This window comes from Rhamphochromis longiceps, linkage group LG6 (genome assembly GCF_057381845.1).
Source record: "Rhamphochromis longiceps isolate RC_006_pf linkage group LG6, R_longiceps_female_GT1.1, whole genome shotgun sequence".
Lineage (NCBI taxonomy): Eukaryota > Metazoa > Chordata > Actinopteri > Cichliformes > Cichlidae > Rhamphochromis > Rhamphochromis longiceps.
In genome coordinates, this window is record NC_140562.1 from 40,962,153 (window position 1) to 41,034,241 (window position 72,089).

A 72,089-nucleotide genomic window follows, 5' to 3' on the forward strand; every position below is an offset into this window, starting at 1 on the left:
TTATTTTTTAGCTCTTTATAGCACTCTCTATGCTCACTATCCCACTGCTTCTTTTGATACAATGTAGCTTTTTTTTTCTTTTACTAATATGATGGATTTGGGTCCTCCATAGTTAGGGATGATACTGGCATCTAGTGGTAGTGCATATGTATTACCGTTAAGCGTGTGTTAATCCCACTATTTTCAACAACCAAGCTTTGCTGCACTCTACTGGCAATACTGAGGCAATGCAGAGTGTTGTCTAGGAATACATTTTACATAATAGGCATATTAAAAATTGCTGAAACTATGTCTTGTAAAAAAGAAAAAGCTTTACAAACTGCTTTATAACAAGTAACTGTGGAGTAATTTGTGAACCCAGAAGAGATTACCAGCATCAAAAACATGGGATTTTGAGAAAAAGATAACTAGGTTAAACTCAGGAAACAGATGGAAGAAAATGGGTGGTCTAATGACCACATACATGGGAAAGTAGATAGACACAAAAAATGTGTTGGTTCTCCTGAACTGACCACAGAGGATTAAGGCTGCAAGCGATGAGCCTTCATCAAACTGCGTAAATCTCTGGCACACATATTACACCCAATACACATGTATATAAAAAATGCAGTATATATAACAACAGTGCTTCACATCTGGGATTCGGTTTCAACAAAGAACAGTAGATGAATTGGACTGGACAAAATAATCAAACAATGATCCTAAGAAAACAAGTACCAGTATTTTTATTTCTAGAGGGAAAGGAATAAGCGTTGATGGTTTTAGAACGTAATTGTAAGGGAAACAATTAAAAAGCTGTGGTGAAGAGAATCATCTTTAAAAGCACAGATATAACAAGATAGTTTCTTAAACATATTCCTCATACCAAAAAAAAAAAAAGCTTTTCAATTGTGCCACAAGACTGAAGCGAGACTCCATCAAGATTAATAACACTGGCCCCATCTTTGGTGCCATCTGGTGGCTTTAGAGAACTTTATTTATATAACTTCTACTTAATCAGGGTTGAGATCAAAGTCAAGAATATAAACAGACAAGCAGCAAAATCACAGACACCGATGAGCAGAAGGTAGATGATGGTGAAGACTTACATTCAGAGACAGATGCTGCAGGTGAGCATCTGCACCACATCAATGCTCCCACCGCTTCACGAGCAACACAGTTATGATTATCAGTATAATCAGCAATTTCATAAAGCTATAATTATTTTTAGTAGCACTAGTAGTAGTTGTTGTGGTAGTGTCTATACTAAGTCAGAAGTTTACATCATACAGTTGCAATCACTGGTTTTATTATACACCCCTGCAATTTTACTTTCTAAAATGTTTTCGCATGCACTGTTATGTGCCTCTCTTTTCACTTTTCTCTATCCCAGCATGTCTCCATGTGTTTTCATTTTTTTAATTGCCTTTTTTTTTGTCTCACAGTGACTAGTTGTGTAAAATAAATATTCAACTTCTATTTCTTCTACTTGCAGCCCCATGCTCTCGTAGCCTGTCAGCATAGTTCTTTTCTTCTAATCTGAACTGCTGGGGATTAAACAGACAGCCAACTCTTCATCCATAATTCTACCACCCCCTCCCTCCGTCTCTCTCTATCTATCTCTCTTTCTGACTTAGAGACATACACACACACACACACAAAGCTTTGCCAGACTAGTCATTTGGAAACCATAAGCACGATGTTTGTTTGAGAGAGAGGGGTAGGTGGATGGGATGGATTAGATTAAGTTGGTCCAAATTCAAGGGATCACTTGTAGCAAAAGGGGGTTACAGATAAAGGGAAAAACAGAGCGCATGCCCGTGTCTGTGTGTGATAGAGAGAGACAGAGAGGGATAGAAAGGGAGAGAGAAAATGGTCGAGTCATGCAATCAGAGCCAGAGTCTGGCGCAGCGGGTTGTTTCAGCTCAGATATGACCCAACTCTCCCACCCCAACCCGTCAATCTCCATCACCCTGCCCCGATTCCATAATATCACCGTAAACATTTCAAATCTCATCATGGCAGCCGCCAACAACCCATAGGAGTTTAGGACTGAATGTGGCATCATATACACACCACTGGACCAATAGGATCTGGGACCGAAGCACATGCACTGAGAGGAGTCGCTTTTTGTAGTAGAGGTGCAAGTGGAAACATTTGCCCTCCTCCTTCCTGGGCGATAAAAGGCGTTGCCACCTAGGATGCATTGGATCTAGTATGGATTTTGGAGTTTCATGTGACGTTTGAACAGAGAAGGGTGAGAAAGAGGAAAAGAGGAGGATAAACTTTGGAGAAGTGTGAGGACCAGCAAGGAGGGAAGGGAGGGGGGAAGACAGGGAGAAGAGGGCAGGGTGATGGGAAACACCAACCAGACTTCTAAAAAGAACAGTAAAAAGAAGAAGGTAAGGAAACATTTTGTTGTTCTTGGATAACTAAAACTAGGATTTCATAGCAATTTCCTATTTCATCTCTACTTGACACAAGAGACGTTTCAAATTTGCTTTTATTTGCAATATACAAAATAAATAAATCTATTGAAAATGTCTGTAACAGTACAAAAAATGGCAAATTTGCCAAAATTTAGGTAATAGCTTTATGTGTTTCATAATCCGATTGGTTCCTCTCCTCTAAGGTAATGTCACCCATAGAACAAAGTGGTACCCCATTGGCTGCTGCCATGCTGGGGGGACTGGGTGATGCAGGGGAGATGGACACAGAGGATGAGGAGGAAGGAGGGAATGAGCGTGAGTTTGATGAACCCCTGTGCGCTCTGGTTAAGAACTGCAACATGCTGCATAACATAGTGGGGCCTGCATGTATCTTCCTCAGACAGGGCTTCGCCCAAAGTCAGCTTGTATGTATTTACCCACACTACAAACACACACCACACAAACATACAGAACTGCCAGAATTGTCATTGCCAAAATCTCCCATAAATCCTTTCATCCATCCATTTCCAAAGTGCCATCCAAAGGAAGGTTAAGGTGAAGCTGAGGTCATCGTCACGGCTCCTCTGCCCTTCATCTCTACCAATCACGAAATCAATATTCATATCTATAGAAATGTTTTAAAATGTTCTGAGGGCCTCTTACTTACAAACTTATATGTATTCTACTATTTTGAGTAAAGTTATTGTACACTGAAATTACTTTTTACACAAATATCCAAAGTAAATTGAATAAAAACATGTGAGAAAGGACATGTTTTGGTCATTCTCATGTCAGTTGAGCTTAGTGAGATAGACATCTAAACATCAAAGGCTGTGACTACCTATGAAAAAAAACCACTTCATATTATAATTAAAAGATGATAATCACTAAGCCTCGAACTAAAACTAACAAAAAACAAAAAATTAGCAAATAATTAAAATGAAATAAGAAATAAAAACTGTTGAAACGGATAAAACTACGTTTTTTTCACAGCTATAAAAGAAGGATAATGATAACGAGACCTGATACGTGACACAAAAATTTGTCCAGATTCAGGTACCTTTATAGTCTTGGAGTCTTCTATGCGCACCTCTTATTACAAATTAATGTCATACATGGGGAAAGTGGAAATGACACAGACAAGGAACTAGTTTAAAAGCACTCCTAGAACAGTGGTGTATGATCCGAGGTGATACTGGATGCCATTTGAAGTGAAAATGGGCAAGAAGTGTAAAAGTATGAAAAAAGAGTATTCAGAATGTGGTTATGTAAATACTATTTTCTTTGCTGTATTGGTCGTAAGGTGAATGCGAGTTTCTGTGAGAATGCTAAAATCTGTCTCTCTGTGTTAGCCGTATAACAGACCGCGGTGTACCCCTCCTCTCACCCTAAAAAATCTTTTTGGGTGTGTGTTTTGAAATAGTCTATTGATATATTTAACTACAGCCTTGCAGAGTCACTGTCTCGTTTATCAACTGATTGACAACCGAAGTTTAAATTTGCAGTCTACATTAGCATGCCTTTCACAGCAAGCAGTATATGATAAAAATTGAACAAATGGCTATGTCTAATGTGAAAGTGGTCCCTTGCAGTTCCACACTCAGTCTCTGCAGTTCGCTTAAGATTTATAAGACGTTTTAGCTGATTGCTTTGCTTTTATGACACGCAAGTTGCACCAGCTGCAGTGGACAGCTGTTTCCAGAGGAAATACACTGATAAACCTTCTGTACACCACTTTCACAGCACCAACAAGGAAGTGCTTAATGAATATAGTGCGGCGTTTAGCAGCTAAAATGCTAGGTAATTTTCCTCAGGAGTTTGGACTATGTCTTGATCCAGCCTCACTCATTTCATATGCCACATTTTCAGCCACAGCAGGCAACCATCAAGTGCATGTAGTGGAGCATTCAGCAGACAAACAGCTTGATATTTCAGTCAGACACCAAAAAACAAACTAAAAGAAGAGTGAACATTAGTCTTTCAGAAACATTACTCCATACTATGTGATAAAAAAAAAAAAGTTTGTTAATACTGAAGTCCATTACAGTCACTGTGTTACACACTTGATCTCTGACCTCTTAAACGCTTTCTGTAGTTCATTTTCTCAATTGCACAGCTACAATTGCAACACAATGTTCATCTTATACATTTTAGTCCTAATTAAGGTATAATACACAAATAAGCAGGGTGTGTTTTAGGGCAGGCCTACCTTGGGGTTGACAAATCACTAACATAAGAGTGTTCAGTGTCTGTGTTTCCATAATCAGATCAACGTTGTTCATCATCTCTGGGTTCAAAAATCCAAAATGCAACTTCACAAAACATGACTTCATATTTTGTCTTCATTTTTATATACTTTTTTTTTTAGCAGTATTAGCAATGCTATCTGTAAGTTTAACTACCATCATAGTTATATTTCAAAGTGGCCAGGTCAATTCTCTTGCATATGAATGAATGAATGAATGAATGAATGAATAGATAAATAAATATGAAATCTCGTTATTAACTTTAGATGGGGACTGTTGACACTGATAAAACTGAGTTCTATAACATGTGCTTAATCTTGTAAACGGGTTTATTTCAACCCAAACCATAACTTGAACCCCAATCAAGTTTTTTTGTTTTTTGGGTTTTTTTTTTTTGGCTAAACCTAAGCAAACGAGGACTGAAAGCAAAACTTGTCTCACATAAGATTTAAACCTAAATCTCGTGGCATTTTCATCCTGTTGTGTCATGCTACATGCCTTCCTTCACAAACTTTTATTGTTGCTCAGTTTCTGCAGTCTTCTAAAGTCACGATTTAGCAGTAGTAACTGTTGTAGATTGGTAATGGACCACAAAAAAACATAGGTAGGAGAAAACCGTTGCCTTTGTCTGTGGATAAATCTTTCACAAATTTTAGCAAAAGGTACGACAAAAAAAAAAAAGTGGTACACGTTTTTCTGTTCAGCCTGTGCAGGTGTGTTAATGTTCGTTTAATCAAAAGCCAGCTGGACTGCAGATGCAGATAAGAAAAAAAAATTGCTGGCAGATAGAGAAATGAAAAACCGATAAGCCTTCATGATTTGTAATACAATTTACCGCTGTAATCTCCCTGCCACTGTTCGCTCTCCTGCATCCTCTAATCCAGGGCTGTATTATTCCTGCTGATGATGTCACAATCTCGAAGAACACATCACGTACAAATTTATCCTGGTGTCACCTTGCATTCCTTTAGCCAATTCAACAACAACTGTAAATGGTGTTTTATGTTGAATCAGAATCAGACTATTTTATTAATCACTAAAGAAATTATGCATGTGTTTGTTACTGCATTAATTTTTAGTTTAAGTCATAACTCACTCTTATTTCTATGATTTCATTTTCACTTTATTTTTTAAAGTGGCAATTCAATATTTCACCAGTTTACTCAGCATATGATGTAATTCGTTTTTCTTTCTTTCTTATAACTTTGTGACATGCTGCATGTTTGGAAGGTAGATCTTTTAGGTGGTATGTCATTATGAATCTGCTGTTAGTACATTGTATTTCAAAAGCTTGTTGTGGAGCATATGCACAGCAGACTTTCTCCAACAGAAGGGGCAGAATGAGACTGGACATGAATGCTGCTGGGTAGCAGCAGTTTTCAACTAAAAAGGCTATTAGGGTCAGTCAAATCAAAAACCCAATAATCCTCTAATAGAATCTCTGGCTGAGCAGATGAACATAGAACAAACAAAATGTTTCACAGGATTGAGAGGAGTGGAGGAGTAAAAGCACAAGAAGCAAAAATGTTTCCAGCATTTTGTGTGACTGAAATAGAACAGATTCAAAGTATAACTTGTCTGACTATTCATTTCTCTTTATGTATGCCCTTTCTTCTTCCACACCACCGCAGGACAGAGATCTACGACCAGAAGAGATGGAAGGTACAGATTCTTAATCCAGATTCTTAATCCTCACCTTGTCTCTCAGTCTATTCATTCCACTCTGTTCTTTTTCATCTACCTTCCTTTCAAACCTTCTGTTTAACTGTGAACATTTTTTTTTTTAATTTCCCTGTCTTGCATTGAAATGTGTAAGAACAAAGTGAAGGATTATCTTTCACAGGGAGGAATAATCCTTCACAATTTAACTTCCACTCATACATCGCTTCTATTCCTCAGTAGTGGCTCACAATTTAACAGCGTACATGCACATGAAAATGTCATTTCTATTTTAAATATAGATTCTATGACTGGTTTAGTGTAGTAGAAACTTGATATATTTCTTCTGCAATGATTTAATGGTGACAGGGGGATCTGTGTCACCATCTGTTCAGGTTCAGGTTAATTTTATTTGGACAAGTTTGGATATGGACTGCAATCATCCATGTCACACTATTCACAAACAACAGGCAGCAGAGTGCAAAGTACTCAGTGTTATAATGTTGTAAGAAGATTGAAGAAGAAAGAAAAAAGAAAGGCTCCATATAAATAATGAGATGAAAGTTTAAAAGCTCATTCAAAACATTAATGCCTCATAAGAAAGTGATGCAAAAATAAAAAGTTTGCAAATGAAATAGAAAGTCCCAGGAGCAATTTAAAAATATAATTTTTCACAATCCTTGCAGCTTCAGTTTCTGTTTTTACATTTTTATTGATATAATGATGAACGACCATAAGTATTTCATAAGTTTTAAAGAATTTTATTGGGGGCAAAAATATCATATTTATGCAAAAAAAAATATTGAATATTTACAGTGCACGGTGTTGCCAAAAAACTGTGATCATCTTCAAGCACTGATAAGACAGAAATCAGTTATTTGGTCCAAAGATTGTATCCAGCATGTCACAGAAAACAGAGAAGTCCGTGAAACATTATTGAAAAATTATTTTTTTACTATGTCATACTAACAACAAGTCAAAAATAGTTCAAATAAAACTAAAGCAATTTGGAAGTATTAAAAAAAGCACTCTCAGACAGATACCCCATCCCCATCTCAATGTACACTCACTGATCCAGGGCAGCTGAGACTGAAACTGTGTCTTGTTTTCTCAAGAAAGCAAATGTACTCTGTCATACTTTTGCCCAACGGCAAATATTTCGCATAATCTGTATTGATGTGTTCTACTTGCAGAGTTGCGTGAGGCCTTCAGAGAATTTGACAAAGATAAGGATGGCTTCATCAGCTGTAAGGACCTGGGCGAGTGCATGAGGACTATGGGATACATGCCAACAGAGATGGAACTTATCGAACTCAGCCAGCAAATCTGTGAGTCCTGAACACAGACAGATAATTCTGTAATTCCCTAAAATCTTTCACTCGGAAGACCAGTGAAGGAGCACCAGGATAAAGCAGAACTGCAAAGCAGTTGATGTCCAAAATGTCTGTTTATCCTTTCTTCACCTGTAAATCTGTTAAGTCTGATGAACTGCCAAAATTTTCTCCTTACATTAACTAGCAATGATTTAATTAATTTCTTTACAAATAACTTTTTAACTATTGGAGAAAAAAATATTCACTGGTACTGTCATTAAGTACAGCATCTCTGTTAAATGCTGATATGAGTAAACTTCATATCAGCAATGCGTCAATGTGTCTTCTAGACCCTACAAAACTGCTCAAAGACATTTTACCATGAATTAAAACATAAATCTTACATCATTTCACATTTATAACCTTATTTATTTCCAAAATTCCTGAAAGCTGTCAAGTAGTTAAATGAGCTTTTGAAAAGGTTTCTTTGAAGAGTTACAGTCAGGATTTAGAGTGCATCATAGCACAGAAATAGTGTAGTGAATTATATGAATGATGAATCATCTTCTTAAGAACTGTCCTGCAGTGGTTTGAATCACTGCAGTATAGTTTGTGCATGTAAATGGCGAGTCTTCCTCACATGCAAATGTTAATCACAGTTCCACAGGGTTCTGTGCTAGGACCATAACTTTTTACATTATAGATGCTTCCCTTACAGTATTATTATAAAACACTCTATTTTCATTCCTATGCAGATGACACGCAGTTTTAATTAACCATAAAGCCAGATGATACAAATAAACTAGTTAAATTATAGACATGTCTTAAACACAGCTAATGGCTGCAGTGGACAGTTTTCATTGGATATTTTCAAATCACTACAAATATGCTCTTATTATGACTTCTGTTTATAACATATTGACGTGGGTCTGCTAAGCTCTGTCTTATATGTATGCACAATTAACTCCGTACCACTGGATCTTCAGTAAATAATCCAATTTGTTATTTACTTGTATATACTATGCATGCATATTTATCTTTCTTCTAGGTGGTGGCAGAGTGGATTTTGAGGATTTTGTGGAACTGATGGGCCCCAAAATGCTTGCAGAGACTGCAGACATGATTGGGGTTAAAGAGTTACGGGACGCCTTCAAAGAGGTCTGCAATTTTATTTTAGCAAAATAGAAAACCATATCCAGGCTTAAACTAGGGTTTAGAAATGAATGCGGTCCAGAGTTTTTTCTCCTAATGTATGCTATTTAAGGTGCAACAAATGACTGAGGTCCATACCTCAGTCATGCTAAAGTTGGGCATACACTGTGCGATTGTTTCAGTTCCGTTATTCAGCTCCTGCTCAAACTGTACGATTGAATCGCAGGGGTGAGAAGTTTGTAGGTGACGATGCACACTGTGCGTCCATAACAGCTTATAACACAAAATCTGTCTCTCGCTCTCCCTCTCTCTCCCTCTCTTTCTTTAACTGACACAAACACACACACCACCACCACCATCAACTTTGTTAAATTGCTAATGAAAAACATTGACTAGCAATGAGCAGAAATGTCCATCCAACTCTTTTCACGGTTGGTCCGGTCATGATAATTTTGTGAGGCTGCCACATCGAAAAGGCTCAGATGAGCTTGCCATGAGCTGCACTGCCATGCTACTCCGTTTCTGTTTGCGCATGCACAGTGTGAGAGGCTGCGTTGACACCCTCATGAGGGCCGACAGGATTTCAAACAGGTTTGATTTTCTTGCGACTACAGTGGGGCAAAAACAGTATTTAGTCAGCCACCGATTGTGCAAGTTCCCCCACTTAAAATGATGACAGAGGTCAGTAATTTGCACCAGAGGTACACTTCAACTGTGAGAGACAGAATGTGAAAAAAAAATCCATGAATTCACATGGTAGGATTTGTAAAGAATTTATTCGTAAATTAGGGTGGAAAATAAGTATTTGGTCACCTCAAACAAGGAAAATCTCTGGCTCTCACAGACCTGTAACGTCTTCTGTAAGACGCTTTTCTGTCCCCCACTCGTTACCTGTATGAATGGCACCTGTTTGAACTCATCATCTGTATAAAAGACACCTGTCCACAGCCTCAAACAGTCAGACTCCAAACTCCGCCATGGCCAAGACCAAAGAGCTTTCGAAGGACACCAGGAAAAGTATTGTAGACCTGCACCAGACTGGGAAGACTGAATCTAGAACAGGCAAGCAGCTTGGTGTGAAAAAATCAACTTCGGGAGCAATCATCAGAAAATGGAAGACATACAAGACCACTGATAATCTCCCACGATCTGGGGCTCCACGCAAGATCTCATCCCGTGGGGTCAAAATGATCATGAGAACGGTGAGCAAAGATCCCAGAACCACACGGGGGGACCTGGTGAATGACCTGCAGAGAGCTGGGACCAAAGTAACAAAGGTCACCATCAGTAACACACTACAACGGCAGGGAATCAAATCCCGCAGTGCCAGACGTGTTCCGCTGCTGAAGCCAGTGCATGTCCAGGCCCGTCTGAAGTTTGCCAGAGAGCACATGGATGATACAGCAGAGGATTGGGAGAATGTCATGTGGTCAGATGAAACCAAAGTAGAACTTTTTGGTATAAACTCAACTCGTCGTGTTTGGAGGAAGAAGAATACTGAGTTGCATCCCAAGAACACCATACCTACTGTGAAGCATGGGGGGTGGAAACATCATGCTATGGGGCTGTTTTTCTGCCAAGGGGACAGGACGACTGATCCGTGTTAAGGACAGAATGAATGGGGCCATGTATCGTGAGATTTTGAGCCAAAACCTCCTTCCATCAGTGAGAACTTTGAAGATGAAACGAGGCTGGGTCTTCCAACATGACAATGATCCAAAACACACCGCCCGGGCAACAAAGGAGTGGCTCCGTAAGAAGCATTTGAAAGTCCTGGAGTGGCCTAGCCAGTCTCCAGACCTCAACCCCATAGAAAATCTGTGGCGGGAGTTGAAAGTCCGTGTTGCTCGGCGACAGCCCCAAAACATCACTGCTCTCGAGAAGATCTGCATGGAGGAATGGGCCAAAATACCAGCTACTGTGTGTGCAAACCTGGTAAAGACCTATAGTAAACGTTTGACCTCTGTTATTGCCAACAAAGGTTATGTTACAAAGTATTGAGTTGTATTTTTGTTATTGACCAAATACTTATTTTCCACCCTGATTTACGAATAAATTCTTTACAAATCCTACCATGTGAATTCATGGATTTTTTTTTCACATTCTGTCTCTCACAGTTGAAGTGTACCTCTGGTGCAAATTACTGACCTCTGTCATCATTTTAAGTGGGGGAACTTGCACAATCGGTGGCTGACTAAATACTTTTTTGCCCCACTGTATACGATTGATGATTGGGAGCTGGTCGTGAGGTGTTAATCGCTTCTCGTTACCCCATGTATACTACACGATGCACGACACAGGAGAAACTCGGGCCGATCCCCAAAACGACTGAAAAATCTGCTCAAAATGGGCCAAAAATCACACAGTGTATGCCCAGCTTAACCTGAGTAGGCCTTTTCTCAAACTGACACTCCAAAATGTTTTTGTTTTGCTTTTTGTAAATGCTTATTTTCCTTTTAAAGTCCTTCCATTCTGCTGTCTAGTTTGACTCTGATGGCGATGGTCAGATCAGCCTTGGAGAGCTGAGGGAAGCCATGAAGAAGCTAATGGGTGAGCAGCTCAACCACCGCGAGATTGATGAGATCCTGCGAGATGTTGACCTCAACGGGGATGGACAGGTGGACTTTGAAGGTGATACAATTTATCTCTTACTTAAGATCGGTTGTGGTGATGTGTTTGTGTGTGTGTGTGTGTGTGGTGTGGGGGGGGGGGGTAATACAATTGGGGATGATATAATCTTTTTAAAGATTTTTAAGATGACTGTGGATGACTGTGGGAGTGCCCTTTTCCCAACAAACAATGCAAATATATTCTCTCTTTCCACAGAGTTTGTGAGAATGATGTCTCGTTGATTCTTCAGTAAACCTCACACTACTGCACTAAACACAATACTGGCCAGACTACAGACTGTTAATGTTTTTCTCACATGTACAAAGACATCTTGGTGTTTTTTCAGTTACGTGCAAAACCTCTTATAAAAATCCCTTAAATGTGTTACTGTTGTATAAATCTAATATGTATCATGTGTGTAACAAGAGATGAGAGTGATATTTTCAGCGGGAATAGACCAAACCTATGGTGTCTTTAAAAGTTTATATTCATATGAATTTGCAGAAGAATTGCATTTAAAAGCCTGAAAAAATAAGATCCTGTTTGCACTGACTAGATACTGTGAAACTTCAATTATAAGATGTATTTTCTGTTTCTTTATTGTATTTTTAATTTGGGTGAATTGGTCACTAACTATGCAGTTTAGTATCTACAAGTTTGTTGAAACATTAATATGAATGTAAAAATGTATTTTCTGAATTTCAATATTTTAATGCCACTTCATCTTAAACTTGAATGTGTCAACTGTGAAATATCTAATACACATAGAAAACATGAATGCTTTGTTATGAGTTACAATATTTATTATACAGAGTAGCATCTGAAACAATATTTTTAATATCTTTTTGATACCTGTTTCAGAACAATTACTAGTGATTTGTGTCTAACACACAGTGAATATCAGTTTCATATCCTTGCACCATTTTTCCTCTTGGTGAAATTTAACTGACAACCTGCCTCATAGTACATGGTTATTTTATGTAAGCATACACAGTATGCATATATACCTCTTTGATGTTTCATTTGTACAGCGTTTAATGACTCAGAAAACACATTGTAAATAACAAAAATGAGTGAACAATATTGAAAATAAATACTTTTTTGTGGTCAGATAGCTTATGGCCATATACTAAGTCCATATCAGTTTCATGTATTTTCTTTACACAGTCTTCCAGAATTGCTCTACCTTCCCGATGAATTGAATTAGATCCCCTCGTTCCGGGCACTTTTGGAGGTCATTTATTAGAACCTTTTTCAAAGTATAGACAGTTGCACTGAAGCCAACATTGACAGGAGCCATTGGTGGAGTCCCATCCCACACTGGAGGAATGTACCAGCTCCAATTGTTTAGATCAAACTTGATCACATCTGAGAGCTTATTGATGTTGGCCTTCTTCATTTTAACATCTTTTCCGATCATTTCATTGAGCTGTTCCATCAGCTCTTTACTTCTCTTCAGCTGCTCCAAAGCAGGCATGTCATACATGTTTGTATGTACAAAATGACAAACTGGCTTCTTCTTGCTAACACCCTTCAGCCTTGCAAAAGCATGACACACCATTTCCCAGAGGTCTTTCTCTCTGGAGCTGTCGTTGGAAATACTGACAACCAGAGGTGGGACCAAGTCATTGTTTTGCAAGTCTCAAGTAAGTCTCAAGTCTTTATCCTCAAGTCTCAAGTCAAGTCTCAAGTAATGTCAGGCAAGTCAGAGTCGAGTCTCAAGTCACTGGTGTAAAAGTCCGAGTCAAGTCACAAGTCTGAAACTTTGAATTTCAAGTCCTTTCGAGTCTTTAAAAAAAAAAAACAACGAAAAAATAATGTTGCAGTTATATGCTAAATGTAAATGTTAGACCATGTAATTTTAAAATCTGTGTTTTTCTCAACACATGACAAAATAGTGAACTTAGAAAATATACACAAATTGTGAAATTGCACCTCTTTAAAATGCAGCTCAATTAAACTTAGCTCCAAGAATAGTTTTCACCGACAGTTCTGAGATAAGCTGCATGTCATTCTTGGATGCGGTTGTAGGACCGGCTTTAAAATCGCATGACAAAAATATCATACACATTAAAAAAACTGTATCACCAACGTAGCCTGGACAACATTTGCTAGTTAGATGAAGTCAGCTATCTCATCGTAGCATATTTATATGCATATTTATAATCATACGGTTCTTGGAGTGAGTGCATACACTCATGAAGTTTAGTAACTTCCGGTCACTGCAACAAGCCCAGGTACAGTTTACCGCCGGATGGGTGCAGGACCTTGAAATGCACCGTGTAGAACGAAAGACCATCGTACGTATCATAAGTTTACCAGTCTCACAAATCGTCGTCATAAATACACATTCGTTAACCGTTTATTAATAGGACCTTTGAGCTCAACGGTAATTAATTAGTAGTGGAAATAATTTCTGGTAGCATCACAGAAATGTAGCAGTGACAATAATACTGTATGCTGTAATCGTACTGGGCAATTAGTGATACAAAAAACCTGTTTTATCCTGTGAATAAAAGTATATGTTTTTGTCAATGTACCATAATAACAGAGGCGAAACGCAATATTGTGTCAGGACAATTCACTATTTATGCACAATAAATAAAGGAGCATAGCGTGACAATTTCTGTTCAGCGCCAGACTTGCTTGTAACCTATATCACCAGTTATGTTATGAAAGTGACGTATTAACTACTAAAAAACACTGACCTTTGTGTAAATGCTTGGAGCAGACTAACCTGTGAGCTGGAGGGTTCTGGGACGTTATATTTGATCTTTGAATGGCTGCAATCCAGGCCACCCGTCGCCTCTTTGTTACTTCGGAAACATGGCTCGAACAATTTCTCTTCAACGAGGTAATCCGATAACAACCGATCTCTTTACCCGTCGGCTTCCCGTGGCTGTCATGCGACCGGCTATTGCAGTTAATAATACAACGGCTTCTTGTGTTTCTTTTTATCGCTGTATAACTGATTTTAATTGAAAGCCTGCGTGCGCTAGTACCGCTTGCCACGAGTTCCCAGAATCCTTTGCGGTTCTACCCGTGAATGACGTCACATTTTCAATCTCTATATAATATGCATGTTAAATTTTGTATTTGGGGTAAAATATCAAGTCTTTTCAAGTAAACCGGTTCAAGTCCAAGTCAAGTCACAAGTCTTAGAACATTTTTTCAAGTCAAGTCTAAAGTCATAAAATTAATGACTCGAGTCTGACTCGAGTCCAAGTCATGTGACTCGAGTCCACACCTCTGCTGACAACTACAACATCACTGAGTGCCACTGCAAGGCTCGCAACTTCTTTGTCACGTTCATGGCTGTGATCATCACGAACCATCCGATGTGGCTTCAGGCCCTCTGTATCAATGAGCATGATGCAGTCACAGCCCAGCTCTTTCCTTATGTCTTTACTGACACTGATCAGCTGTATGAATGCCCCTCTGGTGCATGTACCCACGTTGACGGCAAACCTGACCCCAAACATGGTGTTGAGCAAAGTTGATTTACCTGAATTTTCAGCTCCAATGACTGTGATGACCTTAAGCTTGCTACTGGAATTCATGATGTTATGCAATTCAGTAAGTACCTGGCTGATCCATTTTATTGGGATGTTTGCTGCATCTCCATCAACAAGCTCAAGAGGGAAACCATCAAGCATCATCTGAGCACACTGTCCAGGAAGTTGTTCGATGTTTTTTCTCTGACGACTGTATTCTGGCAGGCAACTCACATTATTATACAGCTGCCCACACTCTCTGACAAAGTGGACTACTCTTAAAGAGCAAGCTGAAATTTGGTTGTCAGTTTCCACAATTTCTTTTGTTTCCTCGAGAGATTTCTGCCTAAGCTCTTTGTATCGATCCTGGAGAGCTGACAGTTGATGCCTGGACAGGTTATCCAGTTCCATTTCCAGCCATTTGAGAAAATGGTAGCGTTGAACCTCTGAGGTTGTCATCCCATGGTGGAAGCATTCCACTGCAGTTGTCATCTCAAAACTTTGCTGCTTGTTCCTCAGCTCTTTCTCTTTTTCTTTTATGGACTCGCAGTAATTGCCAGGGTTATTGTTTCCAACTTTACGTAGCCTCCAGCACTCAGTTTCCACCCATGAAATTGCTTTCCAGATGTTTCCCTGATAAGGCAGTTGCTTGTCTTTGAATTCAGAGATGTTAGTTACCTTTGCAGTGATTTTACTCGCATTCTCCCAAGCAGTCTGGCATTCATCCCTATCCTCATCAACGAGAATCTGACAACAGTGAGCTGTGTAAGCCAAATCTGCCAATGACACTTTTTTGGTTTGGGGGCTTACTAGCATTTTAGAGACTGATTCCTGGAGTGCCTTTAGTAGTTCTGTATCAGTCTTTTTAATCTGACTAATATCAGTCATCTTTAATCTTGGGTTCACAGTCAGTTGTTTGAGTCTATAGCTTTTTCCCTGTGTGCTGCTTATCAAAAAGATATTTGCTTCCACATGTTTTCCTTCCAGATGCTTGAAGTAATTCGTTTCTGATTCATCACAGTAGATGTAAACAGCTGCAGATGCCTGACAGAGGAATGCAAATTGTCTTTCAGAAGTCTTGATATCTCCTCTCATATTGGTAAAAGCCAATGGTTCTGTGAATTTATCTATCTTCCTGTTCCCACACGGGAGGTACCAGCTGATTTCCACCAGTCCATCTGAAATTCTTCTGGGATCACAACATGCCATGATACGGTGACAAAATGTGTGATGAATCTGCTGATTGTTGCACAGCAACTTGTTCAACATCTGAGATTTGGACAAAGATGTTTTTCCCAGCCTGACAAACGATACCAAAGGAATATCAGACAGCACAAGTCTTTCATCAAAGTATGACTTTAGGAACGCCTGCTGAGAGGGTCTGAAAGTTCGGACAATGTCGCGCATAGACCACAGCATCATTGTGATTTCTCTTGTTTCAGAGTTTGGAAGCAAGAGCGGGACAGCAAACTGACAGAGTGACATTTTCAGGACCAAGTCTTGCTGAAGAGCACTGTCTGAACAAAGGAACAGTGCAGTTACCAAGTCCAAAAGATTGATAGCATTGCACTTGTCCCCATCTTGAGACACACATGTGGCACTTCTAGCATTTGTATTCAGCAACATGAGTTGCTTTAAAAAGGCCTCAGGAACTGCCCTTGCAGATTTTGGTTTCCTCTGTGATCAATCATACTGATTAATCTCCAGGACAGTGCTAAGTGTGAGCTTGGTGTCATACTGGTCTTCCAGTCCAATCTTTGACAACACCTGCCTTAGACTTGGCTCTGTGAATTAACAAAAGAAACCAGTAAGCGTACTAGGTCATTTTTACTGATTATGATGCATTTATTCTAGTGCTGTCAGCGTTAATCTTGTCAAAACGACGTTAACGCCATAACCGCATTAACACGGCAAATCTCAGTTAGCGAGTTATTGCGGATCACTCCATGCGTGGGGCTTCACGGCATAAATGTGTTAGCACAGTTAGCTTATTAACACAGCGTTAATGTGGTTATGGCATTTACGCCATTTTAACGAGATTAACGCTGACAGCACTAATTTATTTTTCACAACTGAGCATCAAGATACCCACAGAGGACGCATGATAACATACTAAGATAGTGAGTGGATCATGGTAAAGCTTTAGTGTGAAGGGCTGGTAACCAACACAAAACATATATAATTCACAACTGCCTTACATCAACCTCAAGTCAAGCTAAAACCTGGCAATTTAATGGCATTTATTTTAAATTTAAAACAAGTGAAGCAGAATGCCTTAATAACAAAACATGACAGTCTAAGGCCATCTGCCTCCTCACATATTCTTTCTTCCTTCTGCTAACGTTAATTTTCCTTTCTGAAGTGCATACCTTCACCTCTCCAGGTTCTCTTCACCTGCTCCCTTGTCTCACTACAGACCACACTGTTGTCTGCAAACATCGTAGTCCACAGAGACCCCTGCCTGACCTCATCTGTCAGTCTGTCCATCACCACTGAAAACCCCAATCGCAGCACCACTTTTAACCAATGTTGGGGAGTAATGGAATACATGTACCGGCGTTACGTATTTAAAATACAAAATATGAGTAACTGTATTCCGTTACAGTTACCGTTTAAAGAGGTGGTATTCAGAATACAGTTACTTTGCTGAAATAAAGGGATTACATGATGGTCTTTTCCTGTTTCATATGTTACGCGGTCCCCTCTCTGTTTCTGGGGGAAACCCAAACAAAACACGCATTAAGAGGCTCTAATGCCTGTGTCTCAATCTCGCGGCCCATGTCGCCTCTACTTGCGGCCCGCATAATGACGTTAAGATTTTTTTTCCTTTTAATTATTCTTCAAAAAATTATTTAATATGAAGGCAACAAGCAAAGTGTTACAGGCATAGCCCTAAAGAATGTAGCCTTATGGGCAGTGTAGCCCAGTTGTAAGTAAGCTATTAAGACTCAACTGTACACTAGGGCTGAACGATTATGGAAAATAATCTAATTGCGATTTTTTGCCCCAATATTGCGATTGCGATGCGATATGCGATTATTTTTTAAGGTCTTTGTCTTCTGTATTATTAAACAAAGACAAGCAATACATCATATAGTATGGCCAATACTATATTACATTAATTTTAAACTGTTCTTTCCTGGAAGACAGACCTCTGTTATGATGACATGAGGTGATGCATGAATTGATGACTGACATTTTTATTTAACTTCTTCAATCACAACAGTATATTTGAACATACACAATAGTTTATTTTTAGCTTACAAACATCTGAGCATAAAGTGCTGACAAGGAACCCTGGTGTAAACATTAAAATGAAAGTCAGTACAATGTGCAGATTGCAGAAATATACATAAAAAAAATCAGTGGCTTTACCACACTCAGTTTTTCGACATCTGTGAACTACTAGACAGTCATTCAATTAAAAAATAATATTAAATAAATAAAACTAATAAATAAAAAATACACACATCTTACTGATCTCTGCAGTCAGTAACATTACACATAAAGTGCAAACATAATAGCAATTGTATAAACACACACACAAACACGCCTTTAAAGTTTAAAGGCGTGAAATTGGACGGTCTAGTTCTGATTAGCGTCACCGCTGTCTCGGTGGAGTTTAATAAACTCGGCCGTCTGCTTCTTGCTATCTAAAATATAACCAGACACTGGTGTAAATTCTCGACTGTCTCATACTTCTGTTTAATAAGTTTTCTGTTTGACGTTTAGTCAGCTGTGTGAAAACCAAGGAGGAACCCACCCGGGGGATTAATAAAGTTTTATTTTATCTAATCTAATAACTTTAATCTCAGCCAAACCGATTTACTCACGAACAAACAAAACACTGAAAAAAGCCCAACAATAACATTTTTAGGTTGTCTAAGTGACTTATATATTACGTTTAACCCGAGCAGCGAAACTCCGCGGTGATCTGAAAATGATGTGCCGGGAGTTGTGCCGTTCTCGGCCGCATCAGTAACCCTCGAGCTCCCGGCTAGCTGTCGAGCTGGTGGGTAGCAGACGCCTCTGAAAACGTCGAAGCACTTTTGCAAATATGGGATATCTTGATAAACCGAGCAGATATTTGATGTTTACACAACTACTTTCTCGCCTGAAAATATGTTAAAAGTTTATTTTGTGACCCAGAAAGATTAGTATGAGTAATTTTAAAACTTAGTAGCGGCCGCCATTGCTGGAAACTGGAGTTTGGCCGGGCCGCGCTATGAATTCTGGGATATGGTAGTAATTTGGACAGCCTTATAATCGCAGTATAATCGCAGCCTTTGCGGTTAGAAAATTGCACTTGATCATGTCGCGATATTATCGCAAATGCGATATATCGTTCAGCCCTACTGTACACTGTGTTCATGTTTTCCTCCGAACCAATAAGTTCCATTGAAGCAGCCTTTCAACACCTCTCTCTGTCTCTCGCTAGCAAAGTTGACCCAAACAACAAAGTAAAGCTAGTTTTCGGCTACGAGTCTGACACAGAACCCAACGTATTAGCCAGAAGTCCCTTTACTGCGGTCTGGAGCCGCGAACCTGTTTTGTATACGTGCGGAAAAGTTTTCTATACGAGATTGCTGCAAAAAGTGCAGCCTTACCTAATGTCCACCCTACTGTTACTCATTTTATATTAAGATTTAAAAATCTAGTTGATATTGGTATGACGAGTAACCTGCAGTAATAGTGACAAATCACACAGCAATAGTACATTCATGTAGTTGTAAAAAGCTTGTTACAAAATATATTTGGGGGCATGTATTCTGTAATCTGTAGTGGAATAGATTTTAAAAGTAACCTTCCCAACACTGCTTTTAACTCATCTCTCACTCTTACCGCACACCTCACCACTGTCTCTGCTGTCCTCATCTCCTGCACCACCCTCACATACACATAGTTCCTCTCTTGACACCCTGTCATATACTTTCTCTAGATCCACAAAGACACAGTGAAGCTCCTTCCAGCCTTCTCTATACTTCTCCATCAACACAAACATAGCATCTGTAGTGCTCCTTCTCCGCATGAAGCCACACTGCCGCTCGCTGATCGTCACCTCTCTTCTTAATCTAGCTTTAGCATTTCTTTCCCATAGATTCATGGTATCATTCATCACCTTTATTCTTCTGTAGTAAAATTGTTCTTGAAAATTGGTACCAGTAAAGTATATCTGTACATGTAATGTGAGAAAATAAATGCTAGCAGTTGTAATTCTTCAAATATGTCTATATAGTTGACATTTAAAAAAATAATAATTAAAAAGCAAGTGCTTTAACATCATCTCACCTGTGCATGTGCAGATAGAAATTGGCTCGCTGCACCTATCATTCACCACTGTTGAGACAGAGATGGTGTACTTTGTGTCTGGTTCTAAATCAGAGACTTTTTTGCAGTAATCATGGGTGTGTATCACCAGAGGCTCTTTTCCTGGACTTTCAACAGCTATGAGAAATTGTTGAGGAATTCCCTCCATTTTTTCTCCATCCATCCATTTCAAGGTCAGAGATGTAGCATCGGAGTGCTCTTTTGTTAAATGTCGAGGGGGTGGCACAACTGCAAGAGAGCAGTGATTTTGTTTAATCCAATTAAAATATGAACAGTGAAGCAAATCTAAAAATGATGTGGATTTTCAGATTTTACCTGTGAAAACAGTTGCAGTGACCCATTCTCTTAAATTGCCATCTTCATCTTCTGTGGCCACGCTGAAGAAATACTGTTGTCCAAGTTCAAGGTTGCTTATTTCTATTTTATGAAAATTTTTGATGACTAAGCGACCTTCCACCTTCTGCGAAGAGATCCACATGACCGTGAAGCTTTTGGGTCCTTCTAATCCCTTTGGGTTTCCCCAGCTGAGGACCACCGAGTTTGGCTTCACTGACGGGAACTGAATCCTACCAGGAGGGGGCACCACTGGAAAATGTAATGTAAAATAAGAAAACATTTTCTTTCCGCTGTACTCATTTACCTAACGATAAAAAAATATAAATATTTGAATTCATTTGATTCCAACATTATCATGACTTTTAAAATTCAACTGATGTAGCAAAACACAATTTTTAAATATGGTTAAAAAAATAATTTCTTGTCTTAAAACCACAGAATGACTCAACAATTTAGTCATTATAAGTTATATTTGATAATGCATGTGTTAATACCTGAAAAACATGTTTTACACTTCAAAGTCTGTCTAATTAATTGGCTTTGGAGAGGCATAAATCTCTGAAGATAGTGCCAACAGCACACTTTTAGCTTTGACCTTTGACTTTAGAGTAAAGTCCGCACTAGGGATGGGTATCGTTTAGGTTTTATCTGATACCGGTGCCAAATCGGTACTTTTGAAACGGTGCCGGTGCTCAAACGGTGCTCAAACCGGTGCTTAAAGACTGGAGAACACAAAATTGGTCCACAAACCTCTCATGTTCAGCTGGTTTTTTGTAAAAAGATAACAATGTTAGCCTTTTCTGCAGCTATGGGGCATATATGGTATCACTCTTGGCTGGAAGCAGTGCTTAATCAATGGGAAAAAAACACAAACTTTGTCCAAAACCTCTCATGTGTAACTGTTTTCCACTTTTTCTTTGGTCATTTTAGCCTTTTTGGCCAGGGTGAAGGGAGTATCTGCCATCAAACAAGAAGACAGCCGCATGTAGCTATGATGATGTTTGCTAGTTCACCTTACATGCATTAATGTAATAACGTGCTTAGCCTACTCAACGTAAATTACACACGAACAACATTTAGCTACTCACGCAGAGAAGAACGGCTGCTGCTGCCATCATCATCCGTCATCATTTATGCTACACTGGCAGGGCTAGGGGCCAGGACTCTATTCTTCGTGTTTTTGGGGGATATTGCTAACTCCGGTCCGATAACAGGCAACCCACGCACAGTAGATGCGCTCGGTGTGAGGTCTCGCAGCAAGCTATCAAATACGGCGCATTTCTGGGCTTTTAAAAAAAACGCTATGCGTCGCCAGGTGTTTCATCGGATTTGAGGTGTTACCTCCTTTGACAGTATCACAGTATCAGCTTAAAGCACTTGTTGCTGCTGAGTTTGCATATTTTGCTGTGAAGTACAGCCAGACTTTTGACCGCTTCGCCTTGAGCATTTTTAATCTGTAGCTCTGCTCTAAAAGAACGCACGTACCTGGCCCCGCCTACTATCCTCGGAAACGTAAAATTATTGGCTAGAAGTGTATCACAGCTCAGGAAAAAAAAGCACCGAAATAAAGCACCGAAATGTGCGCTGCTTTTCGGTCTGGTTACTACCGTTTATGTCAGAACCGGTGCCATCATGGCACCGGACACCGGTACCCATCCCTAGTCCGCACACTTTCATAAAACCATTTTAGATGTTTCTATTTCTTTATTGGTCTGCTGTGGCGCTCAACTTCAAATCTAAGGTAATGACACACACTGGTGATTATACTTCTGAGTATTTACAGATGGCAATATAAATGCATTTCAGCTATAAGCTGTCAGCAGTCCATCCATATATATTCATCAACGAAGGTCATTACTTTCTGTTTTCTGCTTTGAAACTGAACTTTCCGAACAAAATTTGATAGTCTTTTTCCCTGTATTAATTTCATATAAATTATATGAAAAGAGGAAAGTGTCAAAACTTCATTAAATGGTGAATCTCTCCATTGATTTCTTATTGTAGCCACAGATCATTGTTACTTAGATGCCATAGTGAATCATTATATAGTAATAATAATAATAATGGATTGGATTTATATAGCGCTTTTCAAGGCACCCAAAGCGCTGTGTCAGTCACCTTTGTGTGGCATTTCATAGTCCTCGGGTTCTTCATCATCAGACAACTGTAATTAAATAGCGATTGTAAACAAAATGCAGCACATCACCGATGATTTCGATATCACCCTTTCACTTGACTCACGGCCTGTTGTGTCCTCCATGCCCTGTGCTCAGTGATGTCATGTCCCCTGTGTTTCCCCTCTGCACAAATGCTGCAAATAGACATCTAATCAGTCCTGCAGAAGAAATCCAGAGACTTTTCATAATGAAGACACCGTTTTCTCTCGACTTCACTGCACACATCTATGAGCTTATGTCTATTCAGGGCATCCACTTTGTAGTGTTGCCAGCCATCCTTCTCACAGAAGGAAACGTTGCAGGTTAGGCAGGTCTTCACAGCAGCAATTTTGCGACAAATGTCACAGATCACCTGTCTGTTTTCAAACAGAAAAGTAAAAGGTTGATTAGTATTGGCATTGCCTTCTACATCAATGAACTGAAATTCAGCAGTTATCTTACATATTATCATATATAACAGTCTCAACGTCAGAGTCGAAATCCCCTGATCCACTTGTTTTAGATGATGAGTAACCCGATGTAGATGACTTTGTGGATTCTGCTCTCTCTAGATCATCCTGGTGACGACTGAAAGGCAAAGGGGGGGGGGGGTTATTCCAACCATCTCAAAATTTTGTAATATGAGCAGGAAGAATTCAATGGAAGTATGTTGTTTTACTATCTAAAGTCTCTGACTATAGGTCTACGTGACAATGCAATGCTTACACTGGATCTACTTTCTACAGTTTATATACTGTGCATGTAGCTAAGCTGGAGACGACAGGGAAGGCGCCCTATTCACATGTGTTCCCTAGTTTGGGGGTATCCCAGACACCAATAAAAAGTCTGTAAGCAGTATCAGCAAATCATATTTAAACTGCTGGGGATAAAGTCTGGCGTATGTTTTGTTGTCCTCAAAAGTTGATTCTCTCTTGTTCAAAATAGTCCCAGTGTGGACTCTCCAATCTGAAAGAATAATGACATCATTTGTTAAGCTACTTCTTATCATGGATTCACAATTATGAACAAGGTAAGCAAGACTTTCAAGCTTAAACACATTGAACACATTTCTTTTTACAGTATAAATTTATTTTTTATGGCAAAACCTAATGTGAGTAACAGGTTATAGTGAGAATGACGTCATATAACAGTTTTTTGTTGAAAGCAGAAAAAACTAGAGACCAGAAGGAGTCAGAGCTAAAAACTCCTCCCGTTATATTTTCTCATTGAATGCAGAGAGGAGCTTTTTATTGAGATATTTTAATCTACAGCACAGCATGCTGCTCTCTCTCTCTCCTGATATGAGTGAATGAAGCTCACCCACCAATCTCTGTTTCTTTCATCTATGTGACAGTCATTCAATCATTCGAACACTATATTTACATATTATTTATATATCTATATATGATATTCATTTAATTACACTTTTGATTTCAGCGTTTAAATAATTGGATAGTAATAATATAATATTTTATTATATATTATTATATATAATAATTGGATATTATTCTTCATAATCCACAGTGAAAATAATAATGAGAGCGAGGGCATTCTTTTCTTTTGCACATGCATATGTAATGAATAGATATAGTAGTATCGAAAACATTAATTCAGTAGTTACCCATCCAAATCACTCTCGCTGATAAAAATAAATAAATAAATGTGAATCATTGCACCTGGCAATAACTAGAAGCAGCAGATACGCCACCTGCTGAAACTGCAGGAGTCACAACAAAACCTTGTTTAATCATGGTCACGTGACCTGGGTGTTTTGAACAGCGCTGTAGAGCAGCGTTTCGAAACATCGAAACTTCGTTGTTCGAAACGGAAGCTCGACACAGTGCCGTAACGTCTGTTTCGAGCTCCCATCCCTAGTTCTAGCCACCTTCTTAATTGCGCCTTGGGGATAAATAAAGTCTCTCTGATTCTGATTTGGTGTATGTGCTAGTTAGCGATAACTGTATACTGTATACAATAACTGTTATTGTCCTGCTGCAAAACCCAAGTGCACTTTAGCTTGTGGTCATGAACAAATGGCCGGACATTGGTTCCCTTTACCATAGCAAGTTTTCCGAGTCCTGAGGCAGCAAAACAGCCCCAGAGCTGGGCTGGAGCAATAGGCAGGGTACACCCTGGGCAGGTCACCAGTGTGTCACAGGGCTAACACATAGACACAGACAACCATTCACACCTGCATTCACACCTATGGCCAATTTAGAGTTTCCAGTTAACCTATCCACACTAACTGCATGTCTTTGGACAGTGGAAGGAAGCTGCAGCACCCAGAGAGAACCCACACAAACACAGGGGGAACAGGTAAAGTCCACAGAGACAGAAAGACCCCGGCCTGATGGTGGAATTGAACTCAGAACAATCTTGCTGTGAGGCAATAGTGCTAACCAAGTGCTTTGCGCCTTTTTTATTTAATTAATGTAAATGGTAAAATGGTAAATGGCCTGTATTTGTATAGCGCTTTTCTTTAATGTACGCATATTTAAACATCAATTTTATTATCTGAGACCACTAATGAATATACTTGTGTTATGCAATATGTGTGAAGCACTTAATCACAATTAATAGTACACTCTTAACAATTTTAGTGAAAAGTTTCATTTCTCAAAACTTGTATATGAATTTATGAATGTCTCATTCTCTGTTGTCCCATTTTGTCCCCTATTTAATAACAGCACTGCAGATGTAAGGACTCTGTTTTTTGTAGAACCTGATAACGTATGCTATCCCATCATGACCGAGATCACCAGAAGCCTGTGTGATGGTGTCACGGCTGCCGAGGCGAGCCGTGTGGATTTAGAAGGAGGACCCAAGATGCAGGCAGTGGATAAGATGCCGGTGAGTTTATTTATACAGGAGTGAGAAGGCAAACAGGCAAGAGGGAAGACAAAACTAAAGACCTGAACTGGGAAAGCTAAATGACAAACCTGAGATGATACAAAAAGGGATGAGAGGCAGCGAGACGAGCAGGACACCAAGTGACACCGACTGACACCGAGTAACAGGCAGGAAAACACACAGGGCTTATATACACAGGGTAGTAATGGGGGAATCGGCAACAGGAGGGAGACACAGCTGGGAGAGATCAGGGCTAACGAGACAGGGGGACCAAAGCTGCACATACTAACATCAGACAGGAACAAGAACCTTCAAAGTAAAACAGGAAACAAAACACACTTTACTAAGACACAGACTAGACAGAGACAGACTTGACACTGACCAAAGGCTACTAAATCATAATCATAATCACAACAGTATCAGATCATAAATCATAATATAGAAAAACACCAAGATAACTGAAACACCAAGTACCAGAGAAACATAAAGGAAAATCCATGATGCAAAAGTACCAAAACATAATGAACTCAAAATACTGGGTCCAATGGACCCAGAACCGTGACAGATGGCAGCTATTTTATTCCTTAGTTGTGTGAACATTCTGCTTGTCCTCCCATCATGTCCTTTTAAAAGGGTAGGAAACACTGGGACTAAATTAAATCATGACCATCCACTAACGGTGAACTTATAATCAGTCCCACACATGTTCATATGCATAAGACTGATAATAACTGATAAAGAATATTCACAGGGGTGTTGACATTCAAAACAGGTGGTCTGGGGTTCGAGCTATTATTCCAACTCTTAAATGGTAAACGGCCTGTATTTGTATAGCGCTTTACTTGGTCCCTAAGGACCCCAAAGCACTTTACACATTCAGTCATCTACGCATTCACACACACACTGGTGATGGCAAGCTACATTGTATCCACAGCCACCCTGGGGTGCACTGACAGAGGCGAGGCTGATGGACACTGGCGCCACCGGGCCCTCTGACCACCACCAACGGGTGAAGTGTCTTGCCCAGGGACACAACGACCGAGACTGTCGGAGCCGGGGCTCGAACCGGCAACCTTCAACAAGATGAACTGCCAACTCTTGAGCCACGATCGCCCTATCGCTCTTATTCCCTATTAAAAACCTTACATTTTGTTTGAATTTTCCTGCCTCCTGCATTATGGGTCCATTAATGCACACTCCACAGAGCTATATTGTGACTGATGTTGCTTTTAGCTCAGTAAGCAAAGCCTGATGTGTTGCCCTTCTGAATGTGTGGTCACTTTTGGTCAGTCTGACTGTGCTTTATGTGCACCCTAATTCAGTTTCCACAGATTGTTTAGAGGTCCATGTGCAGCCTTGTTAGCAACCTTTAGCATAGCCATGACTTGACACTGTGAAAGAGCCTCTTGTCTTTGTATAGCATTTTGAGTTTGACACTTTAACTCAGTGTCAGTGTTTCCCACTATCCCAGTGTTTCACAGTAATCAATGTTCTGGAAACTTGAAGGGCAGATGTATTTGTAATAGCTGGCTGCAAGTTTTTTTTATTTGGACAAGCTTCAGATATTATGATCAAATCTACCTGAGTATCACCTGAGTTTTACTAAAGAAACAGAAGTCAAGTAAATCAAACCTATAGTTTGCTGGATGTGAAACACTGCATATCTCCTTTATTCTACATTTGAAAATGTGTCTAAATCCTCAAACTGTTTGATTATTTCCAGGTTTATATACAAACATGACAGGTACTTACACTTTTTTTTTTTTTTTTTTTTTTTTAAATGACATCAGAAACAGCAGTATGCGACATTACGTGATGGCAGAGCTTCAGTTCATCCTTTGTCATTTTTTTTTTTTTTTTTTTTTAAATAAATAGGACAGGGGGAATGAATGAGAGAAAGAGGGGGAGAGAAAGAAAGAAAACCAAAGGGGAGAAGAGACGGTGAGAAGGGGGGGGAAGAGAGAGAAAAGAAAAAAAAAAGAACTCCTGGGTCACCTGTATGGAGAAAAAACAAAAAAGAACAAACAAAAAAAACAAACAGAGGAGACAGCAAACAACAAAGAGTAACATAATAATAGAGAAAACAAAGCACCATCACAATAAACTAGCTAGTCATAGATATCAATATTTACTAAATAATAAACGATATTGTGCAGCACGCAAGATAGACAGCGCACAGTGTGCTTTGAGGCAGCAGCCAAGAAAGCTTTAGTCCGCGTCTGTGAATACCCATGTGTGCATACCTGTGTGGATCAGCATGCTTGCATTCCAAAGGTTTCTCCATGTAATGATCTGCTAGGGAGTGTGGGGGGGCCACAGCCCCGTCCTCCAGGGTGTGAAGCGGGTATGGAGGAGATCAAAACTCCAGACATCCAGAGGCCCCCAGAACACAAGAGACCATGGAAGACCAACAGAGGGGCAGCCGCGCCACTGTTCCAGTAAGAGCTGAGGAGAGTCCCAGATGAGGGCTCGCCCAGCAGCCGCGAAGCAGAAGTCAGGGGGAGTTGCAGTGACGCGCCCGTGAGCTCCGCCGGCCCCCAGCTGTGCCTGAGTGACCGAGCCCCAGGCCGAGAGGCCGGGGGCACCCCACCTCCAAAGGGGCCCGAGCGAGCCCCAGGCCCCGACAAGCGGCCGCCAAGGAGTGAGCCGGTGTGTACCCGGACGCCCACCCCCAGACACAAAGAACCACCAACACACCGACACCTGAGGGAGTCCGCCACCGGCAGGGGAAGTGGTGGTGGGTGGAGATAGGCCTCCAAACCTTGGAGGGCCTGAGGTGTCCCCAGAGAGGTGGCGTCTGATACCCAACCTGACATATAGACACAGACATACAGGCACACACAGACACAAACATCCATTCCCACCCTCATGCTCTCATATGCACTCACTCCACACTCAACCAACGTGGAGACAGACATAAAGAGACGCTGTACACACAATCACACTCCCCAAGCGTACTCTACAAACCGGGTCTAGGTACCCTTGCCCCTGGAGGGGGGAATTGCACCCAGACCCAGGTGGTGTTACCCTTTTCCCTGCGGTGGGGAGAGGCAGACCACCCCGACTCCGCAGCAGCAGGGAGGCCCCACACCCCAGACCGCAGTCGGACGGCCAACTCCTCCTACTAGCCCTCCCGCTCCAGCAGGCCGCAGAGAATGGGGGTGGGAGAAGACTCCAAACCTCCCTCCACCCGCTCATTGTAGTGTTGATGCATATGTGTTCTAAGGTGCAATTAAAACCCAGGAGGGCATGGAGCTACCTGCCAAGGAGCAGCAGGTAAGCGCATAGTCCCTCCTGCTAGTCCTCAATGACTAAGTGTATTTAAAATTGAGAGGTGGGCAACGACGTCAGGGGTGAGGTATACACCCTGATGGTGATTTGGACTCCGTGATTGTGCCCACCCCCAAGATCCTATATGTATGTGTAATGAGAGTGTGAATAATGTGAATGTCTAAGTTGTGGGATAAAATTGAGGCAGAGGCAGCCAGAAGGGGACAGGGGGGGGGGGGGGTAGCCTCCTCTGCACCCTGGTGACATACCCCCACTCCAAGGCCCTGCATGTGTGGGTGGTTGTGGAGGAGCGGGAAGAGGGAGGCAGCTGGAGATGGGGAGGGAAGGAAGGGAGGGGCAGGTAACCCCTCCCTGGGGCCAGCTCCCCCGCTGACCCCAGTAGGCACTCCCACCCTCCGCGACCCGCCAGGGAAGGGGGGCCCAGGCCCATCAGACCGGGGCCCAGTGCAGTAGCGCCCCCCCGGCTCCACAGAGCCCTGGACAGTCCACCCAACCCCACCACAGAGAAAACTGCACCCACCCCACCATCCACACATCTTCCAGACTACATAAGACGGTAAACGCCCAGGCTGAGATCTTCCTCCACCTCTCCTGTATCTCCCCCTCCTGCAGAGAGTTCCTGAAGAGAAGAAAGCTCCTGCAAGATGTGACCATCCCCCCCACCAGTTGAAGAGCCCCCCAGGCGGCTCGACACACCGGCGGCACCCTGCTCCAGGGCCGGGCCCCCATGCACCCACCCGCCCACAACCCCGGCAACACACCAACCAGGACCCAAGCCCCCAATATCTTTTACACTTAAAAGATATTGCAATGAGGCTTTCCGGGTGTATTACAGAGGTTATAACCCAGAATACCAATGATATTATGTGTTTGATATTATAAACAAGTGCAGTAAATGAATGTGAGGTGGAGACTTTGTATTGGAGCTCTGGGAGGGTTGGTGTCAGTCTACACAGAGCTGCTCCCACACAGCAGCATGGCCAAACTAAGAACTCACCACCTACTTGTACGAGTAGGTGGAGAAGTAGAGATAGACCGACAGATGGATGAAACAGACACACATAGAGAGACTGTGTGTGTCTCTCACACTTTCACTGTGCATAACAGAATATCCTAATGGGGTCCTTCAAACCCATGTTGGACAAGCATCCAGACCAACATGGGATATGTCAAGAGAACACTTTTTAGGAAAATAACAACCAAAGAAGTCATGCACATGTCACAATTTTATATAAATTTACATTGTTAAAATTATAACTACACTCTGCAATTTTTTGGTATTTTAACAAATGTCTATAGCATGACATGCATAGATAGATATGCTGTTACACAGACAGCCTGCCTGTCAACCCCAGAATAATTGTCAGAAATTTAGTCACAGAACAGATGGAGCTCAACTGTTGAGGAGCACAGCCACATGTAGGATGTAAAAACACCTGTGAATAAATGCCAACTAACAAGATAGTGGGAAAAGCAACAGTTATGTTGGTGAGGCTGTGTAAGTGTGAGTTTAAGTGTGATTGTTGGGGTTTTCTCCAGGATATTGTTGGGTATTTACCTTGCAGTGTAATGTCCTTTGAGGCAACTGTCGTTGTGATTTGGCCTAAATTGAACTGAACATTTACAGAGACTGTAACTGAACTCAGCTGTAAAACTAGCAGATTCAAAATACACCAAATCAAAGCAGCAGGTTGAGAATTTATTTGGTCAAACTTTAAAATGCTCCTTTAAGAGTTCCAGAAAACTAGGTGTGTAATACTCTGTGACAAGTAAACTGATCCTGATAAAGATAAGCAGAAGTGAACGGATAGGTGGATAAACCATTAAATCACTTTTAAAAAGTAAAGAGTAAAGATAAGCTATATCTACACTATATAGAAGACTGAGAGCAAACTCCTGCCTGGAGTAGCCTGGAGAGAAATGAGTAGGATCTCTTGTGTGGGACTGCAAGGCCAAATGGTAGAAGAAATTCAGGCAGAAATGTAACAGACCCATCCTCTTGTAACAACATTTTATTTCTTAGTGATGTAGAAGCGTATCCTCTGATGGGCTCAAAGAACAAAAACTTTGTGGAGCACATGTATTAGCATTCACTAGTGCCAGAAAGGACTGTTGACATGGGAAAAAAAGAGGGAGAAGGTACTTGAACCAACATGGGCTAATATGGTTGCAAAATTCTACTAAAAGTTTTCAGAATGAAAAATATAATGCAGACAAAGCTGACGGGAATGTGTTGGTTGTACCTCCCTCTAGTGGACTGTTATTGTTAAACACTGAAATAGTCTGAGCTGTCACACCACTGCTTCCCTTTTTTCCCTACTTTAACACATTCATTCCTGAAACTGACTGTTATCCTACCCTAATGTTTATAGCTGTGATTCTGTCAATTCCACTACATTGGTGAAACAGGAAACCACTGTGAGCACAGAGGTTTCAGCACATGTCACCCTTGACTATACTCTTGCTTAAACACAGTGTAACATATGAAACAGGCAGTTGTATGTAAAAACACATGTCAAAAACTACAAGGTCATAACAAGTCTTTGAATATAATTTCTGTAAAAAGTAGTGCAGGCTGTGTTATTTAATTTGCTTGGATTAATATCTAAATGAAAGAGCAAGATAAAAATTTTATTTCTTTTATTTTATTGTAATAATGAGAGTGAAGAACTGAATGGTGGTTAATTAATATATCCATAATTACACAGCATTTAATTTGGTACCATTTTCCTAGTTACAAAAAATCACTGATAAGCAAGTACAGCATAATTAAGTGATAATAACATAACTGATTATAACAGTACAAGGCTTTGTAAAGGCTTTCGTTAATCATTGTACTAAATGGTCATGATAGTAAATTAATTTCATGCAAACTGGCATATGGGTAAGTTACATGTGTCAAATTAATTGTACCTTCAAAAATATCTGTTGGCAAGTGACAGATACTGTGTCACCATCAGAGTCAGGAATAAGATGATAAACAGTATACGCAGATATTTTTGGAGTTACTTTTGGGTCACTCATTCAACAAGCTACATCAATCTGTATTTGCTCCAGCAAATAACATTTGGATAAATTGGTGAGTTGTAAAACATACTATTATAATCCTTAATGTGTTTCTATGCTTACATTACATGATGTTCATTGGTAACAGACAGTATCACCTAACGCATTCCAAAGTTCTGGAAAACTACATCTCACAGATCCAGTTTTGTTCAATATTACAGTTCTCATCATTCCAATCACCGACGCCTGATGCGCGGTGCCAAAACTCCACACAGTCTTGGTTTCTCCCATCATAGCTGTTGGGCTGGCCTTTACCCCAAAACCTACAAGAGATGGGAAATATCAAAGTCAGAATAAAAATGTCCTTGGATAAGCAGAACTTTACAAAAAAAACAAAAAACAAAAGATATATATTAAATTTCCTACGTTAAGGTCACTGGAGTTCCATCCACCCATTTCCACTGCCCCTCTACTCCTTCATCAGTCAGTCCGATCCAGACTTCTTTGTCACTGCTATACAAGCCATTGATGAAGGTCTATTAAGAACGAGACATGCAAGTTACAGCAAATGTTTGTCATACAAAAGGATCAATTTAATTCAATTTTATTTATACAGCACCAAATCAAAACAAACAAGGCGCTTTATATTGTAAGGTATACCCTACAATAATACATACAGAGAAAAACCAAACAATCATATGACCCCCTATGACCCAGCACCCCGGCAACATTGGGAAGGAAAAGCTCCCTTTTAACAGGGAGGGGCAGCTTTCTGCCATGACCGGTTGGGGTGAGGGAAGGAAGATGGGATAAAAGACATGCCGTTGAAGAGAGCCAGACATTAATAACAAGTATGATTCAGTGCAGAGAGGTATATTAACACATAGTGAGTGAGAAAGGTAACTGAAGATTATCTGTATTTGTTTCTAATTTATCTATATTTGTCTCCCTATTGTTTTCTCTTGTTCTTAACCGATTGTGAAGCACTTTGGTCAACTCTGTTGTTTTTAAATCTGCTATACAAATGCATTTTGAATTGAACTGAATTGAAGAAGAAATACTCAATGCATAATGGGAATCCCCCAGCAGCCTACACCTATTGCAGCATAGGGAGGATTCAGGGTCACCTGATCCAGCACTAACTATATGCTTTAGCAAAAAGGAAAGTTTTAAGGCTAATCTTAAAAGTAGAGATAGTGTCTGTCCCCTGAATCAAAACTGGAAGCTGGTTCCATAAATGGGAAGATTGCAGATCAGACAGCACCAATCAGTAGTTTTATACGAAGAATGGATAATAACATCTTCAAAGTTAGTGACCTGTTGGTAATACATAGGAGAGAAAAAACTAATAAGCATTGGTGATGAAAGAGTGAGCTAGTAGACTTTGAATATTGTTATAATATCTGTATTAGCAAAGCTTTCTGTTTTTTAAGGTAACATTTTTACGAGTATGTCATTTATGTCATTATGATTATGTTATTGTGTTAGTTTTATGAAAATAAAAAATGACTTAATAAAAAAACTTTCAGGAGCTGAAATTCATAGCATGCATTGTCAGTTGATGTACTGGTGAAAATGGGGAGGAAAAAAATGAGTTCAACTTTAAGAAAAGAAAATGACCTCAAATACTATATATGGAGAGAAGACAAATGTAAACAAACCATTTCTTCTTTGCTTTTTATTATTGCCAGGTCTGCTCCTCTGTTCTGGCAGTCAGTTCTGCTCCTTTCCCACGTTTTTTTGCTAACTGATGTGAAGTAGCAGCTGTACTCAAACTTCTTCCAGCCAGTGGGGCATTTCTTCTCTGTAATTTACATTTTTTGTTGATCAATAACCAAACACTGGAGCAAAAGTAAAGAGATGTTTGATAGCTGTTTTCTTTTTGCTTACCTTGCATTGTTGCATTCAGTCTGTTAATTTCCTCCAACAGCTTTACTCTCTCAGCAGTCAGGTTTTCATTATTCACCTTCAGCAGGTCTCTTTCTGATGTTACATTCTGAAAATTGCTTTGAAGAGCGTTTTTTTCCTTAACCAATGAGTCATAATTAGCCCGCAGGACATTTTCTGCTTTTTTGATTACATTGTAGGTAGACTGAAGATGCTCAAGTTGTACAGTCAGATTTTGGTGACCTTTTGCTAACTTGTCCTTCTCAGTTGTAGAGAAGTTGTAGTTATCTTGCAGATTTTCCACTGTCTTAATCAAGTCGTTGTAACGATTCAGCAGCTGCTCTCTTGATCCGGTTACATTGTTGAATTTGTTCTGTAAGTTGTTCCTCTCTTTGGTCACAGAGTTAAAACTGGTCTGCAAGTCATTTCTTTGCTTGAGGACTGAATCATATTGTTTTTGTAGCAAGTCTTTGCCTGTAGTCAAGGCATCATTGTTCAACTGCAGCTGGTTTTTAAGAGTTTCTAGCTTTTCAAAATTTTGGTTCAAAGCAGCGTTACTGTCCTTTAACTGGGCTTGGCTTTGTGTAAGCTGCTGTTTTTCCTCCATCAGTAAATTGTAATTGGTCTGCAACCGTTCTCTGCTTGTAGATAAGGAGTTGTAATTTTCCTGTAAGCGATCATAGCGTATCATCGTATCCTGTTTCTCTTTTTGCACAGCTTTTATGTTTTGCTGCAGGTCCTGATTCTGCATAGTCATGGCTTTTGAGCTATTCTGATAGTCTCGTTCCACATTTTGATCTGTTGGAGAGGAGTCATGACAGAGGTGAGGACAATCAATTTATTTCACCTTGATATAAGGAAATGTTAATACTTAACAGACAGAACAAAAAGGTAGACTCACAGTGGATGCTTTGACCTATGACACCAGCCAAAAGGAGTAAACACAGCAACCCCAGGCACACTGTGGCAAGCTTGAAAGGACTGGTTCTTACTATATAAACTGAATGACGGATGGCAAAGGAGAAGGAGAAACTATAAGTTGGTGAAGCATGTTAAGGAAGTTGTGGTTTTAGAGGGTGGTATTGCAAAATTACACTTTAAAAAACATTCATCTTGCATAAAAATGGTTAATTCCTCTTTCAAAATGTACCTAATTCAAATATTTTTAATAAAGCAACTTCAACCATATGTGCTTTATACAATGACTGTTAATGGAATAAATAATATTATGTTCGCTGCAGCCTCAAAAGTGTTCTGTTTGACTTTAAATACAATATATTCACATGAATGCTGTTATTTTGATAAAAGGACATATTTAAGTTAAATATTCATCTAGGTGCATTTTGGTTCCACCAGTTCCTTGTGCAAATAATAAAGAGATGAGACTGCATGGTGATGTTGTGCAGGTACTAGCCAAATGGTTGATTTTTCTATAAAACTACTGCTTAGCACTATCGTTACCAAAAAAGCACACCTTCAGCCACAGGAAGGTTACCATTTCCCAATTGCTCCATGTAGATTAAAATTTTCCATCGGAGCCAAGCATAAAAGTTGAGAGCAGAGCAATGTTATGTATTTGTGATTTCCTTTAAAAAAAAAAAAGACAGGAAATTTAAAATCAAGGTTCATTACCTGTAGAGTGAAATTTGCTGCCTTCTTCAAAAAACTGCTTGTAGGCAATTTTAGTGTCATCAATGCCATGTGTGGATGCATGGTACTCGACACTCATCCTTGCATCTGCCTTAAAAGCTGGAGTCCAATCTGTGAAATCAAAAATGTTTTATGTGAAATAGTTTTCACTATAATAAATCCCCTCCCTTTCAAACTATTTACACTGAGGTGTTGATTGCTTTTAAAATAATATAAGGTTAATGATAGATAATCAAATATATATATGCCTAAACTTTAATGAATGCAAAATATAATTGAAATAATCCTTACCTCCCCTTGCAGATCAAACAAAACAAAATCAATGGACGAGCTGGAAATAGAATGATGAGCTTTTTCAGTTTGAAGAGTTTAAAATCTAATCTACTTCCTTTTTTTTTTTTGCTTATAGGGCAAACTTTGGGGGTATTTTAGGAGGTGGAGCAAGAGCATACCTCTTTCCTGAGTGAGTCAGCTAGAAATGATGGGAAATCAAAAGATAATCTAAACATATGTGATGAATTTTAACAGTGCATTGCACAGAACACAAGGCAATTATGATAAACTTAATATTATAGTGTTTCTGATTTAATACCCACCAATAAACTCTCCAAATATTTTCCACCATAGAAAAGTTTTGATCCTGGCTGTCTGAGTAGGAATTTCGCAACATGAACCGCCTGCTCTTATGAATAGATATGCGGAACCGTAGATTTCACAAAAACTTAAAAATGCTGAGATTGAAGTTTCAATGTGAAGATATTATGCAAAAGTCTAAGTCAGATATGTTGTTCAAGTTTTATAATAAGATCTCTTTGTAGAAAAAAAAAATAAGTAGGCTAAATACGTGCCAACTTCTACATTGTCGATTCATTCTCTTAACCACTTTTCTATGTGGGGTTGTGGGGCCACTGGAGGTGATCCCACAAGTTGCAGGTTGAGAGACGAGGTCCAAAATGTGTGTATTTTGACATATGAAAGGAAGGCAGATAGAACACATAGGCTCCACATAACTATGAGGTTCAAACCCAGAACCATGTTGCTCTAAAGCAGCAGGGCTATTTTACCACCATACTGTGTGCTGAATACTGAGTTGTAATATAAAATTGTCAAGAGAAGAAAGGAAAATGCCATAGAGCTGCATTTTACTGCGATAACAGATTAACTGTTAGATACCTGTGTGATGCTATGAATAATACCTACTGCTGAAAAGCTGTGTTGTGTATGATTACTGTTTATCCTTTTCTTAGGTCAGCTCGATTTGCAATACAATGTGAAGCCAAAAATTATACATCTTTCAAAATAAAATTATTGATTTTAATCATTTTATGCTCAGTGGTTCTCTAACTATTGTTTCCATCTTTGACTGTTCATGAAGAAGTGATACTACAGCCTTTGCTTTTAGGTGGACCCTGCAACGAGTTTCTGCCGAGCAAGTGAAGTGATAAAAAAAAAAAAAGTGAGAAAAGCAAGAGTGCAGAAAGTGTGGGTTTGACAGATACACCCTTTTATTATCTCATCCAAGCAGATGTTATAAATCAAATACAATGTCAAAAATAGCCACAGAGTATAATAGAACATGGCCAACCCACAGAGTATGCACAAAGAGTGTGGTTTGAATTGGAGTGCTGCGGTACCGTTACATTTACACACATATTGTGATAATGATAATGTACAAATAAAATATAATGAATTTCAAACCAATAAATAACTATAGCCAGATACACATCAAACTATGTTTACTTGTTATCCAGTAGCCAGTATCAAATCAACAAAAAGCTCATTTGGATTCCATCAAACACTCACATTATTACACACCCCTAAACTCTGTCCTTTAACCTCAGTGCCTTCTCAACTGCCTGGCAGCCAAGCAGATGGCTGGAAAATCAGTTCTCAAGTTGCTCATATAACTGAAATTATTTTAAAATTAAAATAACAAGCATACTGTCATTCGGTCTGCACCAGATTATAATAGGTTCTTTTTTTTCTTCATGACAATAAGACCTTTCAGTTTCAGGAAAGCTGTTTTTTGGTGTTACCCTGACAACAGACAAATAAGCAACAACAAAAACATGGGGAGGTAACAGCAGCCATATAGTACTAAGTCAGTAAACACTATGACAATAATAATAATAATTTTTACTGAGTTCTTTACAACAAGGCACAAATTGGTCCATCACAAGATCCAGTACAGTTAAAAAAATAACACAGTTTAACACATGAAGTAGAAAGTAGAGAGAAAAGCAACAAAAGGAGAACCATAAAAATGAAGTGAAATGAGAACGGCTCTCTGATAAAAGTGTGTCTGTTACAGTCTCAGGTTTGTTTATGTTTCTGAGTTTTGGGTTCTTATTATGTTGAATTTTGGTTCCGGTGGTCATTGTTATTCTTTTATAACTTTGAGTTTTTTGTGTTAAGTTTTTTTATTTCGGTTATATCTTTAGTTTTCCTGTCTGTGTTCATTCTGTCTCATTTTGTCTTTATGGATTTTTCTTCATTATTTCTCTTTTTTTTTGGAAATTAATTTTCTTTTTATCTCTTTTTACTTTTACTTTTTGGGCCCTGTACTACAAAATTACTTTACAATACTCGGGGTATTGTTCTGTTATCAATCAGGCTAAGTGGTAAGATGAAGCTGGTCATCAACTCATTAATAAAGCCCAGCATTTTTCCAAGCTAGCTACAAGCATATTCACATGAAAGGGGTGGCATTGCCAGCGCCTGACCAGTCACAACTATGAATAAGTTCACTGGCAGCAGAGCAGCTGAATTTCCAAAGTAAAACTATAATATTAGAAAAAAATATGTAGAGATTAAATATAGACTAAAAACAACACAGCTGCTGTAGACAAATTAGTCAAGTATGTGTGTGGGAGGAAAAACTGTGTTCAGTAGTTTGCTGTGTGAATGTTTGCACTTTACCTTCGTCAATAAGACCAGAAAAGATTTACTATATTATTAAAGTTTAGCCTATTTTAAGGCAGAAAGGAAAGCCGGCAAATATGGTGACTATGCAAGTTAACAGACCTATCAGTCTCAAAAATTCCCTTCATTTTTAGTCACCTGCGCATTCACTGTAGTTGGTGTCCATTTGAGAGAGATGTTTTGCACATCAATTCTATAGTGATGGTGGAGTACTCTGTAGAAAATTTGTTCAAGTAAAGACTATCGTCCTCCTGGTGTGGCATACCTGTTGGTGACCCCCACACAGCAGAAACCCAGGCGCTGGTAAAGGCGGTGCGCTGCTGGTGCATATGCTGTGGTCCCAAGGATAACTGAAGAATATCCATAATGAGCAGCAAACTCCAGAACTTTCCTTCCCAGCACAACACCAACCCCACATTTCCGATATCTTTGGTCAACAGACATTCTCTGCAGGACAACAGAACCTCCTGATTCATTTTACTGGCCAACTGCTGCTACAGTGCCCACCACTTTGCCTTCTAGCACTGCTACCCAAAAACAGGAGCCTGGGGCAAGCAGACAATAAACAGAACTCAGCCTATTGCTTCAAATATTGGAAAAAACAAAATTTTGGCATAATATTGAATGCTGACCACATGAAGGTTAAAAGGGCTCTCTCAGAAGTTAAGAGAAAAATAGTTGTGTATACATTAGGTGCACTTGTTCAACTGCATATTAACACAAATATCATAATCAGCCAATTACACAGGAGCAACTCAGTGCAGTGCAAAGCAACATCCTGAAATTTAAAGTGAACATTAAAATGGAGCAGAGAATGCAGTACCAGACAAACTGGTTGTAATACTTCAGAACCTGATTGCACTGCCATCGCTAAGGTTTCAAGGTTTCTAAGATATGAATAAAAAAAAAAAAGAACATTTGAACACTGCTAGCATAATGGACATGGTTTTGACGGCGGTCCCATACAAACAAAAAACAGATGATGAAGGATCACCAAATATGCTTCCAAACCAACTTCATTCTGAGCCAAATACTAGAAAATATGATGAAGCATATCTTGCCTTTGGCTTCACCTGCACAATGGTGGTGCAAAGTAGGTATCCCCAGCAGAGTTTGTTTCCCCTGAGTCGACATGTAAAATAATTACAACATAAAGATGGTTTGTTTTTCTGTTCTTGAAGGCTACGTCCACACGTACATCACATAAATGTAATTTTAAAAAATTACATTTTTTCAAAACCGATGATGATGTTGGCGTCAGGATATGTTTGTGAGAGTGTCTGTGTTGAATGTAGAAGCCACGTCCGAACTTAACTCTGACACATCTGTCTTTCTAAATGGAGGAACAATAACTGCGTGGGTATATGTAAGCGTGTAAAAAACTGCAGCTAGTAAGATTAACAGCAACAGTATTTTGTCTATATCTGCCATTGTAGAAATTCACCTCACATAAACAATAACGTGGTGCACAGCATGAAGTCAAAAAAGGTGCACACCTTTGACATTCCGTGACTAAATCAACTTTTTCCTCATCCACACATAAACGTAAAAACTGACTTTTTGAAAATCTCCACCCTGACAGTTTTTAAAAATCTCTGTTTTCAGTGATCTGAAACGCCATTTCCATGTGGACAAAAGGCACGAACGCATAAAATAATCTGCATTTTCAAAAAAAGAAATACTTGCGTAGGTGTAGACATAGTGTAAAAGAGTTAATAGTTTATTTTATTGCTACCTGTAAATTATTGCAGTTTACCTTTATTTGTGTAATTGTTTACAAAAAGTTTGAGGTGGGAAATAAACTGCAGTGGAGTTTGACATTAAAATATGGGTGTATGTGGTTGGAGGATGTGTTTGTACTGTGCCTTGGAGGGGGGGGGGGGCGAAGATTTTCTTGTAAAACAAAGGGGGGACTAGTAAAAAAAATGGTTGGGAACCACTGATCCAAGTAAAATGAACTGCTTGCACAATCTAAGCATTCTTCCTAATAAGTAATGTTCATTTTGAAAGAAAAGTGATGTTGAAAGTTGCCATAGACAGTGGTTTGTGGTTTTCACTTACCGCATTCAGTAAAGACATTTGGGCAATAGCCTTTTGTGGCTCATTTGAATGAACAGAGTAACCCTTCAGCACTATTTGAATCTGAAAATTTTATAAGCTGATGACTCTGCAGTCATGATTTTGACATCAAAGTTTTGCAATGCAGAACAGTCAGAAAAAGAAAAAAAGAAAAAAAAACATGGCACCACTGATAAAAGGAAATGATGAGCAACAGCTTTGATTTTGTGTTTTCCGGGACAGGAGGTCAACTATGTGGATGTAAGTAACACCAAAATTGTATCTGTAATATTTCTAAATGTGTGTTTCAAACCACTTCAAGCAAGGGACCATGCATTACAAACAGAAACTGCGAAAAGTCTTTTGTATTATGGCAAAACAGAACCTGGCAGTTTCTGGTTTCCGCGTAAATGTTATGTACCTTGTGGCTTCATGTAGAACTTCTCAATGTTCCCCATGTCTGTGTTCATAGCTCGCCTGAGGTAACCATGGATGACACGTCTGCTGCAGAAGTAGCGCAAACACATCACACTTGCTGGGAGGACTCCTATCACCCACCAACATTTGGTGATGACAAGAGATATAACTGCCAGGGGAAAGATATCCCGTGATGCTTAAATGTAAATAAATTATAAAGTTCATAAAGAACAACACAAAAAGCACAAATTTCAATTCATTCAGACATTCGGACATTAAAACTGAGTCTAGTAGAACTAAAAGAACAAAAGGTTTTAGTAGCAGACAAGTAGCTTTTACAGAACAGGTGGTTGGTCTTTGTTCAGGCACGGAGGTTCTTGGTATATCTGGAATTAGAATCTTACACAATGTTCAAATTACAAAAACAGAAAAATAGAGAACAATTTACCTTAAAAGATTGTTTGTTTCAGACATTAGATGGGTGATCTTACCTGTCATAGCAGCATAAAGCCAGAGACTCTCAGGGTGATGTCTTAATCCTCTGAAGGCAGTGTCTGGCACCATCTCCATCAGCCCTTCATAAAAAATTTGCTGCACTACTAGATTGTCATCTGGTTCAAATTTGCATACTAATGGAATGTATTCATTTTGCTCTTTCAGTCCATTGCTTTGTTTTTTGTAACACTTTTTTAGTGTTTTTTTCTCCATATCACACTTGATGACACCAGCAGAGAATCTGAGTGTGTAAAATAAGAAGCTGAGGGCCAACAGGAAGACCTTTCAGCAACAGTGTTTTCTCATGTGAGCTCCTTAGACCACGATGACCTGAATGACTGAGAACCTTCACAGACATTTCATACTGCACACAATGTTTATTTATTCGTGACTTCTTTTAACTTGACCACTCTCTTTATTTTTTTATCATATTTTTTAAACTCACATTGCTTTTGTTTTTTTATGGTTTTTAGTTCTTTGAATGCATTTTTTCAAATGCTGAGGAATTTGTTTTTGTCTCATCAAACACATTTTGTTTTAATGTTAAAATTTGGCAAACAAAACTTCCCAAAACACTTTCCCCAGTCAGTTATGTCCCCATGTCTGTTTGAAGCATTAAGCTTGCATGTCCTTCTCCTCGTCTCCATATCTGTGTGTTTCCTGTTTTCCTTTGACAGTCCTGTGTTTAGTGTATTCCCTTTTGCTTCCTCCCGGTCTCATTTTGTCAGATTAGTCGAAGCTGTGTTTCCCTCCTGTGTCTAATTCCCTTGTTATGCTTTCTGTATTTAAGCCCTGTGTTTTCCTTTGCCATTGTCACATCATCCCACATTGTTGTGTTTTGTGTGGTCCTGGTTTCTTGTTTCTAACTTTTGTATTTAGTAATCTTGCTAAAGTGCAGTAAAGCTGCCTCCTTCAGTTTAACCCTTTGTGTTTGGGCCGTCTTCCTGCCTGCCACAGCACCTGTACATGACAATGTCATGAAAATGTTTGTTTGACTGCTGAAGTCTCACTTCAGGTGCCTTTAAATGACTTGGTCATCACTTTGCAACACTGTGTACCACAGCAGTAAGAAAAATACTGCACCCACTCAACCTGGATAGCTACTAGGTGAGCTCACTGTAAAATAGGGGAGCAGTGCATGTGTTTGTGGTAAATAGAAGACTGGAACTATGACAGGTAAAATGGTCAGGTAATGGAAACCAACATGGTTTTAAACCAAACTGTCATTTAAATTCTAAGTTATCTGGCAAAAAATGAATTACCTTTTGTGCACAGTTCCAACAACTGCTTCACTTCCTCACTGTGCATAAAATCTCAAACCCAAAGAGCAAATTGCTCAAAATTACAATGCAAATGATTGCAACAGGATTAAAATTATTTGAGCACAATAAAGAATATACACAATCCCCAACTGTTTATATGTTGGCTTAAGGCTTAAACATGAGCCACAAAATTCCCTGCTTATTCATGAGCACTACAAAGGATGTCGCTAATGTAGTGTAATCACTTTAAGAAATGTTCCGCTGTATTAAAATAGAATACGACAGTGGCAGCAGAAGGCAAGAGGCTGAGAGGAAGCAGGGAAGCTGGTGCGGAGTGACTCACTAGTCCGAGAATTCTGGAAAGATCTGTTGAGATTGAAAAGAATCGTCGTACATTCGAAAGGACCAAACATGCCAAATGTGACATGAGGGTCGGATCAGTTAGATGCTATATTTAACAGTGATGACGTTTTTCAGTTGTGATGCATACAAAATGATACTGATGCAAATCCTGGGGGAAGGCTGGAATGGAAAACCACTACAAGGGCACGAGGGAAGCAAATGGAAGAACTGTGCTTGGATCACAGCGAGAAACTATCCTTCAGATAAGCTCATTGCAGAAAAGTCTGCAGACACTTTCTGTCTCTTTTAGATGCAAATGAGCAGCAATGCTGTCTGCTTGGAAAAAAAATGCCTCACCACATCTTTCATACACAGGTGAATGTGACTGCTTCACAGTCTAGGAAGTCTAGGAAGGAGATACACTGAACAAAAAGCTCAGTAATGTCAAATTTCAATTCAGTAAGAACACAGTGAGTGTGGGGGTGTTTTTGTATTTGTAATTCTATGTTACTAAGCTACATTTTTATCCTCTGTGGTTTTTCGGTATACATACTATGAGCACATGTTGCCTCCCACTCTCAAGTACTCACTTTCTTCTGAAATCAATACTATCCTCGTTGTCTAGCTCTATTTAACCCTCTTTATTCTGCAGCACTATTGCATAAATGCAACACATTAAAACGCTGTTGTTATTGTGCTTACTACAGTAAAAAAAATATAACTTGTATATTAGCTGTGTTCGATAGCTAAAATTTTCATTCATTGCAGAGTTAAATAAGAGAATTGAAACCATTCTCTTTTCCACGTATAGTGTTGTGGAGTAAATAGGCTGTTAACTTAGCTTAAGCTTAGCTTAAAACTATCATGGTTCCCCAGTCTCCTGTGCGCCTCACATATTTCTATCAGTCTTTTCTTCTGTGTGTGTATGCAATAAACACACCTTCTGTTGCAGGACCGGGCCTTCCCTCTGTTCCCACCTCAGCTGTTGACACACCTGGTCTGATGAACTCACCTGTTGGTAATCTGTGATGGATCAGGCTGCTATGTAAGCTGGAGGTTTCCTTTCATTTGATGCTGGATCACTGAAGTGGAAGGAGTTGCAAGAGTTGCAGAAGGTCTGGCTCTGTTTGAAAGCGTGAAATCACAGTAGGTTGTTTTTGCAGTGGTTTTGAGATGTACTGAGAAGCAAGTTCAACATAATCAGTACACTTTACTAGTGCTGGGTTGGAAACATTTTTGCCTTCAGTACTGCCCTAATTCTTCATGGCATAGATTCAACAAAATGCTGGAAACACTGATTTGATGGTATCACACAACTTCTGCAGATTTATCAGCTGCACATTTATAACATGAATCTCATCCAATTGCAGTTGGAAACCACCAACTGCCATGTCCTATTTCATGAAAATACTAAATAATTACCTCAGCTGCTGTTTGTAGATCCATTGCATCAGTCCCTTCGATCTTTCCTCCAAATGTTTATGTAGAATAAAATACATTTTCTGATGAAAAACCCCTAACCTCAGTATTTTGTTGTACTTTGAGTTTTAGGACCTCAGAAAGCCAGCTACAAAATCCAGGCTGATACGATGACAAATCTACAAACTAAGCTAAAGATAAACCCTACTTTCCCCCACTTGCTGTAGTTTTGGATTATATAATATGATGACATTCTCCATCGTGTTAACAGCTAAATATTACGTCCTACACATTTAGAAGTATTACTGATAAAATTTACTTGATACTTAGTACATGTAGAGAACCACCTGTCCTGGAAAACAATTAATCAAATCCTTTTTAAAGGACTATAACAGAGAAGGGATGAAATCTCCAGTCAAATTCTTCAGATGATTTTCAGTTGCTTTTATCAATCATGGCATGTTTTTCAGACTGTTTAACGTTGTAAAACATTGATTTCAAACTTCTGACTGCAGAGCTTTTGCATGCCACCTTTTTTATACTCTTTCTCTGCCCTGTGTTCAAATTCAGAGGTAATATGCTTTAAAAATAAATAAATAAAAACTGTTAAAATATTCATTCAGTTTTTCTGATGAGGAATCAGACCTCTAGGCATTTTGGCCTGTTTTAGGCCCTTAAACAACTTGAATATTTTTTTTTTTTTTTAAAAGATCACGTTTTCAGTTCAAAACAAAACAAACCACCTTATCACCATAAGCTGGAAGACAAACTTCTCCCATCTGCAGCAGTTACCACAGTTACAATGAGAACTATTTCAGATGTTGATTCAGTCCTGACAGGTTACCTTGTGCATTCAAATGAGCCACCAAAGCAAGTTGCCTAAGCGTCATCATTGTGTACTGTATGACAAGTCAAAGCCACAAGCAATCATCCTAGAGCAGGCAGATATATTTCAGCATTCCTCTTCTCCGCAAATGAACCTCACCTATCATGAAGAACACTCAGTGTGTGCAAGCTGTTGAACTTAATGTATTTTGGTTAGTACTAACTTGCAAACTATCCTCAATTAGGTACACCTTGGTCCTGTCAGTTCTGACCACTTTTTGACTTTAGAACCACCTTAATTCTTTATGGCATATATTTAATAGGGTGCTGGAAATACTCCTCAGATGTTTCAGTATATAATCATGTAGCTGCTTGATGCAATTGCTGCCGATTTGTCTGCTGTGCATCCATGATGTGAATCTCTTGTTCCACCATATCCCAAATCTGCTCTGTTGGATTGAGACCTGGTGACTATGGAAGCCATTTGAGTACAGTGAACTCATTGCCATGTTTGAGAAAGCAGTCTGAGGTGATTTGAGGTTTGTGACATGTCATGTTATCCTGCTAGAAGCAGCCAGTAAAGAATTGGAACACTGTCGGACTGACATGGTCTGTAACAACACGTAGTAAGGCCATGGCATTAAATTAGTACTAAGAGGTTCAAAATGTGCCAAGAAAATGTCCCTCAAACCTTTACAGCCCCACCACCAGCCTAAACAACTAATAGAAAGCAGGATGGAGATTGTCTTTGCTGACAGGCACCCAGTGTGGTCTTAGCTGCTGTAGCTCATCTGCCTTAAAGATTCAATGTTTTGTGCTTTTGTACTGAGTGGTTACTTAAGTTCCTGGTACCTTATTAGCTTAAAACCATTCTCTTCTGACTTCAACATCTTCACTCAGAAACCTCCTCCTTTTTGGATATTTTCTCTTTTATTTGGAACATTCAATGTAAAAGCTAGAGATCATCCCATATGGAAAAGAAATAGGAAAAACTTATAAAAGACTTGCATCAACTTTAGCTTGCTTCATATAATGAATCATATAAGGCTTATATGATTTACTCATGAAAGTGGCCACTTTCTCATTACTTTCATATACTGTTTTAGGAAGTATCCAAAACATACAAGTTCCATTTATATAATTTTTCAAGGGATCTTATATCTGTTTTCACTCTTGTATGCTTTTCATGTTTCACACAAGACAGATACAAACCTTATAAGATTTATATATATCTTTTCCATATGGGATTGTAAAGGAGAATCCCAGTAGATTAGCACTTTCTGAAATACTCTGACCAGTCACAACACCTTTATAGTCACCTGCCATCCTGATTGTGAAGTTCCATTTGAATTTGAATAGGTCAACCATGTCTGTTTGTCTAAATAGCCTAAATAGCTAGCGTGGGATTGGATGGATTCTTCCAGATGCATCTTTATAGTGTTTAATGCACATTTAACCTTAATCTTTTTACTCCACCACTGATGGTGTTAAAGGTTCTGTCAGAGAAAGAAAAATCGCTTGCAGCCTGCACAAAAATTTAAGGAGGGGATAAACTCATCAATGTCCAAATTTCCTCATTGTTGCTAATCAAGAAAAAGGCAAATGGTAACCCTGACTGTATGATTACTCCAATTATCAGTCATGTGTCAAAATATCCTTGGGCAGGGTACTGAACCACAAATTGCCCTAGATGCATTCACTAAACTGTGCGTGAATGTTGGAGAAAAGTCCTTGGGTATAGATAAAAGCACTGTACGTATGCACGTGGTTGGGTGAATGAGATTTGTAGTAGAAAGTGATCTGAGTGCTCAAAATTGAGCAGAAAGGTGCTATATTACTACTAGTCCATTTAATAGATGAGGTCATTGTAGCCTTTCTCCTGATGTGTTGTTTCAAGATGCAACCAAAATATTTCAGTCTAAACTTTAGTCGGTTAACAGTTTCTGAAATGACCAGTCACATCACCTTTAGAGTCACTTAAATCACTTTTCGTCTCGATTCTGAAGCTCTGCTGGAAATTGAATATCGTTGTCTTGAGCATTTCTGCTTGTCTAAATGGACTGAACTGGTGGCATGTGACTGGCTAATTAGGTATTTGCATAATATAGGATATATAATATATTAAAGGAGAAGTATAGAATAGAATAGAATAGAATAGAATAGAATAGAATAGAATAGAATAGAATTCAACTTTATTGTCATTGCACATGCACAGGTACAGGGCAACGAAATGCAGTTTGCATCCATCCAGAAGTGCTTTAGTGATATAGATATATTACAATATATATTAGCAATAATATAGACATGTGAGTATATTACAGAAATGGGTCTATTATGGTATGTTATAATGTACACGGTATGAAGTATGTTGTGAATATTCTATAACTATAAGTATGTACAGGCTGTAGTGAGTACAAGCTATGTACAGGATATGAACAGGATATAAATATGAAAAACTATACAGAATATGAAATAAATAACTTTACAGAATCTGGGATATACAGCTATACAGAAATGGGAACTATGCAAGTTGTAAACAGTTGTAGGATTAAAGATTATCGAATGTACAGAATGATTATTTACACAGAGCTATACAGTAGTGCAGTTAAGATAAGTGAGGGTGTAGATAGTTTCTACAGAGGCTATATAAAGTGCTAGTGGTTGTGAGTGGTGGTTCAGTCCATGTTATTATTGTGTTTGAGGGTACAGTTGTCCATTGTGGGTGTGTGTATGTTCAGTCCATGAGTTTAACGTGGGTCAGATGTCAGGAGGCAGAGTTCAGGAGTCTGACAGCTGTGGGGAAGAAGCTGTTCCGGTACCTGGTGGTCTTAGTCATAGTAGGTGTAACTAATAAAGTGTCTGGTGGATGTGTTCCTGTTTCTGGCTTCACTTACCCTAACATCAAAATAGTCAACGACACAAATGTAAATACAGTTTCTGCAAAAGTATTCGGCCCCCTTGAACTTTCCCACATTTTGTCACATTACAGCCACAAACATGAATCAATTTTATTAATTTCCACGTTAAAGACCAACACAAAGTGGTGTACACGTGAGAAGTGGAACGAAAATCATACATGATTCCAAACATTTTTTACAAATAAATAACTGAAAAGTGGGGTGTGCGTAATTATTCAGCCCCCTTTGGTCTGAGTGCAGTCAGTTGCCCATAGACATTGCCTGATGAGTGTTAATGACTAAATAGAGTGCACCTGTGTATAATCTAATGTCAGTACAAATACAGCTGCTCTGTGACGGCCTCAGAGGTTGTCTAAGAGAATACTGGGAGCGACAACACCATGAAGTCCAAAGAACACACCAGACAGGTCAGGGATAAAGTTATTGAGAAATTTAAAACAGGCTTAGGCTACAAAAAGATTTCCCAAGCCTTAAACATCCCACGGAGCACTGTTCAAGCGATCATTCAGAAATGGAAGGAGTATGGTACAACTGTAAACTTACCAAGACAACGCCATCCACCTAAACTCACAGGCCGAACAAGGAGAGCGCTGATCAGAAATGCAACCAAGAGGCCCATGATGACTCTGGACGAGCTGCAGAGATCTATAGCTCAGGTGGGGGAATCTGTCCATAGGACAACTATTAGTCATCCACTGCACAAAGTTGGCCTTTATGGAAGAGTGGCAAGAAGAAAGCCATTGTTAACAGAGAGGGACACAGCAAACATGTGGAAGAAGGTGCTCTGGTCAGATGAGACCAAAATGCAAAACGCCATGTGTGGCGGAAAACTAACACTGCACATCACTCTGAACACACCATCCCCACTGTCAAATATGGTGGTGGCAGCATCATGCTCTGGGGGTGCTTCTCTTCAGCAGGGACAGGAAGCTGGTCAGAGTTGATGGGAAGACAGATGGAGCCAAATACAGGGCAATCTTGGAAGAAAACCTGTTGAAGTCTGCAAAAGACTTGAAACTGGGGCGGAGGTTCACCTTCCAGCAGGACAACGACCCTAAACATAAAGCCAGGGCAACAATGGAATGGCGCCTGTTACAGTTGTCTTAGGGCGAGATGCAGGGTACAATGTGCTTAATTTTACTTTCCCCTGTGGCACCATTATGTTCATCGGTGTCAGTTGTGTATCCAGGAGTTTCCAATTCCATCATTACTTTTGTGTGTATTAAAGTCCTCTGTCACTTACTGTTCTGTGTTGGGTTGTTTGTTTCCAGGTCACATCACGTCATAGTTTTCTCTTCTACTCTTCAGGTTCATGTTCGGTTTATTTCATAGTTTCATTATCGCATGTTCCTGTTCAGTTTTATGTTCTAGTCTATTGTCATTGTTTCCATAGTTAGTCATAGTTGTTTCCCAGTTTAGGTTTCAGTTTAGCTTCACCCTTGTTTCAACTCGCTGTGCTTTTCTGTTTTATTTTGTTTCTCTTCAGCCTAAAAAAACTGCTCACGTTTTGTTACACCGTAGTTAGTTTCTCCCGTGTCTACTTTTGAGTCTATTCCTCAAACACACTGGCTGCTAAGCCGTGACAGCCGGAGTACCTGGAAACACATAAACACGGGGAGAATATTCACGGAAAGACCCCCGGCCTGATGGTGGAATTGAACTCAGGGACTTCTTGCTGTGAGGCAACAGTGCTAGCCACTGTGCTGCCCAAAACAAACTGTGGCCAAACAAACATGGATAAATTTACAAAGCAACTTTTACAAATAAAAAGCAAATTATATTTTATATAGCATAAGAGTCCCATTAGTGTGTATGTGCGTGTTTGTCTGAATACATCAGTGTCGTATAGTTAAAAAGTCTTCTCAGTGGTCAGTAAATCTGAAAAGGAGCTACAGTGCATTTAAAGCCAGTAAGTTAAAGATGGAATTGAGATCCATCAGCATCAGGGCCATCATTACGCCATGTACACACCTGACTAAGGCAATGCAATGTTGCCTATTTATGTATTGCTTGCTAGATGGATTCTTCTAGATTCATTAAAACAAATTTACCATTAATCTTATTGCTCCACCACTGATGGTGTTAAAGGGTCTGAGCAGAAAAAGAAAATTTGCTTGCAGCCTGAAAAACAATTTGAGGGGATAAACTCATCAACGTCCAAAATTCCACCATTGTCGCTAATCAGATAAAACCAAATGGTAACACAGACTGTATGATTACTTCAGTTTTCCACATTCAGTGCTTTTATAGTTGGAAACAGTAGCATATCCTATAAATCCTTTAAATAGAGGCGGCTAAGGTTCAGACAGTTGGTGGATTTATCCCTGGCTGCTTCAGTCTATAGTGTCATCCTTGGGCAGGGTACTGAACCACAAGTTGCCCTAGATGCATTCACTAAAGTGCGTGTGAATGGTGGAGAAAAGTGCTTATGTATAGATAAAAGCACTGTATGTATGTGCATAATTAGGTGAATGAGATTTGTAGTAGAAAGTGCTCTGAGTGCTCAAAATTGAGCAGAAAGGTGCTATATTAGTACTAGTCCATTTAATAGATGAGGTCATTGCAGCCTTTCTCCTGATGCGCTGGTCCAAGATGCAACCATAATATTTCAGTGTAAACTTTAACTGACATAAGTGCTATGCTATCTGGAATTCAGAGAGCTTCCTGTCAGTTATTCATGCATCATCTTTCGGTGCTTGCCAGAAGAATATTTGCTGCTTTTGATCATCTGTGTCTATTGATTTCTGGGCCAGACTGACTGAAGATTTCTCAGAGCTGAGAGAGTTTCCTGTCAGCTATAATGTCATATAAGCCTATGATTGATTTGCCACACTTTGATCATCCATATCTGGTGATCCCCCGAGACACTTTTTTTTTATTTTTTCTTGTTTGTTTATCCTGGTGTTGTGGTGACATATGTGATAGCTCATTTTTAGGAGAATTTAGCTTGTGACTCAGTCAAATCTAAAGACACCCACTGCTAAAGCCGTTATAGGACACACATTTTGTTTATGCTGAAAAATGTTGAACCTTGCCAAATGAGTATATTCTTAAAACCATCCCAAAGAGGATGTAAATACTTCCCTAATTTAAATGACTAAGCAAGCCCATACCTGAGGAAGAGCACAGTGAGGAAAGTGTCAAAAAGTGTATAAACTCAAGGGCCAGAAACACCGCTTCTTGAGAAGAGCAGCAGTTTTCTCACTTGAACTCCAGAGAAACAAATGTCCTTGTTATGTTTGTTAGTGAGTGATGCCCTGAGTTAAATCAAGCTGTTCAGTTTGTGCTGTGTGGGCTAAATCTTGGAGGCTTCTGTCCTGGTCCGTCATTTTCTCGTTCCCCCACCATGCCTGCAGTCAGTTTGTGTTCGCTGCTGCTTCTCCTGATTCTTGGAGAGCATTAGTCACCCTCGATCAGTCTACAGAGCAGTGAGAAAAAAGAGATTAAGTGATATGGTTTCATTTTTTTTTAATTTAGCATGCTGAATTACAGTAAAATAGTACAGCGTCTTCTGTTCCAGGGGCTTCTTTAATGTTGTGCTGTTTGGATCCACAAACAGAGTGACGCTGTGCTGTGACCCAGTAATGGCAAACAGATCTGAATCTTAGGTTTCGAGTGGATATTTGCATTCAAAACCGAATGCAACTCATGTAGGGTGACTTGAATTTGGATGAGATGTACTTAAATTTCATCATCTGATCATTTTTTCTGAACTGTCTCCCCACTAACAGGGCATCTTGAAAAGAGAGCCATCATAGAGTCAGGGGAGATGCCACATTGTTTAAATCCACAGATAACAAAGTGCAATCAGGAGGTTTTCAAAGTCAAATGACGATACAACAAGAACTACTTAAGAGGCATACCAGCTCTCTTAAGCAACGAGCAGGTGGTGTCTTTAGAACATGCTAAGATCCGTGATTTTTATGTATACTATTATATTAACAACTCATATATTTGATTTTATATGACATAACAATGCAGATTTTCTTTTTCTTAAAAATCCTTAAGATCAAAGTGAACTGTTAAGGATTCACTGTATCACAGCAAACTGGTTAGATTCATCCTGTTTGCTTTAATTAACTTTAAGTCCTTGACTGATTCCTCTTGTGGAAAAATCATTAACTGAACACACAATTTTTTCAAAGGTTTGGAGATATTTTGTGCTATTTTCTATTTTATTCTGATTTGTCCAAATATGAAAATTAAAATAGCTGATTGGCTACTCTTTACAAGCTATATTATTTTTCACCGATGTATTTCAATTCAAGTGCCTAGCTACGTTGGCTACTGTACAACAAATAGGTTTAAGTCAGCCAAGAGATCAAAAACGTAAAATGTACATCAGACCATGTTCGCTTAGAAAAACATTTTTGTACACACTATATTTTTATACTTACACTTAACAATAAATCAAGAATAAAAAAGGATTAAACAATTAACAAAACAATTTAACATTTAGTGTTTTGCTCCTAAGTCACCTCAAAAACTCTGGTAGTTGTTTATCTCTGTGTTTGTCTATCCACAAACACACACTACATACTCTCACCTCAGTCGCCAGTATGCTACTTGTCCCTGTCTATTTTCTGGAGGAGGCTGTAAACCCTGGTGAAAGGATTCTAATGGGGGTCAGCGTGTCAGTGAAGCTTATTTCTGTCCAGTGACAGTGTTGCTGATTTGAGCTGTTGAAGAAATTTTCTGTCAGTAAGCGTGGTTGTTTTGGCCACTGTTGGCTGGCATTATTGCAACTTTCTTTGAAGTCACTCTAACATTGTTGAAAATGTTAGAGTGACTTCAAATGTTACAAAACTCACATTTAATGTAAAAATGTAATGAACCTGTTTTTAGTCTTCCTTCTTTTTTTAAGGGCACTCGAGCCTAATATTAGCTGGCATAATGTTAGCTTATAATCAGTTGTTGTCTAGCCTGCTAGCTGTCAGCTGTCCAAAGACAGTATGGTTACATATCTACTCTTCTGAAACATGTTTGCGCATGTTTTTTGTGAACTTCAGTTCAGGAGATGAGGCTTGAAGTGAGGACTAACACGATGAGTTGGAAATGAAGGAGGAGTGAGAAGGCAGATTAAGATGAGGAGAAGAAAGGCGCAATGAGAAAGAGGTGATGAAAATATACATGTACAAATTTTAAATAGTCATATATGAGATTTGAAAAATAAACTAATAAGGTGTTTTATGTTTGTGGCCAGTCTCTAGTTACATACATAAAACATAATTAGGCAGAATGACAATGTCCATCTCAGCCAATGTATTCAAGATACCGGGACAACATGTCGCCTTCCACAACCCGGCACCTGCTCCTGTGTTTTTAGCATTATATTATGTTGTTGTTGTTGTTGTTGTCTCAATTTTTTAAAAAAAAGTTTCCTAAATATACTTAAGTTCAGATCTAGGTGTTGTGTTGTGACATGAAGAAACATTAATACTAAAGACTGACTACAATAATTTTATAATTACTTTGGCTTTAGATCGGTGACATAATTTCAATTCAGTTAAATTCCTTTTATTTGTTTAGCACGAAATCCCGAAAACAGTCACCTCAAGGTACTTTATATTGTATGTTAAAGACTCTACAATAATACAGAGAAACCCCAATAACCATACAACGCCACATTACCAGACGCTTTGGCGACAGTGGGAGGGAAAACTCCAGCAGAGCCATCTGCTGGGCGGGGCGGCCATCTGCTGTGACCGGTTGGGAGACGTGTTGTTGTTTTTTAAAGGTTTGGTAGTTTAGAAAGCTGATAGAGCAGGTCATCTATGAATCAGACGGTTGGTGGTTCCATTTCTGGCTGCTCCAGTCTGTATGCCAAGGTATGCTTGGGCAAGATACTGAACCCAAAGTTGCTCTTCGATGCATCCATCAGGATGTGAATGTGTATGAATGTTCGATAAAAGCACTTAGAGCATGTTTTTATAAATGTGTGTGAATGGAGTGTGCTGTACAAATGACTTTGAGTGTAAAGTAGAATAGAAAAGTGCTATTTAAGATCAATAAAGCACAAGTATGAGCAAATATATGTAAATGAGTGAGACGTTCCTGGTCAAAGATGTGAAGAAGACAGTTTGTTTAAAAGAGCTTCACATGTCCTCTGCAAAGATGAAGTAACCTGCCAGATGGATGACCATCTGAGCTGCACTCGTGAATCAGGCCTTTGTGGCAGAGTAGTAGACTGAAACCACTCTGAGAACAATGCTTATGACAGCCCACTTGGTGGTTTCCAAATTGCATCTAGAGGACTAAGAAATGATTATCTGGTGTATTGAGACAAAAATTTTCTCCATGGGAAGAACTCCAAGGACTGCAAATGGTTGGCAAATCCAAGCATTGCTCGTCGCCTACTAATACGGTCCCAATAGTAAAGCATGATGGCGGCAGCATCATGCTGTGGGGATGCCCCTAAGTGATAGAAACTGAGAAACTGATGGAAGGATGGTGAAAATCAGAAACAAAGTGATCACTGAGAAATGCCTGATCGAGAGCGTACAAAGCCAGAGATATTTGAAGGAGAATTACTGGTCAGTAGTCCACTAAATGTCCTCTAAATCCACCAGTCCTACCAGTAACCTCAAATTAGTGATACATAAGCACAGGCTAAAGAATAAAACAATACAAACTTATTTACAACATGTTACTGTCATGGCACCTGGAAGCTGCCCTTCAAGAATTGTATTTAAAGATTTATACATACTGTAATAAACTAACCAGTACTTTCTCTAACTTTTCACAAATTGTGGATACCCTGGATGTTTTCAGTGTTTGCTACACAGGTTTTGTAAAGCATTGAACATATTTGCATAATAGAATTCTGTGTGCTGGAAATGACTGGATGACTTCAAGTTGTTAATATTCAGACTGAAAAATATGTTTACAACCCACTTTCAAGTATGAAGTGTCGTTAAGCACAATTACAGTGCAAGAAAGATGACTACAAATGACTGCTGACTGAGGCAACACCTCAGTGACACAGCAAGTCATCGGCGGTAGAACAGAACAGAACGTACTGGTGGATGACAGAGGAGAAGAAAAGAGGAGGGAGGAGTTGGCAAGAGAAAGAAAAGAGGTGGGAAGATGTTGAAATGAACACAAAGTTTTATTTGGTGCTCCGGGATGCAAACGTGAAGCTCCATGTGAGTCCAGAAAACGTGGACTAGAGGAAAAACACGAAGCAAGGGTTGGTTAAAACATGTGATGTTGTTATTCTGCGACAGTTATAATCGGTGAAGCACAGTGGAGAATTAGGACACGGAGAAGTGGAAACTGTGGGTAGGAGGACTAATTTATTGGTGCTGTATCATGATTCTGTGTGATAGAGAGATCAGACATGGCCACCCCCTACTTTCTGGAAATATTCTCTGAGCCTTTTTGAGCCTGTTTATTAACACTGGCCAAAAGATTTCCCTGTGGGGCAAACCATGGCTATGAAATAGTTGCATATGTGGAGTACAGCTGCAAACCCACTTTTGGAGGAAATGTTGAATCAATTAACCATTTCTAAAGAGGAGTTGTCTCTTATCTCATTTTATAAGCAAGCAGCCTGCTCATCCTTCCCCCAGTACCCTCCTACATTTTGCAAAAATTAAATCTCACATTAGAGACTTTTGTAGTGTTTAAATCTGTGCTCTCCTCTGTGGTTTAAAATGGGGCACAGCCATTTAGCATGCATGCTTCAGTCAAGTTTTATCAGCAGCTGAGTGAGTGGTAAATGGACTGCATTAATAAGTCTCTTTCCTGTCTTTTCAACCACTCAAAGCACACTACAATGCAAGCTTCAGTCTCTATTAACACATCAGGGTTACTTTTAGGGCTCAACATTGTGCCCAATGAAACTTCAACATCCAGACTGGAGGAGCTGAGGGTTGACAGCTGACCTCAGCTATGACCCTGAGGTACAATAGAGTCTAAGGTGTAGTATAGGTAATAATGTGACTAATGATATTAAGGCTCATATTCCTTCCATGGAATTGATAAAAAGCTTCTTTATTGGTTAATCATCCTAATCTTTTGTTTTACCACAGATTTCAAAATTATGATATCAACTGTTAGCTTTTGTTGTAATTTCTGCTGTTAGATATTACAAAATGTCATCTTTACAGTTGATTTTAATATTATATTGACATGTTACATGTAGGATGCATTTACTGTTAACACATCGGCAGCGGTACTACTGTAGTTTGCCTGTATTTTATTAATATTTTGCTATAAAAGAGGATTTTTAAACAAATTGTCAAGAAAGAAGCCAAACCAGGATCTTTATACAATATTTCAAAGTTTGTTCTTTTTACAAATAATGTGAAATACACGAGAAATAATGTCATTTACCATATTTGGAAGGAAAAAGCATTCATAAAACTGTAGGCCTCAGGAAAATACTGCTAAAGACAGAATAAGCACTTACAGCAACCTTTAAAGTAACTGTTGTAACTCAAACGTTACGTTTTTTGGCATTCTAGGACACAAAATAGATTCCTGGGTCTATATTCTCTGACATAATCGTGCATGTCTGTTTGTAACAGATGGCATAATTTGATTGAGTCAGAATTTATCACAGTTACCGAGTTCACCAGGTTCAGCATTGGGTGATAATGACAGGGAGAACTTTACAGTGGCAAAGTAAAACAAGTAGGAAAGGTTGGATAAACATGTCAGAGGACATGATGTAGTAAACATATAGCTTCCTTCCTTCTATGCCCCTCATCTCTCCGTGCGTTTGTTTCTCCTATTCTTTTTTCAGTCCATTGTTTTTTCTCTCCCTTTCTTTCCCACCTCCTCGTCTCGCTCTTTCATCTCACTTTAAATGACAAACAGACCGATGATGTTAGAACAATCTGGGACATCTGTATGTGATTTCATCCATCTGTTTCCTGTGTGTTTTAGCTTCTTCATCTTTGCTTATTTGGTATATACTCAGCGCTCTGCATGGACTCTTTTTCAATCTATACATAAACATCTTTGTGAACAGGCAAATTTTAGTTTAAATTCAAAATTTTCAGGGGGATCAAGATGACAGCAGAGATCCTGACGTACTTGTCACCTCAGAAACACCAAAATACACACTGAAATGCAAATGTTTATGCCATGGAAAGATTATTTTGGGGCCACCTGGCTGGGGAAGCAGGGTGAGTCTGCATGTAGGTGTCAGTGTGTAGTATGCATGTGTGTGTGTGGGCATGCATGTGCGTGGATCCCGCTTGTGTGATGCGATGAGAAACGTCTGTCTCCCAGTGGGTCTCTCTTAAGGCGTACTAGCAACGCCAAATGCTGCCAACGGGGGTGCATTCGCACGTGTGTGTGTGCTTGCACACTTAAGCCTTCCAAATGTTCTCGCTGAAAAGAGATCCAAGTACATGACTCAAACGTCACACCTCTTCTGCTGCTAGCTTTCCGTCTCCCTCTCTTTTACACAAATCCTCATTTTCATCTCATTCTGTTAACAGCAAGCGGTGTTTTTTAACTTCATATTGGCATCAGTGACTTTTCACTTTTTCCCGAGTGCACACATGATATGAGTAAGAGTGTGCTAACTTTTTATCTGCACAGAAGATGCTCTCTATATTGTCTGACATAACCATGCATATCTGTTTGTAATAGATGGAATGATTTGATTTATTTAAATGAATAGCATCAAGCATCAAATACTACCATTTCCATAAAGTTTAATACATGTGCTGTACTGCTGTTTTTAATGGGCTTACCTTGTGCATAATGCATGCATAACTCTTAACCTTTCCATGTTTTATATGAATTAAGTCAATGAAAAATAAAAACTGGCCTCATGGCTGTACAATGGATCAAAAAGCTTTTCTCTCTCAGCTTGTTATAGCAAGCAACTTTTGTTGTCGTCTCTTTGATATGCAAGATATTTCTATTCGTACCGGCTGTAAAAAGGGACAAAAGAAATAATGAACAGTTATGTACAGTGAGATGTTTTTGCAGAAACTGACAAAAAATACTTTGAAGGATCAAAAGAAAGCATCAAACATAAATGTAAAGTAATTTAGAAAATGACAGTGATAGAGCGAATTCAGCTATCAGCCAAACACAAATACCTACAAATGAGAGGTTGAAAGGGTCACATTTCTATTTATCTCTATGAAAAAGGAAAAACCATGTATCAGGCAAGGTTCTTGGTTCAAATAGGAAGCAAAGTACAGAAATATGAGAAGAGCAACAGACATGACGTCAAGCGCGCTTTACAGAAAGAGATGTGTGAAAGCAGGAACACAAAGACCTCATGTCAAGATGTGAAAAGATCTTCGATTTGTTGCACAGGAATCTGAGAGGTGGTGTAAATTCAGCTGCTCAGCATAAAGTCGAAAGACGTGCAAATTGCGTATGCACGTGAGAAGGTGTGTGTGTGTGTGTGTGTGTGTGTGTGTGTGTGTGTGTGTGTGTGTGTGTGTGTGTGTGTGTGTGTGTGTGTGTGTGTGTGTGAGCGTGAGAGAGAGGGAAAGAGAGGGATGAGGCCCAGCAGGTGGAAATAAGTGTGACAAAGTAGTGACGCACTTGAACAAGTGCAGAGAAATGAGCTTCCTCCTCATTTCTGAGCTGCTCCCTCACTTCTCTTCAATAACTCTGTAGTCATTAATATTCATCTATTCAACATACTGTAGCTTATACAGATACATTCATGCCCTGCCTCCCCACTCTACTCGCTGTGGCTCTGATTTTGTCTGATCTGATGGTTGAGTGACATGGACGTCATGCAATCAAACCCACACAGTTTAAATGGACTCTACGACGAAGTGCGTCATAGAATTTTTCTGCCAAACAAAAGCTTGGAGACCAATAGGAATGTGAAGGATGAGCTGTCTGATGTGCTTGTTTCATCCTTATATAGGCATGACAAGCTGTGATTCCACGGAGCGAGCTCTGTGCCACAGAGAGTGGTGTGTGTGCAGCAGGAGTCTGTGACTTTTGCATGTAGCAGCTTTGTGTTTGCACAGATTGAAGTCTGCCACACACATGCTGTTGGACAATGTGAAAAGATTAGGAATTCGTTCCCATATTTGCATCAAAGCAATGAAACTATTTAAACCACTGTTTGTTTTTTGTTTGTTTGTTTGTTTGTTTGTTTTTATTAAAGATGTTTGCAATCTCTACTAAATCATCTATAGTTAAACTAAAACTCCCACCTGCCAAGTAGTTAGGTAATTACCCTGCCAGCTTGATAACTCTGTGCACGGTCCATTATTGCCGCATTCTACTAAAAAAACAAATGCTTCTCATTGATTTGTATAAATTACGATTTAATTTACTTCCAGAGCAACTGGAAGGGATCTCAAAGCACAAAGTTTTTTGGAAACAAGAATTTTGTGTGGGTACATCTTAGTTTATATACAGACTTCATTTCTCAGATACTCCCCAAAACACCTTTTTTTCCTCCCACTTTTCTCACTTATATCCAGATTTAAAGATATCCCCAGCCTGATGAAAGAGTTTAGTAATGTCCACCTCTCAGATCACTGAAATTTCTTGTATTTTCTACAATTTCCTATTCTCTCTGGATTCAACCAGTATGCTACATGCAAAGAGTCCTGTGTGGCTACTTAGACCAGAGAAGTTTTGGGCACAGTGTTTCACTCTTTCTAAAATGGATCATTTATGGTCACCAGAGGATGGATCATAATTACTTTGATGATCTGCTGATGTATGACATCAATAAATGCTTTAGGATTTATTATTTCTTCAAAACCAGACTGTGCAGTTTAGATCTAATAAATCTGGTATGACAAGATTTGTCATACCAGATGTATGGAAAAGGTTAAATGAAAATAGGCACATCACTGTAATACACATCATATACTTTGCTGTAACCTGTCAGCTCGATTATCATCATTTCACTTTCCATGTTTTTGCTCTGCTTTTATTTTCCACCTTTTCTTTGGTCATAAAAGTGTCACAGTGGTAACTTTGAGCATGTATCACAGGATGTCTGTTGTAGCATTAAAGTATGGTGTTGGTCATCTTTCCTCTGAGTGGGTGCAAAATCAATTAGTCCAGCTGTATCCAACATAAGTCAGATTTTCACTCAGATTGAATCTGAGGCTTCAAATGACCGAGTATAATGGATTTCGTTACACTTAAAGTGCAACTTCCTCCCAGACATTTTGATCAGAGGAGAGTGTTTGAGTGTTGTAATAAAGTTTTGATGATATGCAACGTTTCCTTTAATATCAGTTGTTTATTGAAAAATGTTCCAAAGTTTTTACTTTTCTCTTTTTCCTTTTTTTGGCAAAAATAACCCTGTGGCCATAAACAGTGCTTATGATCATTATATTTTGATTACTATCATTATTGGTGTCTCTTTTTGATTATGTGATCTTACTGCAAGAGCAGGTGCTCCTTTTGAGGCAGGTTGAACCTTAAACAGTGAATAGTTTAACTCTCCTCACTGTTCTCACCCCCACATTGCCTGTTCTCTTTCTCTGTTGAGTAGTTGCACCGTTAAGAAAGCTGGATAACTGCCTGGAGGACTTACACAATGGCAACTGTGTCTGTGTGTCCACGTGATTTTGTGTGTGCGTGCATGCTTGCATGCATATGTGTGTGTGCAGTTTGATTGCTTTGGGTGTTTGACTGGACAGTTGCCTAGATATAGAATGAAACACCCACACATTCTTAGAAAATGCTTTGTTAAAACAAGTATGAATTTATTCTTTCTTTATGGTGCATCTTTGAAGAACATCTTTTCTTTTCTTTTACAGTAAAAATAAATACCAAATAAGCAGATTTTCATATAGTATCATTTCTTTTTCAGATACAAAACATAGAACATGCAGACAGAAAAACAAACAAAAATTGGAAATGATATAACTGGCACTTTGGTCATCTGACAGTGACCTCACTGTCATGGCCACTGAAGAGCACCCGGGCTCAGTTTGACCTCCTCCGTTAGACTGTGAAAGAGACTAAAAAGCTGACAAAGATGACACTGAATATTTTCCAAAGTCATTCCTAATGGGGAACTCAGTTGGCAAAAAAACAGAAAATCTCAAAGAGGAACTAGTTTTCTGTAACCCTTGCAAGGCCAGCTGGTTTGTACGTGGCTCACTACCTCCTACTCTTTCACTCCTACTACATCTTTGCCTTGCCCTACTCACCACCGTCACAGCCAGACATCACCTCCTTTCATCCTGTCTTTACCCTCGAGATCAAGAAAGCTTTAGGATAACAGTGAGTAATTTAAATGACTCTTAGGAAAAAGAGTAGCTGTGCATGAGTACACCTACACTATCTTTCCCTTTTTTCCAAGTCCTTACAGTAAATTGTTTTCAAGAAGAAGCAATTAAGAAACCCTCCTGATGGATATCTCAAATTTTCATGTATAAGGTAACTTCCTGCTGTTTCTTTTGTTTTTCCCTTCTTGTGCTGCTCCATCAGAGCATTTCTCCAGTCTGCTGCCTCAGCACATTTTTCCTGTTTCACCTCATATCATTTCCATTAGTCTTTCTGCATGTCAGTCTTTGAGCCTAAATTTAACTCTGATTTCTGTCTCTCTCCAGACTCTCTCATTGCTCTCTTGGTGTATTTACAAATCAGCCAGTTTGCGCTTTGTCTGTCCATTTGGCATCGCCTGTTGATGAATCACAAAAGTGAGAAACCTACTGACGTACTTGCCTTTTGCAGTGTTGCCTACTTGTGAATCCATTCATCCCCATTTATGCACACACACAGATGCCTGTTAAGTCAGAGCTTTCCATGTGGCCAAGTGATCAGTCCTTTCAGTCCAGTGTAGTCACCACACTTCAGATGAACTGAGACAATTTGTGCACTTTTGATCCCACATTTGTTTTATGATGGTGCATGAAGTGCACCTCAGAATTCCTTCAGTTAAAATATATTCAGCAAAAACTGCCCCAAAGAAAGGAATGATTCAAGAAATATTCAATATATCTTTTTTTATCAAGATCTTCATCTGCATCCAAGTCAACAATCATCACACATTATATCAATATGTCACAGAAAGACATCCAAAAAACAAAATCTCTGGCTTCCTGACAGGAAGCATTCATTCCCTGTGGTTGTCGCAAAACAACACTATATATACAGAAAATGGTGAACGGTATGAGTATAATGGATGGAACAACTACTGATGAGTAGATTTATTATTTGTCGCCTGCAAATTGCTGCTTCTACCGCCAGCACTGTCCTCTGTTCTGTCTCGCTGTTTTTCTGCTTCTTTTCTTATTGCTGCCTGAACACTCCCATCTCCACCCACATCTTCTTCTTTCTAAAGCTGTTTCCTTTGAAATCTCCTCCCCTCCTCTCACTGCCATTTTGTCTCCCTTCCCTCTTCTATGACGTCCGTGCATCTCTCTCTCATTCCTTTTGCTCCCTCTCAGCCTCACAGTTTTGTTTCCCTTTCTCCTCTCTCGCTCTAAGGCCCTCAACTTCATTTTGCGCCTGGTGCTCTGTCCTGTAGAAGCACAAGCCTTCACAGTTTTTCTGGATCAAGATGAACATGATTGTGATGAACCACAGATATTAGTTTGAACACTCACAGTACACATAACTATTTACATGACACTTTAAGTGGTTACAGTATTTTCATTACTGTGCACTGATTCTAACAGTAATTGTAGCATTTGCAGCAACCAGTTAATTGGATGCACTAAAAGCACTAGTAGTTTTAAATAAGTTGAGGTGACAGAATTGACAACATCATTCACAGCTGCTATCAAATTGCGTTTGTACTAGAGATGGACTCAGCCCTCGTAGCCCTGATTACAGGGCATCATAACATGACATCATACAGGTAAGGCAGAGAAAGCCATACCTGCAGAGCATTGTAGATAAATATATACCTTAGCTGAAGAACTCTTAGCAGCCCTGAAAAGTGTTAAGCCCTGTAGTTGGTAGATTTCAAATCTAACCGTCCCCCCATCTCCCTTGCTGTGCCTTGAGGATTTGCTTACAGCAAAGCGGGCAAAGGGGGTGTAGAAAGTCTAACAGGGATCCTCACAGCCTTTAAAACAGGCTGGAAGGGTAGGGGTGTGGTACTAAGAGTCAGATTCAGCCGAATAGCAGGTGGAGGTTGAGGCAGAGGGTGAAAACAGAAAGGGCTAGTAGTAAAAGAAAAGAGGGTGAGGAGGATCTGGGAGAGGAGGAAGATGGAGGCAGGTCGAACTCAGGTGGACATTCAAGCTCAAAGCACCGCAGGGTGACACCTGAGTCCTCATTGCCATAGTTTGCCCAGTACTCTTCTTGCTCGAGTTTGGGCAGCGCCAGCTCATCCTCTCCCAGCTCATACTTGACTGCTGAGGTGATTGTTGATGGGCCCTTTCCGTACAAACCGGCCTTTACAGTCTCTGAGGCTTTCTCGAAGACACCTTTAGTGGATGACTGGGGCTTGTTCTTGTGGAACCACCAGCGGGTCTTGGTGCTGAAGGTGGTGGTGGTGGAGCCGGCAATGGAGCCAGGGTCAGGCAAAGGGCAGAGGGCGAAGTCCATCTCACGAAGGAAGCGGAGATCCTGGCCACGACGGGTGGAAGGGGAGGAGCAGATGACTTCAGATGAGGAGACACGGGCCTCACGGAACCACTCCCACAGGGCACGGGCCTCACAGCCACAAGACCAGGGGTTGGCATTGAGGCGGAGGAACTCGATGCCCTGGGTGTCCCTCAGAGTCTGGCTGGGCAACTCAGCCAGAGTGTTATTGAAGAGGAAGAGCATTGTCAGGCGGCCAAGGTCACGGAAGGCCCGGCGGTTCACCTGTCTGATGCGGTTGTCGTGGAGGAGAAGGCGATCGAGGTTGACCAGGCCGCGGAACACGTTCTCTGAAAGGGTACGGATACGGTTGCCATGCAGGAACAGCTGACTCAGGTTGATGAGGTCAGAAAAGATGTCATCCTGCAGGAAGTGAAGATTATTCTCCTGCAAATTAGAGAAAAAATGGGGTTTAGGCTGAGAAAATCAGACACAGTGAGTGTGATTGGTAATATTGATAACACGTGTGATGCTGCATGTGAAGGCACATGTGTGGGTGGATGCATGTGTTTCTATGTGTCAGAGTTATCTGTATGCATGTGCATGGCTTTCCAGCGCCCCTACCTGCAGATAAAGGAACTGCAGACTGTAAAGCTTGTGGAAGATGTCATGGGGCAGGGCAGTGAGCCGGCAGCGGTGCATGTGGAGGCTCTGGAGCTTCTCAAGGCCACGGAAGGCTCCCCCCTCCAACCTGTGGAGGTTAGGGTTATCCCCCAGGTCCAACTCCTCCAAGTCCCTCAGCTCACTAAAGGCCCCTGCCTCAATCCACGTGATGTTGTTGGAAAACAGCCACAGAACCTGAGGGGAGAAAACGTATTTATGAAATAAATTTTTGATTATATTTTTCATTATTTTTAAACTTTCAGTGTGGAAAAGCAACAACTTCACACTGTAGATGCTGCTTTCTTCATTCTTTCTTACCTGAGTTCCGAAGCCAAAAGAGCCAACTCTAAGCTCCGTGATCCTGTTGTTCTGGAGAAACACGCGCTGCGACTCGTACGGCACTCCGACAGGAACAGCGGTGAAGTTCTGCGCCTGGCAGCTCACAGTCATCGGCGTCGGATAGCACACACACAGGTGCGGACATGCCGATGCCGGACTTGGCTTACCAAGGACTAGCCACACCACCAGCCAGAGGGAGAGACCGCCTAGAAAGAGCGGGGACAGAGCAAAGGAAGTGAGTGGGAGCTGTCCATGGTGCGATAATCATCCATTACCATTCAACGAAACATCATGCAGAGTGCATAACGGTAAATATCTGCCTTCATTTTTAGATAAGAAAATTATTTAATTGTTTTTGGCGATTATGGCTTGCATCTACTCATATTTTCTCTTAGGTTTCATGTACAGAAACCTTATCTGTCGCAGTAAATTAAGTTTACACCTTGGCACTACACTTACGCCGACCATTACGCACAGCGTAATCGGAAAGGAATTTAATCAAATCATAGCAACGATTTCTCTGAGTCAAAGAAAAAGCTCTTAACACACTTTTACATCCAATTTAGCTCGAATAAATCACCAAACAGACAGAGAGCTGACAGACTTTCATTTCAATTTTGTATCATCCATCCATATATCAATTTTGGATGTTCTGTTTCATATAAGTCAAAGTACTTCACACATTCTTATATTTTAAAAAACTTTAAAGTGTTCGAGTTCTAAAGCAAAGCAGCATTAACTGTCATTTGAATCCAATGGGTATCCAAAACCAAAGAAGATAGAGAGAAACTTACTTTTGCAGCTGCGCATGATGGAGCATCGTCGGCTCCGAGAAAAAGTAGAGGTTTCCATCCTGAACCAAAGCCCAAAGCGAGTTAGCCTAAGACCGCGAAGTAAAGCCTGCTATCTCCGCTGATGCCCTGGTTCCCGAGTCGGAGCGACTGAGAGTGTGCCGGTTGATGGCTACCAGTGTCCCATATATACTCAAGCACCTTGTCATTGCCTACGGCAGTAGGCACCGTGGAATCTCCTACGTCACTGATCGGGGTCATGAATGAGTGAGGGCGGTAAGAAACGGAAAGGGGAGGGGCCGGCCGTAGGGGATTCTCTTGGAGAGTTTGCTCGCGCGTAAAGGCTGGTTGGAGACGTGCGCTCAGACTCTGTGAGAGGAGGAGACTTTGCGACGCACATTGGGAAAAGAGGGAGGGAGTGCTAAAGAGTGAATGTAGAAGCAGTGTAGGGAGGGGTGAATGAGCTAAGGCACGGTGCCCGGTAATGATGACTGAGTTGTGGAGGAGCGGAGGACGGGTAGGAGAAGAGCGCATAGCTTGTTTCCTGGCTGACGCTTATTATGGTCTGCTTCCGGCGCGCAGCAGCCAGACAGAAAGATACAGAAAAAGACTTAGATGGTCCTGTCTTAGGAAAGAAGGATGCCCCCGAATCATGATTCAACCATAAGGGAGAGCTCGGTGCCAGAAGAGAGTCACTCAAAACAACAGTGATTGAATAGTGGCCTGTTTGGTGTGGAGGTTAATTACGACATACTCCAGTCATACTGTTGGTAGATTAATTATAGCTCCTGACATAATTTGATGATGAAGATATCAAATGGCAGTCATTAGCTAAACGAGATAGAAGTGGACATATGGAAGTGAGGTTTCATTTACTATTTAAGGACATTTGGGCGTGTTAAAGAAAATCGGAGATATGAAGATGAGGATGAGGGTTATCAAACATAATTCCTCTCTCCTCTAATGTCTTTCTTCTTGTTTTTCTACCTTTTTATTGCAGTAGTTGAAATATTGTTAATTAGGTTAATAATGAAGGGGTGATTTGCTTTTAATGAATCCAAAAGGGAAAAAGACAGTAAAACACAACAGATGCCTTGATATTCATGCCACTTGAAAACTGTTTTACTGTCTGTCTGTGCCTCAAGCTGTCATTGCTTGTGTTCAACCACCAGCTGTAAGATAGCAAGATAGCATCAGATGTAACAGTGTCACCATGTGATAAATTATGCTCTCATTTGACTTTTATTTGATCACATTAAGTTTTAAACATGCAGTCCACCATCTGAAGGAGTGTACTGGGTATGCAATCAAGGACAAAAGTCTTTTGTAGTCTTTCAGCCTTTTTAGATAAACTACCCTGTGATGGACTGGCAACCCAGGGTATGCCTTGCAGATAGCCCCCATGCATTATCTGGTTTGGACAATCAGTTAAACAAACTGTTTGCTGTTTTGTGCAATTTTAACCATAATATGACATTAAGCAAGTATATTTCATAAGTAAGCAAACCTTTTTTTGGGGGGGGGGGGGCATTCCCCACCTAGAATCCAGCCCAAACCTCGGTTTTTATCCAGCAATAACAATACAAAAGAATCCGAGTTTCATTTCAGCAATAAGGGTCAGCACAACATCTTTGATCTATATATCCTAACATGCATCTTACATGTAACTGAGTTTCACTCCTGCTGTGGCTCAATTTCCCACCAGTGAGTCCAGCTCCACTATTTGAAACACTGGCCTAAGGGGACAGACATGCCACCAGGTATTGCATCTGCAGTCAGTAGGACAGAAGTGATTGCAAAATGATTTTTATTGGAAATTTTCTGCTCATCTGTTGAAGACTTGCAATCAGGTCTCTTCAGACTGATGAATGTGTTTTGCTGTCTACCTTCTCGAGATGACTCAGTTTTGCTTTATTTAATTATGAATTCGATTGACATGCAAGAGTTGAATAAAGCTGCATAAAAATCTATGGATAAACTGTTACAGTGTGTTTTTGGCGAGTACTTTGTTAATGTGGCATTACGCAAGCAACACTTTCAAAATACAGGAAAATAACCTTCACACTAACAATAACTGTGAAATTGCATCATTCAACCCGCACTAGAGTGGATCAGAGTTGACCTTGAAGAATAATTTCAGCTTTTCTTTGTGTGTCTGACATTAAAAATAAATGTAGACCGCTGCTCAGACCGAGAGATGTGAGAATGTAGACAACAGAAGCATACCCATTCATAGAAACACACAGGCGGCTCAACAGATGAGCGTATGAGTGAGGAAAGAGTCACACATTTGGGCGTGTGCACGGGTGCATACATAAGCGAATACACACACAGTTTGTAACTGCCATTCTACACAAAGCCAACTGAGCCGCAGGCACGATAAACAAATGAGTAATTGAGGGGATCCAATACACGGTGTGTGCTGTTATTCCTTCACACCTCCTGCTCTGTCCTTAACTGGACTTGTGGACACGCAAGCTTCAGTAGCCGCTGGTCATCCACGACCAGCACCTCATTGGCTTCCCCTTTCCACACACCCACGCCGCCAGCTGTGGTAGTGTGTCTGTCTGTGACTGTCTGTACTTGCGTGTTAGCATGCTTGCCTGTTGAGGCAAACTTTGTCTAAATGCCACCGCCGTGTGTCAGTCAGTCAGTGTTGTGCCAGTCACCCACACAGCAGGTTCGCAGTACTGTGTAGGCACGGTTTCGGTGTGTGATGATAATCGCTACGTCGTGTTTGTGTAATCCCCACACAAAAAACAAATCGAGGCTTCCCCAGCCTGCTCCCACTCCAGCACATCTCCTAACCCGTCTATCTGTCCATTTACCTTTCTGTCTTTCTATATCAGTCCTACATCGCTTTATCCAATCTATGCTGGGCTTTCATCCACCATTAGTAACGAACAGAGGCATGCGTCACTGCACCTGCTGCACTCTAAAATAAACTGATTTCACTGTCAGCCAATCAAAATGGGCCTCTTGTACTCTCGTCTGCAGGTGTGCCTGCGCAATTCTGTCCCGTGTGACTTGACACTGATAGCAGGTTGCAGTGGATGCCAGTGAGTGTAATGGGATACTGTAGTAAAGGTGTGTCTGTTGCCAAGGTAACAACACATCCCTCTCTTCTCACACCTTATTTGGAAAATATTAAAAATGGGTTATAGCTTCCTGGTATTGGATTTTAGCCCCATTGTGAACAGTTCACTTAAACACTCTCGATTAGCTGTTCTTTCTTTAGAGTTGCTGATATAATGAAGTTCAGTAAAGGTGGACGACTTCTGCTTGCTCATTCCTTCCACGAAACTTAATCACAGAACTATTATTGCATGTACAACTTGTAGACTCAGTGTATTTGTGTCCCATAGGCCCAGAGTAATGAGAAGAAACGAGAAAGACAGGAGGATGTGACCACATGCCTTGCGGTGGTTGTGTTGGATGAGTAAAATATCTAATGAGTGAAATAAAATGATTGAAAGACACAGACAGCACATAGACAGTGCAGTGTCACACACACAAACAGGAAAAACAAAAGGAGCCCCGGACATGTACTTCTTGAAGGTGACTCAACATGTCATATTGTTTTGAAGCAAATTAATACATTGCTCACTGGCACGGTCCGTCTATCTTCCACACGCGTTTACAGAGGCACCAGCATTTTTCAGCGTCTGTCCAATTGTCACAGACAAAAACGCTCGTGCTGTTCTCCCTCATCTTGCTCGCCTCCCCTTTCCTGCATCCCTTCGCTCTTTGTCTTCCAGTACTCCCTCCCTTCTTCTTTATTTTTTATTTTTTTGCCAGTGTCTTTCATTTGTTTGGTCTCTTGGCGTCACCACTTCCGCTTAACCATATACTGCGACTGTCTTTCCACACACTGGCACACACTCTGCAGCACAATGGTTACTGGTGTGGCATTTAATTAGTTCCTTCTACTTATAAGGCAAGTAGTTTTTTGAGTTTCAGAAATATAAGACAGCCCTTCAGGGAGCACGTCATCACTATTGTTATTTGATTTTAGCCTCTTTTTTTCAAAGTTGACTCCGTTGTTCTTCAATAATAAGATAAGTCAGTGTAGAATAATGAGATGTCTTCCTTTTACAAGAAAAGCTTGCTCACAAATTTTTTAATGAATGTAGATAAATCAGTAGAGAATAATGAACTTGCTACAAAGTAATTAATTCCACTTGATATCATTATTCTCACAGGGTAATTAAATTATAGCTGAGTTTGGTTTGTCATTTTTCTTAGTCCCCTCTCAAATAAACATTCATAAGCCTACCAGTCTTTTTGATCTTTGAGTTGTATATAAAAAGCTTTGTTTATTCTTCTTCATATTAAGCCTGTGAAAACAGTGGTCTAAGGTTTTCTGGAAGGAGAGAATACCCATATTAATGGCAGCACTACCTGATTTCAGTCTGAGTTTTAAAACCTATATTATTATTATAATACAGCAACGTTTTACTGCTCATTTAAAAATACAGAATGAGCCATTGTTTAGTGTGACTAAAGAAAATGAACAAAGTCATAACATATTGCCTACTGTTGTGTACTCCAGCACCCTCAGTAAGCAGCCAGTATGCACAAATCAAGACTTTCCATGTTAGTTTTTTCTGTAGTTTTTGGTTATCATCTACTTTAGATACGCTAGCTGATTATTTAAGATCATCCCCAACATTAACATGTAAAATAATAACAGTGATAAAATGTTAAAAATCATGTTCATTTAAAATTTGAGGAGCTATGCTAAAGATATCCCGCAGAGGTTTCTTACAGAAAAATGCATTTATTCATCATTTCTTAAGAAAATGCAATCTGTGTCTTTGAGGTACAGTTCACTGCATACAGCTGTTGTGGTTCATCGTTTATGTTCCTTGCTTACTGCTTTGATATCATTCAGCTGCTAACATCTTTAAGTTGCATGTAATTTGATCTAACATTTAAAAAAAATTGCGTTTCTGTGTTTTCAGTGCCTGCCTGATGCAAATAAAAGAAAATCGCTTGAACAAGAATTGTTCCATCACACTAGTCAAAAACTTCACTTTTCACCATCCATCCACTTTTTTGACCACTGCTTAATCAGGTCAGGGTCACAGGAGGGCTGAGGGTTATTCCATCTATTCTATATTAGGAGCTCCGTGATGGATTGGCGTCTGGCGAGACTCTGTCTGTATTGTGATTTTGTGGACCTACACTAAAGTATCAACATAAACTCTTCAACAACCTGGGTTCATGCAGTAAATCCAGCTAAACACTGTTGGTTGTCCAGTTATGTTGTTAGTTGCAGGTGTGTCTTTATGTTTCTAAGGTCACACATTGTAATTGTTTGTAATTAATCATTTTAGTCACAAAGGTTAAGACATAGTGTGTATAATATAAACAGGGGCCACGCGACTCGTTGGCACACTGTGGCAGATGGCTGGCCCTCCTTGAGCCTGGTTCTGCTGAAGGTTTCTGTCATTAAAAGGGAGTTTTTCCTTCCCACTGTCGCCAGGTCGTTGCTCATAGGGGTTTGTCTGATTGTTGGGGTTTTCTCTCTATTGTTGTACAGTCTTTACATTGCATATAAAGTGCCCTGAGGTGACTGTTGTTGTCATTTGGCTTTACATGACTTGAACTGAATTGAATTTTATTAAACTGAAATAGGCTAAGTCCCTTTGCATTGCACTAAAATTTATTAAATCAATGTAACTAAAATTGACTGAATTCACATGAAATAAAAATAAATTAAATCAAATCAAGTTAAATTAAAATAATGCTGTCCCAATACCAGTGCTGAGTTACGTAGATAGGATTGGAGTCGCTCTGCTTTTTTGGTCAATACAGCTTCCTTTCCTCATCTTTCATCAAGAGAACAATTGTATAACTCTCAGCCATACATGTTTGCATGCATTCAGATCAATGTTTTCTACTCCTCCTCCTCCTCCTCCTCCTCTTCCTCCTCCTCCTCCATCATCCCTCTCTCACTCACTCGCTCACTCACTCCATTTCTCTTCAGAGCTAATCTGCTCAGTGTCCACTCACTGCTTCCTGTTGGTATTACAAAAAACATGAAAGCATTTTCCTGATAATATCTCTCCCTCTATTGATCTACAATCATGTGAAAAAGAAACTACACCCTTTTTTTTCAGTTTTAAGGTTTTACATATCAGAACATAAACAAATCATTACATTTATTCTAAAGCTATTTAAATATTACCCCAGATTAACAACAACACTTGACATATTACATCATGTCATTATTTATGATTATTTGATTATCAGCTAAGCTGGCCACCTCCACCTCTGTAAATGCAGAAGTTTTGACAGTTTTCTTGGAGCTATAAAACAATATCTGTTAACACAATGCCAAAGAGGAATGACATCAGCAATTATCTTAGAGAAATAATTGTTGCTGCCCATCAATGTGGGAAGGGTTTAAAGCTATTTCCGAACAATCTGATGCTGATGGTGATAAATATTATTTTAGAGTGGAAAGCATTCAAAACAGCTGTCAGTAGAGGACATCTCAGCAAAATCACCCCATGGTCAGACCATGCAATGAAACTGAAAAGAATCAAATTCAGTTCAATTTATTTATATATAGTGCCAAATCACCAAAATAGTTACTTTATATTGTAAGGTAAAGACCCTACAAAGAGCTGCATCTCAGACACTACAGGCCTCAGATAGGATTTTAATTGTTAATGTTCACGAAAGGGCAATAAGAAGAAGACTGAACAAGTATGGCTTGTTTGGAAAGGTTGCCAGAGAAAGACATTTCCTTCCATCCATCCATTCTCTTCCACTTATTCTTATCAGAGTCACAGGGGCA

At 39.8% G+C, this 72,089-nt stretch overlaps 3 protein-coding genes and 2 pseudogenes across 3 annotated transcripts; 1 reads left to right on the forward strand and 4 right to left on the reverse strand.

Moving 5' to 3' along the window:
• The first annotated feature begins 2,333 nt into the window (after positions 1-2,333).
• On the forward strand, positions 2,334-11,860 carry cabp2a (calcium binding protein 2a). Its single transcript, XM_085408742.1, has 7 exons — positions 2,334-2,381; positions 2,612-2,833; positions 6,286-6,316; positions 7,507-7,641; positions 8,675-8,784; positions 11,262-11,409; positions 11,605-11,860. Exons 1-7 carry the CDS (start codon positions 2,334-2,336, stop codon positions 11,628-11,630), a joined length of 720 nt encoding a protein of 239 aa, XP_085264868.1. The 3' UTR covers positions 11,631-11,860.
• Positions 11,861-12,547: 687 nt separating this feature from the next.
• LOC146668734 (up-regulator of cell proliferation-like) lies at positions 12,548-19,986 on the reverse strand (annotated as a pseudogene).
• An 11,524-nt stretch (positions 19,987-31,510) lies between these two features.
• Positions 31,511-35,743, reverse strand: LOC146668735 (uncharacterized). The gene is made up of 7 exons (XM_085408743.1): positions 35,678-35,743; positions 35,369-35,497; positions 34,638-34,736; positions 33,740-34,534; positions 33,511-33,653; positions 32,276-32,385; positions 31,511-32,172 (listed from the first exon to the last, which is right to left on the reverse strand). Exons 2-7 carry the CDS (start codon positions 35,463-35,465, stop codon positions 32,034-32,036), a joined length of 1,383 nt encoding a protein of 460 aa, XP_085264869.1. The 5' UTR covers positions 35,466-35,497; positions 35,678-35,743; the 3' UTR covers positions 31,511-32,033.
• A 2,676-nt stretch (positions 35,744-38,419) lies between these two features.
• Positions 38,420-41,491, reverse strand: LOC146668736 (N-acetylaspartate synthetase-like; annotated as a pseudogene).
• A 21,356-nt stretch (positions 41,492-62,847) lies between these two features.
• On the reverse strand, positions 62,848-65,357 carry rtn4rl2a (reticulon 4 receptor-like 2 a). Its single transcript, XM_085408744.1, has 4 exons — positions 65,285-65,357; positions 64,470-64,696; positions 64,113-64,346; positions 62,848-63,935 (listed from the first exon to the last, which is right to left on the reverse strand). The coding sequence occupies exons 1-4, from the start codon at positions 65,340-65,342 to the stop codon at positions 63,075-63,077; spliced, it is 1,380 nt and encodes a 459-aa protein (XP_085264870.1). The 5' UTR covers positions 65,343-65,357; the 3' UTR covers positions 62,848-63,074.
• Between the last annotated feature and the right edge of the window lie 6,732 nt (positions 65,358-72,089).

Coding starts and splice junctions, on each gene's coding strand:
- LOC146668735 (XM_085408743.1), bottom strand. CDS start 35,465: ATGAGTGTCGAGTACCATGCATCCACACATGGCATTGATGACACTAAA. Junction 34,737..35,368: donor CAGCAAATTTCACTCTACAG/GTAATGAACCTT, acceptor TCCGTCATTCAG/TTTATATAGTAAGAACCAGT. Junction 33,654..33,739: donor ACTGAATGCAACAATGCAAG/GTAAGCAAAAAG, acceptor TGTAAATTACAG/AGAAGAAATGCCCCACTGGC.
- rtn4rl2a (XM_085408744.1), bottom strand. CDS start 65,342: ATGGAAACCTCTACTTTTTCTCGGAGCCGACGATGCTCCATCATGCGC. Junction 64,697..65,284: donor CATCATGCGCAGCTGCAAAA/GTAAGTTTCTCT, acceptor CGCTCTTTCTAG/GCGGTCTCTCCCTCTGGCTG. Junction 64,347..64,469: donor CTTTTGGCTTCGGAACTCAG/GTAAGAAAGAAT, acceptor TTCTCCCCTCAG/GTTCTGTGGCTGTTTTCCAA.
- cabp2a (XM_085408742.1), top strand. CDS start 2,334: ATGGGAAACACCAACCAGACTTCTAAAAAGAACAGTAAAAAGAAGAAG. Junction 2,834..6,285: donor GCTTCGCCCAAAGTCAGCTT/GTATGTATTTAC, acceptor ACACCACCGCAG/GACAGAGATCTACGACCAGA. Junction 11,410..11,604: donor TGGACAGGTGGACTTTGAAG/GTGATACAATTT, acceptor CTCTTTCCACAG/AGTTTGTGAGAATGATGTCT.